General features: G+C 41.5%; 1 long non-coding RNA gene and 3 pseudogenes across 4 annotated transcripts; 3 read left to right on the forward strand and 1 right to left on the reverse strand.

Moving 5' to 3' along the window:
- Positions 1–247: 247 nt before the first annotated feature.
- On the reverse strand, positions 248–2219 carry LOC141585014 (Krueppel-like factor 4 pseudogene; annotated as a pseudogene).
- A 1717-nt stretch (positions 2220–3936) lies between these two features.
- On the forward strand, positions 3937–39218 carry LOC141585177 (uncharacterized). 4 transcript variants are annotated; one of them, XR_012518563.1, is made up of 10 exons: positions 3937–4098; positions 8452–8722; positions 11813–11926; positions 16637–16747; positions 21695–21729; positions 22770–22857; positions 25389–25496; positions 25990–29901; positions 35163–35372; positions 36658–39216. It is a non-coding gene; the product is annotated as an uncharacterized LOC141585177 (long non-coding RNA). The 4 variants fall into 4 exon arrangements; XR_012518561.1 differs by having other exon boundaries at positions 35163–39218; XR_012518562.1 differs by having other exon boundaries at positions 35173–39218.
- Positions 39219–46659: 7441 nt separating this feature from the next.
- LOC141585223 (E3 ubiquitin-protein ligase RNF126-like) lies at positions 46660–48191 on the forward strand (annotated as a pseudogene).
- Positions 48192–48524: 333 nt separating this feature from the next.
- On the forward strand, positions 48525–58579 carry LOC141585224 (tripartite motif-containing protein 64C-like; annotated as a pseudogene).
- The last annotated feature ends 13510 nt before the right edge of the window (positions 58580–72089 follow it).

A 72089-nucleotide genomic window follows, 5' to 3' on the forward strand; every position in this document is an offset into this window, starting at 1 on the left:
AGTTCTTTGTTGGAATTTTCTATAGTTTTTAAATTTATTGCTAAAGTTTTAACATATCTAATCATGCTCATAGAATTCTCCATTTCTCTCTGTAATTTTATCCATTTTTTTTTGTGAACTCTGAAGTTAAGCTATTGGGCGAATTTCTGATTGCATGTCTTTTTGTTGGATTGATGCTTTTGTTATTGTGAAATGTCTCTCTCTCTCTCTTTTTAATCTCTGGTAATACATTTCATTTGAAAATCTCTTCTTTACTGGTAGTAATATAACCGGTAGCAATATAATGCTTTCAACCCCCTTAGGCTTACTGTTCACGTGACATTGCTTCTTCCGTCAATTTTCATTTAACTTAGACCTACGTGTGCAGGCGTTAGTCTGTTTTCACACTGCTAATGTTGTAACCAAGAGAGTTGTAAAGAAAGTGCCACACTCTGAGATAGAATCAGGAGTTCTTTGTTGCCAGTGACCAAGAGACAGCTAACGCTCAAAATTCTCTTGGCCCGGAAGAAGGGGCTTGATTCCTTTTTACACTTTGCTTAGAGAAAGGGGGTAATCACCCCCTTGCATTTTGTAAGTCCAGGAATATTCAAGTTGGATTTAGAATTGGAATGATAGAAGATCCAGTCACAGACGCCATCGATTCTTTGATTTTTGTCTTTTGGATTCCTCGTTTTTCCTCATTATCCACTCACAAGTTGACTCAGCTGGGAACCTGACCATGAATGTAGTGCTTTCTGGCTGGGCTCCGCCCCTCATCAGGAAGACCAGGTGAAAAGGTAAAGAAACAAACAAAAACCTGAATTCTCCCTTGGCAGTGTGGGTCATATCCACTGTCTGGGATTTAAAATGCCTCTTCATGTGCAAGGCGAGGTGGTCTGACCTGGAAAATGCTCGGTGGCATTTCTGGCACCGGAACGGGCGTTGCCCAGTGTGTTTACCGTAGTGCCTGGTCAGTTCATCTGAGCAGACGAATTTCCATCCACAGCCATGGCAGTCACCGTGGTAAGGTTTCTCACCTGTGTGGGTTCGCAGGTGTGCCTTGGGATGGGAACTCTTTGTGTGGGTGGCCGTCCTTTTCTGGGACACGATCGTCTTCCCCTGTTTGGCCTGGGCTCCTCGGCAGGCAGGAACCCGGCGGCTTGAGCTCTTGGTCATGGAGCGGCGGACTTGCGGCTGAGTCTGGTCAGGCAGGAAGGATGGGTAATCGGGCCCTGGGTGGGGATGGAAGCCGGGGAAGTGGCAGGGCAGGGTGACAGTCCCTGCTGCTCAGCAGTTCCTCAGGTCCCAGGGGTCGGGGGCTGCCGCCCCAGGGGGACGTCGTGTGCAGCCCGCCGTGGCCATGGCTGGGAGGGGTCCAGCGCCTGAGTGGGTGCACGAGGAGACTCCTCCTGCTTGATCTTGGGGTACGGGCGCTGCAGGCCGCCGCTGTGGGGGCCGCCACCACCACCACCAGGTGGCTGCTGTCAGGGCCGTCTTCGCTGCCGCTGATGACAACTGGCTGTGTACTCGCTGCCCGGGGGCGCTCAGTGACGCCTTCAGCACGAACTTGCCAGTCACCCCAACAGCTGGCAGCTGCAGCTGCAGCGGTGGAGTGGACACCGGCTCCAACTGCGGCTGCAGCAGGTCCGCAGCAGAGCCGCCAGAGGGGCTCATGTTGTGGATGTCCTCCAGGTTGAAGGAAGCCGTCGGAGGGGGAGCGGACTTTCTGCCATAGAGGAGGCCTCCGCCCGTGGGGTCCCCACGCCTGGGTCGCCCCGCCGGCATCGGCCAGCTGAAGCTGCAGGTGGAGGGTGCGCTGGCAGGGCCGCTGCTCGACGGGAACGATGAGGAAGACGCGGATGCTGACAAGGGTACAGTGGCGGCCACCGACTGCTGATGGACAGCGAATTGGAGAGGATAAGGTCCAGGTCCAGGAGATCGTTGAACTCCTCGGTCTCTCTCCGGGGCAGGGGGGCCAGGTTGCTACCGCCGCAAGCTGCAGGGGCTCCGGCAGGTCTGTGGCCACGGTCACCACCACTAGGTCCTGGCGTGGCCAGGAAGCATTGGGGGAAGTCCTTCATGTGGGAGAGCTCCTCCTGCCAGCGGCTAATCGGGTTATTTGGAGCACCTGCTTAACACAGTGTCCTCTCCCTTCCCGCCCGGCCAGACGCCAACGTGGAGAAAGGTGGGAGCAGCGCCTTGCTGACAGCCCTGTCAGACTCGCCAGGTGGCTGCCTCATGAATGTGAGGGCCCAGAAGGTCCTCAGGAGGCCGAAGCATCTGGGGCACCTGAGCCCCAAAGTCAACGAAGAGAAGACTTAGAAACGAAGCCAAAACCCAAACCCCCAAGTTGCCTGACGTCCTTCTTCTTTAGATTAAATATAAATTAGAGTCATCCTTTTTAAAAAGTTTCTTTGTTTACAAAGCTCTTAGAAAAGTAGACAATCTTATAAAAATAGACAATCGGCAAGGCAAGAAAGTAGGCCCGGTGGCCGGGCTGCCCTCTCTTCCACTCACCAGCGTCCTCCACCACTATCATGGTCACCTGGGTTGCTGCCGTGGGCGCAGGGGCTGTGGCCAGGGCAGTGGGCAGGAGGTGCCACTCGGTGAGACTGCCACGGAGGAGAACTGGTGGGTGCTGCAGGGCACGGAGTCTGGGGAGCTGGAGTCTGGATGCACGGAGTCTGGGTGCGCAGAGGCCACAGGCGCGGGTCATGGGCCTGTGGGTGGGGAGGGGACCGGAGGGGCGGCGAGGTCACTCGGCGGCTCCTGGTGCCTCTGCTGCCTGTCACGGCCTCTGCTCCCCACGCGCCCGCTCCTTCTCTCTGGGAAACTTGGAAAAACTCTTAATATGTGCAGATTCCTTAGGCTTTCTTGATTCTTTCCGGGCCTTAACGTAGATTTAGAGAATTATAAATTCTTGCAACAGAAAATCTGCATTAAAAAAGTCTTCCCCGGTGATCTTTAGGCAGGTCATCTACAGACAGGTTCTTAGACACTCTGGCAAGTTTCAATGTTGAAAATTGTTTCCTCTTCCCTCAAAGCAATGACAGGGCAAGTGGCCAATGGACGGGGACCGGAAACCGAGGCTGCCCCCGAGGGCGCGTCTAATGCAGAAGACAAGGACCGCATCCGAAAGCACGTCCCGTCCCGTGGAGCTGCAGCATTTCAGATCAATACTGCAAATACCCCCGAACTGCCAAGGAACACGGCTCAGGCACCCTCTGAGGAGGGATTCTCACTTTTAATTCCTCTGTTCTTCATATTCTGCTCTATTGGAACCCAAAACCTTCGAGTGGATCTCTCCCGTTCTGGGAGCGCAGCTGTTCCTGGGACTCGGCTCCAGCTGTTGCCCACTCTGGCCTAACCCGGCTGTGCCGTGGAGGTGGCCGGCCCCTTTAAGGCCCCGCTGCGCCTGCGCCTGGGGCTCTCGGAGGCGGGGCCGGAGCGGAGGACCAAGCGGCCGCAGGGGGGCGGTGGGCGGTGGCTGAGACAGCGGCGGCGCCGGAGGGGAGGGGAGGGGAAGGGCGTGGCGTGGCGTGGCGGGGCGGGGTGGAGTGGGGGCGGGGGAGGGGTGGAGTGGGGGCGGGGGAGGGGCGGGGAGGGGCGGGGTGGGGGCCGTGGCGGGGGAGGGGCTGGGGAGGGGAGGGGAAGGGCAGGGGAGGGGAGGGCTCGGGAGGGCTGGGGCGGGCTGGGGAGGGGAGGGGCGGGCTGGGGAGGGGAGGGGAGGGCTGGGGAGGGGAGGGGAGGGGTGGGGAGGGGAGGGGTGGGGAAGGGAGGGCAGGGGAGGGCAGGGGAGGGGCTGGGGCGGGGAGGGGAGGAGCGCGGTGGGGGCGGTGGCGGGGGAGGGGCTGGGGCGGGGAAGGGCAGGGGAGAGGAGGGCTCGGGAGGGCTGGGGCGGGCTGGGGAGGGCTGGGGAGGGGAGGGGAGGGCTGGGGAGGGGAGGGGAGGGCTGGGGAGGGGAGGGTGGCGCCGCCGCTGGGAGCCGCTCAGTGAGTGCAGCGCTTCTGGAAACGCAGGACAGGCAGGCGGGCTGCGGAGGGCGGAGGCGCGGGGCGTGGCGGCCGCCATGCCTGTGGGAAGTGAAGGTTTGCCGGGAAGTCCACCAGCGTTTGTGAGGTGAGGGCGCCGCGCCAGGCCGCGGGCGGGGAGTTCGGGACCCCGGCGCGCAGCTGGGTTGACGCGCGCGGGGGCCTCTGCAGCGTTTGCTGGGCGAGCCGGCCGGGGCGGCCGCCGGGCTGGAGTCCCTGCGCCGGGTTCCTCTCCCCGCGGTCGCCGCAGCCCTCCTCTCGGGGCGCCGGGAAGAATCCCGCTGGCGGGAGCGGGTCTTTGGGGCTTCTCAGATGATCTCACCTGGCGTCCTTTCACCGAAGCTCAGCAAGACTTTTGGAGTGGTGTCCTCGCTTTCCTTTTTTTTTTTTTTTTTTTTTTGCTGGTAAAGCTGCTTTCCACAGGAAGTCTTTTCTTGAAGTGCTGTCATTTCTTTGGGGTACAGTGTTGTTCACCCGAAGGAATGACTCCCAGTGCTCGAGGATGTTAAAGTGATCTGCTGGTCGTTTTAAAGCTTTGTTCTGAGCTGATATGCGTTAGTAGCTTTCTTTTGTTGTTAAATTTTATTGGTAAAATTTCACCTGTGAACCAGCAGCTCGGTTTTCTATTCTAAAATGCTAGCTTTAAGATTTCTGAGAACTTTGTGTCAAAGAAATCTTTGAAAAGTTACAGAAGTCTGTGGAAGAAGTTGACAATTTGAAATGTGCAGGTGGTCGGGGGGCAGTGGATCACACGTGTAATCCCAGCGCTTTGAAAGGCCAAGGTGGGCAGACCACTGGAGCCCAGGAGTTCCAGACCAGCCTGGGCAACATGGCAAAACCCCATCTCTACTGAAAATACAAAAATTAGCTGTCTGTGGTGGTGTGTCCCTAGCTACCTGGGAGGCTGAGATGGGAGGATCTATCAGAGCTTGGGAGGCTGAGATTACAGTGAGCAGTGATCTTGCCAGTGCACGCAGGCCTGGATGGCAGAGGGAGAACCTAAAAAAAAAAAAAAGTACAGGTAATAAATTTATACTAAGTAAAATTCACCACAGATGAAGAAATAGAACATTGCTAGATTGGGGTATATATGTAAGAGTCACATTGTTGGTTTTAGAGGTATCAGATATTGTTGAACATTTTCCCAAAGTGGTTGTAAAACTTATCAGGGAATATTCTGCTTATCCCACATCCTTGCTGATGCTTGTCAGTTGAAAGTTATTTTGCCACTGGAGTAGAGGTGCAGTAATGTATCAGTGTGGTTTCATTTTGCCTTTTCCTGGTATTGAGGTTGAGTATTTTTTACTGTCATTTATATGTCCTCTTTTGTGAAGTGCCTGTTAAATCTCTGTATCCTGTTTTCAGGATATGCTTGTTTTTCTGTTGATTTGTAACACTTTATTCTGGTTATGTGTCTTTTCTAGGATATATACGTATTGCATTTCTCTTTTTTCAAACTGTAGCTTGCCTTTTCACTCTTTTAATGGTGTTTTTAAATGAATGGAGATTCTCTATTTTTTTTTTTTCTTTTTTAGACAGGATCTCACTCTGTTGTCCAGGCTGGAGTGCAATGGCACAATTACAGCTCATTGCAATCTCGACCTCCCAAGGCTCTGGTGATCCTCCTGCCTGAGCCCCCAAGTAGCTGGGATCTTCAGGGGAGCACCATTATGCTCAGCTCTTTTTGTATTTTTAGTAGAGATTGGGGTTTTAACATGTTACATAGGCTGGTCTGGAATTCCTGGGATCAAGTGATACACCTGCCTTGGCCTCCCAAAGTGTAGGGATTACAGGCATGAGCCAGTGTACCCAGCCTGAGTTTCTTAATTTTAATGAAATTATACTTGATCAATCTTTTCCTTTATGGTGACTGCTTTTTGTGTCCTGTTAATCAATGCCTAACCTAAGAATATGAACACATTTTTTTCTGTGTTAACCTCATAGCAATTTTATTTTAGTTTATGCTTTTTTTTTTTTTTTCAGACAGACTTTCACTCTATTTCCCAGGCTAGAGTGTGGTGGCATAATCTCAGCTCACTGCAACTTTCACCTCCTGTATCAAGCGATCCTCCCACCTTAGCCTCTTGAGTACCTGAGACCATAGGCATGTGCTACCATGCCTGGCTAATTTTTTTTTTTTTTTTTTTTTTTTTTTTTTTTGTAGAGATGGGCATTGAACATTTTCCCAGGTTAGTCTCAAACTCTTGGGCTCAAGTAGTCTGCCCACTTCAGCCTCCCACAGTGCTGGGATTACAGGTGTGAGCCACCCCACCCAGCCATGATTCACTTTTTACTCTACTAAAAAATAGCCATCTCTACTAAAAATACATGGATGTGACTGTTTAATGTAGCACCATATATTGACTGGGACATCCTTGTCCTTCTGGACTGTGTGGCACTTTTTTTCATAAATCAGATGGCTGTATGATCATCTGATTTATGAAATCAGTGTGGGTCTGTTTCTGGACCAACCTGAGCAACATAGTGAGATCCCATCTCTACAAAAAAATCATAAATAAAGATGTAAAATGTTTTTAAGTGGGTAGAGAAGATGGAGTCATAGGTGATAATTTATAAATGATTGTCAGTTTTTGGCTACATACAGGTGTTGGTAAGTCAGATCTGTTGGGAGTTTAGGCAACATGTATTAAGAGAATTATGTGTTCAGAATGATTGCTGGATGTTCACTGACTTCAATTAGATGTTATTTGAGACTCACAGAGCTACAGGTTTTATTATTTTATTTATGTATTTGTCTTTTACAAAATTTTACCATCTTCCTGTCAAGGCAGTAACTCTATACTTAATTGTTCTTAAGTATACCTAATTACCAGGAAAATTTTATGGATCATATCTAATTGTTAAGCCATTAAAGGACTGACGTGATGTAATGTAGACAATAGTATTCTACATAATAGTTTCAGGACTACATCAATGAAATTGTTTCTTTTTCTTCTTCTTCTTCTTCTTCTTTCTCCCCTCTTTCTTCTTCTTCTTCTTCTTCTTCTTCTTCTTCTTCTTCTTCTTCTTCTTCTTCTTCTTCTTCTTCTTCTTCTTCTTCTTCTTCTTCTTTTCTTCTTCTTTTCTTCTTCTCCTCCTTCTCCTCCTTCTCTTCCTTCTCCTCCTTCTTCTTCTTTCTTCCTCCTCCTCCTCCTCCTTCTTCTTCTTCTTCTTCTTCTTCTTCTTCTTCTTCTTCTTCTTCTTCCTTCCTTCCTTCCTTCCTTCCTTCCTTCCTTCCTTCCTTCCTTCCTTCCTTCCTTCCTTCCTTCTTTTTTCTCCTGCATATAGTTTGAACATATCTTCTTCTCTTTGCTTTCTTGAGACAAGGTTTCAGTGGTATGATCATGGCTCATTGCCGTTTTGACCTCTCAGGCTCTAGCAGTCCTCCTACCTCAGCCTTCTAAGTAGCTGCAGGCATGCACCACCATGCCAGGCTCAGTTTTTATTTTTTGTATACAGGGTCTTCCTATGGTGCCCAGACTGTTTTCAAACTCCTGGGCTCAAATGATCCTCCCACCTTGGCATCCCAAAGTGTTGGTATTACAGGTGTGAGCCATCACTCCTGGCTATTTTAGTTTTAATAATTTTATATTTTTCTAATTTAAAATATTTATTATTTATGAATGTAATATTGTTATGATTATTTTGTGTTTAATCTCATTTTCAAAATAAGCTTGTGGAAATTAGAGATATTGTTTCTTATTTACTACTGTATTCTCAGTGCCTGACCTTGCCTGGTATGAAACAGATATTCAATAAATAGTTGTTAAATGAATGAATGAACCACATTCAACAATTCTCTAAGTATCACAGCTTTCACTGTCTAACAAATAAAATAGCTTGTATAGAATAGAGTCACAGTTAACCTGCCATAAAAGGAAATGTCAATGAAAATAGACCTTTGTATGTGTAGCTGCTAAGATTTTGGGGCTTTTGTTACTGCAACATAAATTAGCAAAGCTCAGTGAGACTGCAGATAGAATATACATATATAAATAGACCAGATAGACCAGTGGATGAGATTCCAAAGATAGTTCAATCATCATTAACTAACCACACCCACACTCTCTTAATTTCCTAACAGAAAGAATGGAATTCCTGTTCACTAAGATCTGCTCCAAATATTACTTATTTTGTGAAAACTTCTCTGGCTACTCAGGAATCTCCCTACTTCAGCCTCCCGAGTAGCTGAGATTGCACGTGTGCACCACCATGCTTGGCTAACTTTTTATTTTCAGAGACAGGGTCTTACTATGTTGCCCAGGCTGGTCAGGACTGTTGATTGCATATGACAGAAACCCAGCCAATTCTAGTTCCTCACCGCCTTTCAATCTGCTCCTTTCTCAGTCTTCCCAGTCTCAACAAATGGCAGTTCCATCCTTCAAGTTCCCCAAGCCCCAAATCTTAATGTTAACCTTGCTTTCTCTCTTTTATGTCATAGCTCGTATGAAGGCCAATCATGTTCAGACCCAGGCGGAGGTTCCTGCTGACCCAGGCTCTCACCAGCACATTGTCCTTTACTGTCCTCCTGAGGGTGTCTGGAGCTTCAGTGCTGTGTGCTCTCGGCCTCCATGCTGGGGCACCACTGACTCCTGCTGTCCAGGGCTTCCAGTGGACTCTCCGAGGCACTGATGTAGAATCTTCCCCATTCGGTTCACCAAGAGCAGCCTCATGCAGTGTGGGCTGACATGAAGAGCTGCCAGATCTAACAGGTAAAAATCACGAGGCACTGCCAGCTGGATGGGGTCAGAGAGTCCTCTCTCCATTAAGATTCAGATGAGAAGGGAAGATTCCATAGGCCCTAAACATTGCAGCATGACCCACATGTGCCACCCACGAGCTGCAGTGCGTGGTCAGGTGGAAGTTATTTGACTTCAGGAGAGGACAGTGTTCTCTTCAGGCCTTTTCCTCAGTGGCTGGATCTGCGTCCCTCTCCTCTCTCTTCCCCTCTCATCCCCCAGTCTCCATCCCCATCTCTCTCTCTGTTTCCACCTTGCTGTTCCCTTTCACCTGCTTTTACCTCTTCAACTTTCATGATTCCCCTCTCCCTGTCCACCACATTTCCCAGGCTAAGGCTCCTGAACTGTCCTGTGTGGGGAGATGTGTCTGGATTTAGGCGGTGCCCTCTAGATGTTTCCAGGATGGGGAAACATGGCTCAGCTGCCAGTATAATGGTTTCAGAGAGTGGCCACTTTTGAAGGCCTTTCACATTTCCCATTCTAGAATTGTGTAGGACTTAAAATTGATGGGCCACAGTAGAATTCTTGGTTCCTCATGACCTTGTGGTGGTCACCTTCTTTCACTGAGCATTCACATGGTGGCTATTAGGTGCCAGGCCCTGCTCTGGGCTAGGGGCACCATAATGAGTAAATGTCAGATCACTACCCCATGGAACCCACCACTGCAGGCATAGAGAGGAGAAAGAAAGGGGCGTGGCCTGTTTGTGTTCTTTTCACGTGGTCACCTGCCAGTTCCTGTGGGAGTGGGAGCCAGTGCAAGGAGAGAAGCCCAGTGAGAAAGGCAAAGGGATGATGTCAGACCCAGGAGCTGAGGCTCACATTCCCCTGCAGCTGGGCAGCTTCTGGAGTGGACAAGGAGCAGCAGGGAACATTGTGGCCTGGTGTTCTGGGGTTCACTGTCTCATCTCATTCCTGTGGGTGCCAGAACTTGTCCAAAGGGAAGACTCAGTGTCTCTAAAAACAGCAAGGCGGAGACAGAAAGTGTTTCAGAGAAGCAGGAATGATTGTCTGCCATGGAAACAGTATATGGATTTATAGTAGTGTGTCTCTCTAATAACTAATTAGCGTGTTCCTGTTAATTGAAAATATCGGTGGTGTAAGTTTCCTTGGATCTTCTCATCTTCATGTAAGTTTATCTGTTCCCCTATCCCTCCCTTCTTTCCTTCTTTTCCTTCCTTCCTGGATTTTCTGATCAGGGTCATGTGAGGCTAAAATCCAGAAATGGGCTAGCTATGCTTTTTCTCTAGAGCTCAAGCTTTTATTCCAAGTTCACTGCAGATATTGGAAAATGTTTCTATTCTTGTTTGTGGGGGACTGAGGGCCCTTTTTCTGTGCTGGCTGTCAGCCAGGAGATACTCTGACTTCAGATGCCACCTGCTTTCCTCTTTACCTGTCTTTTCTATCTTTCAACCAATCACAACTCATGGAGTCCTTCTCAAGCTCCTTCCTTCTCTGACTTCATCTTCTCCAACCAGCCACAGAAAGCTCTGTCATGTATGGAGTGATGTGATTCAATCCACTTCATGCAGGTAACCTCATCATCTTCAGGTCATGTAACTGTCACATAAAAACATAATCACAGGAGTGGTGTCTCATCACCTTAACAGGCTTCAGAGACAAGGGTATGGCATGTTTGGGGACCATTTCAGAAATTCCATCTACCACAGTTGGACACTCACATTCCCCCATCTGCAAAATACATTCACCCTCTCCTCTAAAGTTTCCAAATTTCATGTCATTAAAGCATTAGTTCAACATGAAAAATGTCACATAAGCCACATCAGATCCAAAGTTTAAAATCTTATCTAAAACATCCACACCAGGTGTCAATGAGGCTTCTGAGGGTGTCCATTAAGTACAGATTATTGACATAATTGCCTTACCTCTGTCTACCTGTGAAACTGAACAAACTGCTTATCTGCTCCTAATGTGGAATGGCGGGACAGGCACAGAATAACAATTACAGTGATTCTAGTTCAAAAAGAAGGAACATGGAAGGGAGAAAAAAGTCACCAATCCAAAATAGTTTGGAAATGGAGCTGGGCAAAATCCAGCAGGAGGTACTTAAGTAGGATCCACAGCCTGAGACTGACCCTCCATCCTGTGGGACTTTGCTTCTGGGATCTTTGCTCTGCATTTCTTGAAACCATTATTGTCTATCTTATTTTCCCCTACTCCTTTGGTTCTTCCCCTTTCTCCTCATGGCAGCATCCTCTGCTTAATCCTTGGTCCATCGCCCCCAGCAGAATTGGTCAGATAGTGCCCGTGTCACGGTCCTGACTGTCTCCACGAGGGGCTGTCCTTGTGAGCCCGTGCTCCTCTGAGATCATCTTCACTGTCCTAACCTCTCTCAGTCATGATTGCTTTCAGCTGCCCTGGCTGGCTTAGGAGAAAACCTAAGACTATGGAGACCCAGAGCCATTCTCTGCCCTCTCTATCTCCAGAAGAGGAAGAAAATAACAGGGATCTTCATGGAGAAATGACCCACATGAGGGCCTGGACTCTCCAGCAGTTACAGCAGAGGAAACTCCCTGAGGAAGCATGGAGTAGCTGAACGCCCAGACTGGGAAGGCAGGGTTGTGTTAACCACTGTTTAATCCTCACATGCTCCCTGCCCCAAACTGCTAGCCAGTGAATGACAACGGACTGGGAGTAAGTAATAGGCCTATAGAACCATGATAAAGAATTGTCCAAGGAAAGACCCTTTTACTCTGTTTGCAAGGTGAAATTGCTGTATTTGATCTAAAGTTTTCTGAAAGGCAGCAGCAAGTTTCTGGAGGATGAGTTACCTGCTTTGCACAGGGAGGGTGAGGCCAAGGCTTTCGTGGTATATCTGCTGCCACTGGGTGATGAGGGAACCTGGGAGAGTCTTAGTCTTTCTGGACTTGAGTTTTCTCATCAGTAAAGTAGGTGCTAATTGTACCTCTCTGAGGTCCCTTCCTGCTTAGTTTTCTCTGAGTCCTTGAGGGACTGAGATGGTCTTTAACACTGCCTGGACCTCTAACCTGCCTCTGACCTCTCTGGGTCTGACTCCTGACTCTGGCCCCTGTGTTTCTCCTTCAGAGCCTGAGCTGAGTTCACACCTGGGAAGCTGAGAACTGAGGGAACAGATGGAAGAAAGTCAGCAGGTTTTGGTAAAGAGAAGAACCTGTAAAGGACAAGTCAGCGCTAGAACAGGTGAGAAACAAAGCAGGGGAGAATAAGGACAAACTGGGCCAGAAGCCTCAGGGGAATGGGCAATGGGCCTGTGATCATTCAACCAGTCGAGGGGCAGCGCAAGCTGAGCAGCGGGAACTGGGCAAGACACTTAATCCACAGGACACTTAATGACCCTGGTAAGGAAGAGCCAAAGGGGGGATCAGAGCTGGTTTATAGTGAGAGGCAGCACCAACTCCAAGAGGGGGAGGATTTGACCCTGAGCCCCACCCCAGACCTAGGAGCCTCGACCTCGGGGCTGCCATAGCAGTGGATGCTGTTCAGGTCAGTGTAGGTTAGAGAAGAACCATGCTTGGAGAAGGGTTGGAGATGTCTATTCTTACATTAAACAGCTCTGCCCTAGGTCAGGTGCCAGAGTAAGTATTTCTTGCCAGTATATGAAGCAGTGATACTTACACTATTCCTCTGCACTTTCAGTTGAGGAAGGTCTCTATATGATATGAGTATTTACTGGGTGTACTTGGGGTTCAAATAGTAGTGTTTCCCCAAGCAACTCAAGCTCATGAGAGAAAGAACACAATGACATGATTTCAAGAAAATATAGTAGTTCTCTGAAAGTGGTGTGTCATGGCAGCCCAGAGGATGGGAGTGTAGGTGAAGACATTGCTCCTAATGACAAGGGGAACCATAAGAGGAATTCTTCAGAGTAGTCCCGTTTTTCCTCCAGTGTCCCGCAGAAGATCCTGGGATGTGACTGGTGTAGAGCAGGGGTCTACAGGTGTAGGAAGGGGGCTTGCTGCATCTTGGGAGAAATTATAGCATCCCTGGTAGGACATTTTGGAGAGGATTGTTGGTGATTGGATTGGATATCTATAGTCAGTTTTATCCTATCTTCAGTGAACACTGCTGAGACCTTCCTTAGTGCCAGACCCTAAGCTGGGAATCATGAACACAGAGATGAGTAGATATGATCTCAGCTTTCACAGAACTCTCAGTCTAGTGAATAGCAAGTTATAAGAAATGTAGTGATGGTGGCTTCATTAGAGCAAGTGGCTCATGCTGCATGGAGATGACCTCAGTGGATGACCGGGTCCGCCTTCTGGTTGTTAATCAACAGCTGGCTGGCTTGCTCTGGGACAGTGACCCTGGATTTCTGCCAGGTGTCAGCATCTTAGGTACAAGCAACACCTCAGTTTTCTGTTGGGTCAAAACAGTTATCACTGCCAAGGTGATCAGAGGACACTAGTGACATCAGTAGCTACTGATGAGGTCCTGGCCAGCTAGGGAAATAAAGATGTAAGTTTAACAACAATTCTAAATTTGTTCTTAACATCATGAACAGAGAGTATCTGTCTTCTAAGTTAAATACTTTTTAGACTTCAAGATTCACCCACGTCCAAAATAAAATCTATATCAGCCATATTACTGCCCTGAGATGATTTTTCCCTGTCCTTACCAGAAGCCTGCACTATCTGGAGCACTGAGGCTGTCTCAAGCCAACTGATCTGCTCTCTGGATTCCAGGGACACCCACAGAGCCAGAGGTTGAAGGCACAGGCATTGCTATCTCTGACCGTTCTGACTCCAGGTTGATCCACCCCAATGCCCATTATTAACCACACAGTAACAGGATGCCACCAACATTTTGATTTGAGGCTGTCATGTCAGAATTTTAATAAAATTTAATAGATATTATTTTTTAGAGTACTTTTAGTTTTACAGATAAATTGAGCTGATAGCACAGGGAATTCCCCTATTCTCTCTTGTCCTCTAGAACACAATTTCCTCTATCATTAGTATCTTGCATTAGTGTGATAGATGTTTACAATTGATCAACCAATATTGGTATGTTATTATTAACTAAACTCCATAGTTTACGTTAGGGTTCATTCTTTGTGTTTTATAGTTCTGTGGGTTTTCACAATTACCTAGTGTCATGAATCCTCAGTACAGTATCACACAGAAGAGTTTCACTACTGAAAACCTCCTTGTGTTCAACCAATTCATCCCTCCTCCACGTTTGGCAATCACTGATCATTTCACTATCTCTACCATTTTGACTCTCCTGGAATGTCCTAGTGTTGGAATCATACAGTGTGTAGAGTTTTTATACTAGTTTCTTCCTAGCATTATGTATTTAAAGTTCCTCCATGTCTTTTCATGGCCTGATAGCTCATTTTTTTTTATAACGGAATCATATTCTGTTGCACAGATATACCACAGTTTGTTTAGCCATTAACTTAGTAAAGGACATTTTGGTTATTTCCAGTTTTTGACAAGTATGAGAAAACTGTTGTAAATACCTGGATGCAAGTTTTTGAGTGAACATGTTTTCACATTACTGTGGTAAATACCTAAAACTGCTATTTGCAGGATTATGTGGCAAGGCTATTTTTAGCTTTGCAAAAAACAAAAACAAAAACAAAACAAAACAAAACAAAAACACCTGCCAAACTGTTTTCCAAAGTGACTAGCATTTTGCATTTCCACTAGCAGTGAATGAGAGTTCCCGCTGCTCTGCAACTTTGGCAGCCTTTGGTATTGTCACTTGTTTGGATTTGAGCCATTCTATTAGGTATATATTATAGTGTAGTGGCATCTCTTTGGTTTAATATGCAATTTCCTAGTGACACATGATTTTGAGCATCTTTTTCATATGCCATCCATATGTCTTTTCTGGTGGAGTATCCAGATCTTCTGCCCATTTTTAAATTGGGTTGTTTGCTTTATTATTATTGAGTTTTAAGAGTCCTTTATGTATTTTGGACACCAGTCTTTCATCAGAGCTGTATTTTGCCAATATTTTTTTCCCAGTTTATCACTTGTTTATTCATTTTCTTAACAATGCCTTTCCCAGAGCAGAAGTTTTTAATTTTAATGAAGTCCAACTGATCAATTTTTTTCCTGGGTTGTGCTTTTGACATTGTATCTGAGAAGTCATCACTATGCCCAAGGTCACCTAGATGTTCCCCTATGTTATCCTCTAGGAGTCTTACAGTTTTGTACCTTGCATTGAAGTGTAAGATCCATTTTGTGAAAGGTGTAAAATCTGTGTCTAGATTTATTTATTTTTTACATGTGGATATCTAGTCATTCTAGCACCATTTGTTGAAAAGACTATCCTTTGCCTGTTAAATTGCCTTTGTGCCTTTCTCAAAGGTTGGTCTATTTCTGAGCTCTGTATTCTTTTCTAGTGACCTATTTGTCTGCTTTTTTTCTTTCTTCACCAATTTCCACACTGTTTGGTTACTGTAGCTTTATAATTAGTGCTGAAGTCGGCAGTGTCAGTTCTGTGGGCATTTTTCTTCTGATCTTTACTATGAGAACCTGGTTGGGCTCCAGGTGATAAAACTTAGAAAAATGTGAGATCCCCACTAAATCTGGGCCCCAAGGAGTTTTGAATACTCAAGGCAGGCCACCCTCAGCTTCTAGTAATCTGTCAGTACCATTTAAGTGCTGGCTTCAGCAACTTCTGTTCCCTGTATTTGCCTGTCTGTCTTGTTTTCAGCATGGCAATTTGCCCTGAGACCTCTCTTCTAGGCCCGCTAATAAGATTTGATAATTTTCAGTTTGTTCAGCTTTTTTCTTGTTGTAAGGACAAGTGGTGACCTCCTGGCTCCTTGCAGGTTGGAGTAGAAACCAGAAATTTTATTGAACAAGTTACTTGTAATGAAAGTCAGTAATCACAAATGTAGAATTGAATAATTTCCGTAGATATGTAGAATTTTGTAGCCATCGCCTCAGTCCCCTCTTAGAATACAGACTACCTTTCTTCCCTCCCCAGATTCCCCAGAGGCTCTTTGCAGTCATTTTCCAATCCCTGGTCACCATGACAGAGCCTGAACAAAATTAAAATTTGGGAAACAGACAACATTACATTTCAGCTTTTATTAGATTGGGATCTTATGTAATGGACCATTGTCTTAATCTTGTGTCAACTAGAGGAAATATTTTATTCTTAAGGACTTTCTTTATGGGAACTTAGTAGTTAGTCCCATTTATTGCTCTCCTTGAATTGGTTCGTCTATGCTGGTAGCAGATAGTTGCAATCAAACCTTGTCCAGTGGGCACAAGTGAAAGCGCTAAAAAAAAAAAAAAATCCTTCTATTAGAAATGTAGATGATGAATTTGCAGATAATGTTATGCAGAGTTACGTTTGTTTGTTTTTGAGCCGGAGTTTCACTCTTGTTGTGCTGGCTGGAGTGCAATGGCATGATCTCAGCTCACTGCAACCTCTGCCTCCTGGGTTCAAGCAATGCTCCTGCCTCAGCCTCCTGAGTACCTGGGATTACAGGCATGCAGCACCATGCCAAGCTAATTTTCTATTTTTAGTGGAGACAGGGTTTCTCCATGTCGGTAAGGCTGGTCTTGAACTCCCAACCTCAGGTGATCTGCCCTCCTCAGCCTCCCAAAGTGTTGGGATTAGAGGCATGAGCCTTCATGCTGGAGTGCTATGTGCAATCTCAGCTAACTGCAACTTCTACCTCTAGGGTGCAAGTGATTCTTGTGCCTCAGCCTTTCGAGTTGGCTGGGATTATAGGCATGCAGCACCACGCCCAGCTAATTTTGTATTTTTAGTAGACAAAGAGTTTCTCCATGTTGGTCAGGCTGCTCTCCAACTACAAACCTCAGGTGATCCACGCACCTTAGCCTCCCAAAATACTGGAATTACATGCATGAGCCACCACACCTGGCTGGGAGTTAAATATTTTACCATCTTTTTTTCTTTCAGAATTTGGATTGGTAACATGGAAAAGACACTTCTCACCTGCCTGAAATGCCCTTCATTATCTTCTTCTAGTTGCACGGGCTCTGGAACAGCCCTTACAGTGCTCCCACAAAGGTAAGTATAACATTTTAATGTAGTCCCTTGCTTTTTTTTTTTCTTTTTTGTGCCTATAGGGATTAGCATACATGTATGTGAAAATATAAAAAGAGTACAGATAGGCACCTGTAACTAGTTTTCTGTTGCTACCTATTAACGCATTATAACAAGTTAGTGGTTTGAAACCACAGAAATCAGGAAAGATTGGGTTCTCTGATCAGGGTCTTAGGAGGCTGAAATCCAGTTATGGGCTGCCTTGTGTTTTTCATCCAGAGATCAGGCTACTCTTCCAAGTTTACTACAGATGTATCGGCAGAATTCCTCTTCTTGTGGGTGGAGGACTGAGATCCCTTTTTCAGTGCTCCTGGCTCTCAGCCAGGAGACACCCTGACTCCAGAGGCCACCTGCATTCTTTCTCACTTTTCCCATCTTCCAACCAACAACAGCCCATGGAATTCTTCTGCAGCTCCTATCCTCTCTCTGACTTTTTCTTTTCCTACCCACTAGAGAAATCTCTGACACTGAGGGAGTGATGTGATTAGATCTGGTGCACTCAGGAAAGCACAGCCTTTGTATTAGTCTGTTCTTGCAGTGTATAATTAATGACCTGGGTGATTTATAAAGAAAGAAGTTTAATCAGATCATGGTTCTGTGGGCTGTGCAGGCTTCTGCTTCTGGGGAGGCCTCAGGAAACTTACAATCATAGTGGAAGTGGAAGCAGGCACGATCTTCACATGGCCAATGGGAGAGAGAGAGAGAGGAGCGGGGGGAAGTGCTACATACTTTTAAGCAACTAGATCTCATGGAAACTCTCATGCAATGGCACTTGGGGGATGGTGCTGAGCCATTAGAAACCTTCCCCATGATCCAATAACCTCCTGCCAGGTCCCACCTCTAACACTCAGGATTACAATTCAACATGAGATTTCGGTGGGGACACAGAGCCAAACCATATCACTCCTTAAAGTCATATGACTGCCATGTAACAATGTAATCACAGGAATGTCTTATCAGTTTAACAGGTTCCAGAGATAAGGGTACAGCATGTTTGGAGACCATTTTAGAAATTCTACCTATCACAGTTTAACTTCTATTCCCCAGACATTCACATCCCTCACAGATGCAAAATACATTCACCCTTTCACCTAAGGTTTCCAAGTTTCGTGTTATGAATGCATTAGTTCAAAGTGAAAAATGTCATGTAGCTCTAATCTGATCAAAAGTTTAAAATCTCATTTAAATCATCTACACCAAGTGTGAATGAGGCTTCTGAGGGTGTCCATTAAGTACGGATTCTTTTTTGTTTTTTTTTTTTTGAAAGTGAGTCTTGGTCTGTGACCCATGCTGGAGTGCAGGGGTGTGATCTTGGCTTACTGCAAGTTCTGCCTCCTGGGTTCAAGCGATTCTCCTGCCTCAGCCTCTTGAGTAGCTGAGATTACAGGCATGCACCACTGGATTCAGCTAATTGTTTTGTATTTTTAGTAGAGAAGGGGTTTTGCCCTGTTAACCAGGCTAGTCTGAAACTCCTGACCTCAGGGGATCCATCCCCCTAGGCCTCTCAAAGTGCTAGGATTACAGGCATGAACCACCGTGCCTGGCCCAAATACAGATCCTTGATATAATTCCCTTACCTCTGTTGACCTGTGAAACTGAACAAACAGCTTATCTGTCCTCAATGTGCACTGGTGGGACAGTCACAGAGTAACGACGCTAGTGATTCTTGTTCAAAAAAGAGGGAAAGTGGAGGGAACAAAGTCACTGATCCAAAACCATTTTGAAATGGGGCTGAGCAAAGTCCAGCAGGAATTTCTTGATTGGGCTCCTCAGCCTGGAAATAACCCTCTGTGACAGGGGGCTTTGTCTCTGGGCTCTGCATATTTTTCTATCATTATTGAAAACATTTTATTTTTCTTCTTCCCCCACTCTTTTGGTTCTTCCCCTTTCTCCTCATGGCGGCATCCTCCACTTAATCCTTGTTGCATCATCCCAGCAGAATTGGTCAGATATTGCTGGTGTCGTGGTCCTGACCATCTCCACGAGGGGCTGTCCTTGTGAGCCCGTGCTCCTCTTCACTGTCCTGACCTCTCGCAGTCATGATTCCTTTCAGCTACCCTGGCTGGCTTAGGAGAAAACCTAAGACTATGGAGTCCCAGAACAAATCTCTGCCCTCTCTATCTCCAGGAGAGGAAGAAAATAACAGGGATCTTCATGGAGAAATGACTCACATGAGGACCTGGACTCTCCAGCAGTTAGAGCAGAAGAAAGTTTTTGAAGAAGAATGGAGGAGCTGAGAGCCCAGGCCGGGAAAGCAGGGTTGTGTGAAACGCTATTTAATCCTACGTGCTCCCTGCCCCAATCTAGCAGCTAGTGAATGACAGCTGAGTATAAACACCAGGACTATAGAACTGTGATAAAGAGTTTGTCCAAAGAAAGGGGCTTTTACTCTTTTTGTTATCACAGTGGACATTGCTGTTTTTCATCTAAAGTTTCTGAAAGGCAGCAGTGAGCTTCTGGAGGGTGAGTTACCTGCTCTGCACAGGGAGGCTGAGGCCAAGGCTTGTGTGGGATCTGCTGCCACCAAGTGGTGAAGGAGGGAGCCTGGGAGAGTCTCAGTCTTTCTGGGCTTCAGGTTCCTCATCGGCAAGGTAGGGGCGTTTTGTACCTCTCCGAGGTCACTTCCTGCTCTGTTTTCTCTGCATCTCTGAGGAATTGAGATGGTTTTCAATACTGCCTGGGACCTTCAGCTGAGACCTGACTCTGTGTGTCTCCTGCAGAAGGCTGAGCTGAGTCTACACACTGGAATCCCAGAGATCAGGGAACAGGTGGAATAAAGAAACTCAGCAGGTTTAGGGGATGAGAATAATCCCCAAAGGACAAGCCATTGGTAGATGAAAACCAAAGAATGGGAGAATAAGGGAAAACTGGGACAGAAGCCTGAAGGGAAATGGGCATTGCCTGTGATCATTTAAATTCTCAAGGAGCAGCATGAGCTGAGCAGTGGGGACTGGGAAACTTACTCCACGGGAATCTCCTGCCTCTGGCCAGAGAGGCATAGGGTAGATCAGAGCTGGTTTATAGTGAGGGGCAGCTTCAACTCCAGGAGCGGGAGGATGTGACCGTGAGCCCCCACCCCAGACCCAGGAGCCTCGACCTCGGGGCTGCCGTAGCAGTGGATGCTCTTCAGGTCAGTGTGGGTTAGAGGGAATAACCGTGCTTGGAGAAAGGTTGGAGATGTTCATTCTTAATCAAACAGCTCTGTCCTAGGTCAGGTGCCAGAGTAAGTGTCCCTTGCTTGTATATGAAACAGTGATACTTATACTATTCTTCTGCATCTTCAGTTGAGGGAAGTTTCCCATAAATATTTATTATTTACTTTTCTTTATATTGGCTAAGCACTTGTGATTCAGGTATTTAATGTCTCTAAAAAAACACAAGCCAGTGAGTGGAAGAACACACACAGATCATTTCAACAAGATACGGTAGTTCTACCCAACTGAGGTGTTGTGGCAGCCTGGAAGATGGGAGGGTATGTCAGAGGACATTGCTCCTAATGACAGGGGGAGGTGTAAGAGAACATTTTCAGATTGGCTGGGTGCAGTGGCTCACGCCTATAATCTGAGCACTTTGTGAGGCCGAGGTGGGTGGATCACAAGATCAAGAGATTGAGACTATCCTGGTCAACATGAAATGGTAGACCATTTCTACTGAAAATACAAAAAAATTAGCTGGGTATTGTGGTGTGTGCCTGTAATCCCAGCTACTCAGGAGGCTGAGGCAGGAGAATTGCTTGAACCCAGGAGGCAGAGGTTGCAGTGAGCTGAGATCATGCCATTGCACTCCAGCCTGGGTAACTAGAGCGACACTCCACCTCCAAAAACAAAAAAAATTCAGAACTGTCTTGTCTTCCTTCAAGCTCCCACAGGAGAGGATCCTGGGGCTGCGATGGTGTAGGGCAGGCGCCTCTTTAGGGAAGGGGATTTGCAGCATTCTGAGAGAAAGAGCATCCTTACAAGACATAGGGGACAGAAATGTAGGTGAAAGAGTCGGAGGTTTCTAATCAATTTTATTCAGTCATGGATGAACACTGCTGAGAGGCCTCTCTGTGCTGGGCCCTTAGCTAAGAACCATGATCACAGAGGTGAGTAAAATAGGATCCCAGCTTTCACACAATTCTCAGTCTAGTGACTGGTGATTGATGAGAAGTGTAGTGATGGTGGGTTCATCGGAACCAGTGGCTGATGCCGCATGGGATGACCTCAGTGGATGGCCTGGGCCAGTGACCCTGGACTTCAGCCATATTTCAGCATCTCGAGGTGCGGTACACTAATACCTCTGCTGCATGTTGAGTCAAAGCAGTTAACACAGCCAAGGTATTCAGCCAAGGTATCACACTGGTGATATCAGTAGCTATTGACTGTTTCCAGCTGGGGAAACAAAGAAGTAAATTTAGTAAGTCTTCTAAATTTGTCCTTGCCATAATGATAAATAACTTTATCTTGATAATGAATTATATACTGGCAAATTAATTATAATTTGCCATAATGAGAAATAACTTTATGCTGAGTACTGCCGACACACAAGCCCTTGAGGACACATGCCTGAGGATTCTGATGAAGATAATGATGTCCAAATATGTACACATTTGGACCTACAGTTCAGCTTTGAAACAGTGGAAGACCCAGTTTCAAATTCAAGGTTGCTTTGAGTAGAATCTCACTTTACCTCTCTTTGCATGGCAATGGGGCCAATCTTCCCTAAGCTGTACCTTACAAGAAAAGTAATATTGGTAAGATTTCAGAGTTCAGCAGACAGAGGTAAGTATTTTAGTGCCAATGATTGAGATCTACTCTAACAGTGTCCAATATTATTAAATTCTTATCTTCAGATAATTTAAAATAAAATATTTAGCACTAAACTTTAGCCTTGATGACAAAATAATTTAATCAAATTTTTATTGTTCCACAGCATCCTGTACATATCCCATATTTATTTAAAACTCTGTAAGTATGCCACTGGTCAGAAAAATGTTTTTTCACATATGTATTTATATTATTGAATACTATTTTGTAGTTCATGAGAGGTATTTAGGGAATAATAAAGAGCCACACACTGTTAATCTACTTAGCTCAATTAAATACATTGCTCCACAGAGGAACATATGTCTAAATCAATCACATTCATAGTCAAACCATTTTATATATTTGTTACCTACTATTTTAAGTAGTATTAAAAGTGTCACTAACTAGATATATCTTATGGCTTTTGTAATTATGAGCTGCTTAAGAACATGAACACATATTTACTTATTTGCACATTTTATATTGCCTCTCACACTGCTTGTTGTTTATAAAAAATCTGCTGCAATTAAAAAGTTAATAAAAACAATAAAATAAAAATGGTTTAAATTCAAAAGACAATCATAAGTTCTATCTGACATAATAAAAAGGAGGCCAGGTGCAGTGGCTCATGCCTATAATCCCAGCACTTTGGGAGGCTGAGGCGGGTGGATCACGAGGTCAAGAGATCAAGATCATCCTGGTCAACATGGTAAAAACCCATCTCTACTAAAAATACAAAAATTAGGTGGGCATGGTGGCACAGCCTGTAGTCCCAGCTACTCGGGAGGCTGAGTCAGGAGAATTACTTAAACCCAGGAGGCAGAGGTTTCAGTGAGCCGAGATCATGCCATTGCACTCCAGCCTGGGTAACAAGAGTGAAACTCTGTCTCAAAAAAACAAAATAATAATAATAATAATAATAATAACAATAATAATAATGAGAAGTTATCTAAACAGTATATGTAACAAAAGCATTTTTGTTGTTGTTGTTGTTGTTGTTGTTGTTGTTGTTTTGCTACATAAGTAAGAAAACTTCCCAAGACACACAAAGTGGATTTGAACAAATTGAAAATAAATGCTATGCCCTTGGATAGGAAGACTCCAAAAAATAACGTTACTCTTGTTCAAGTCAACTGACAAATTTATAATTTATTCACTATGCTCCCTGGAAAATAATTAATAAATCCCAACCATTGCCACAGGACTTGCAGTGCTTCACTGAGGGAGAAGACTTCCACGCCTACTGAGCTGAACCTGGCCACCTTTGGCAACCGGCTTTGGCCAAAAAAAGTAAGAAAAATTGATTTGTACCATTTTGCAGAGAAACTTGAAGAGCTTCATTGTGGTTTGGCCATGCTTTTCTCCAACATCTGCTTCAAAACTGAGATGGAAACTTTATCCCACATTGTGGTTTCAGAATGAATGTCAAAGCTAATATAGATGTTAAGATGAGATTAGTAGATCATCTGTTACTACAGAAGAAAGCACTGATAGTTGGGAAATTGTTGCATGGAGGTTCATTGTAATCTCTACTTCATATGTGCATTTGGAAAATTCTAAAAGAACATGTTTGCAAAATGCTGAAAATGAACCAGTATGACATGTTGTCATTAGAAAGATACCAATGATTTAATCTAAAATATTATTCTAGCCCTAAAAAGTCCTTCATTTAAATTGAGAAAAACATTTGATTATCAAATCAAACTTGAACCTATTTTTGTATAATGTATATGTCTATGTGCAAATTAATAATTTAAGAGAAAATATTACATATGCATATTTTAAACACTAAATATAGCTCAGGCCACGCAAAGAGAATGTCTCATTTATTCTTTAAAATTCTGTCTGTTATATATGGTTTTCTCTAGTCTCTAAAACCTCAGATTTCTATATAGAGTAGGGTTTGATTTAAAAAAAAGTTATGTCCATCAATTTTTATTTGGCTACAAAAGCTTACTATATTTAGGAACAATCCAGAATTGCAAGTTGGTTTATTGAATATATTTTTCACTTTCTTCCCTCTACTTTTAATGTGGTGCATTATCCTGTAAATTACATTCAGATTATCATCTCCTTAAGTTTATAAAATGCTTTTCAAAATAAAAGTAAAAAAAATAACAATTGTAAAGTTTCTTTTTAAGATACAAACTTCATGAAACATGTTTTTTGATAAGCATGATATCAGCAACATTTTTGGTTGAGAATGAAAGGCAAACTTTACAGAAACAGGAATATCTGAGTCAAAATTTTCCATAATTTGTTTTTATGTATTATATTTCACAAAATGCATGTAACTGGATTAGTTCTGCAATAGATTAAATTTGTTTTCTCACAAAATAGAACTTAAACAAAAGCAGGTGCTGTTTTCTGATGGAACACTATGAACCTATTTCCATAATGAGTTTTACAGACACATAAATCTTCAATTCACATTCTGCATTTTATAAAAGTTGCCTGCTACTAAAACCTTCAAGAAAACTACAAATTTTAAATTGATTGTTAATTTGAGGGTCTTTGAACATTTAGACATAAAAAGATAACTTTAAATTCCATAGCATTTACAGACAAGAAGAGCATGCTATTTTAAAAAATTATTTAAACACTTTTCAAAGAAAATTGTTTAATATTTTAATATTTAAATATTTATCATCAGATAATACCTCAACACCTTACCATGAAATTTAATTATATGAGTTAAATAAAATACAATTTGACATTTAATGCTCACATTGAACTTATATCTGTTCACATAGAGAACTATACAACTTATGTATTATATTGCAAAAACATTAACAATGGAAACATATTCATGTTGCTTAAAATAGTCATGTATACACGAACCTGAATTTTTATTAATACATCAAATGAAATAAAATAGTCTCAAGTACAATTTAATATATATCTTTAGTTTTACATTTTATGTATCACAGAATGGTGCAGTAAAATATGAAAAATATATTGAGCTGCTATCTAGGAGACTATAATAATTAAATAGTCCTGTGTCCTAAATAATCAAACTACTCTGAAAGCATATTTGTTTTTTATTAGTGTCACATTTCTGTGTAATATTTAAATTTCCTTGAAAGCCAAAGTAAATAATTTAAAGCATATCCTAATTATAAACATAAAATTGAACAATGTCAAGGTATAATTTAAAAATTTAGAACAGATTTTAAATAACAGTTGTAGATATTAACAGAAATATGGAATCAGTTACCTTTAATACTGGACTTTTAATTTTACATATTTTTTCTCGAGTTCAAAGTAGAAAATATGATGGAAGGGTCACAGGATCCTTAGGGTGTCACTTTTCCAGCTCAGAACCAGCCACCTTTCCATCTGTGGCTGGTAGCATCTTTGCTTGAGCTCTTTTCAGGTCATGGGGCTGGTTCCATCCACTAGGCCCAGCAGGCTGTGCTTGGCTCATGCTAGCAGCTCAGATTCTGTGCCTGCCAAGAGTGAGCAAGGCATAGGGCAGTGAAGTGTGTGTAAGCCAGTGTGGGTTCTGGCCACTGCTCACAGCCAGGTGTGCCAGCTGTGGCAGAGTGGGCAGCTCTAGGCCCTGGCACAGGTGCTGGCACCCAGTGAGGCTGTGGCTGGACCAGGTGTATTAAAATTATCTTCCACTGTGGGTGCCAGGCAGCTTGGAGACACCAGAAACTGCAGAGCCTCAAAGAGTGTCAGCCCTGGCTTGGGGAGCACCTAGATCTAGGCTTCCAAAAGGGCCACTGCTCTTCTCTCTTCTCTCCTTTTAGTGATGAGTAGGGGGCATGTTTCATCCCTGTTTGTGTTATAGCTCTTTCAGTCCCATCATTTGGCAGGTCCTGAGTTTTTGTTCAACGTCCAAGTAGAATGAGTGGAAAACTGGAAGGTGAGCATGACAGAGAGAAGCTTCACTGAGCAACAAAACAGCTCACCAGAGATCCAAAGTGAGTAACTCTTTCTTGCAGCTGGTAGTACCGACGTCTGTGTGAGTCTGGCTGAGTCTGGGGTTTTTATATGCTCAGAAGGGAGGAATTGAGTGCTGATTGATCAATAGGTGGCCGTGGATGAGCCTAAAAAAGCACCATAAGTTCTCACTCCAAGCCACAGACTCCACCTGGAACTGGTAACCCATCCCTGGCTTGAAGTTTGAGTTTCAACAGGGACCCACCCTTTGTGCCCAAGAACCTGTCTGCCTGCCACCATCTGCATTCAGTACAACCCAACCACTCTGTTTTCACAGAGGAGAACTTGCAACCCTGTGCCAAGCTGCCATTAGCCCCTTCCAGTCTCCCTCCTGTGCTCCTTGGCACCCAAAATCTGGAAGACACCAAGGCAGTGGTGGGGGATATTGTCAGTGCTGTCTTTAGTATGTGCACAACTGGCTGGGTTGCAACAGCACTCGGGCTTGACCACAGCTTTCCTCCAAAATTATTGCAGGTGCCAAGGGAAAGGCAGAGTCCAGGGAGTAAGAACAGAGACATCTGAGCCACTTGGGGGAGAGGCGCTTCCTGGTCCCCAAGAGTGCAGGGATCCTGAGTCTGGAGCTGCATCCAGCTGCAGCTGTGTCCCTGAGCCTAGCTCTTCTGCCTCACCAACTCAGCAGGGGGCAGGCTTCCCACTTGTTCCTGGCTCCCGCTGGCTCCATGGAGTGTGCATCCCTGGCTGTGCCTCCCCCACTGCAGCTGGCACCCCCACAGAGGCTGCTCCAGATAGGCCACCACTGCCATCAGAGGCAATTCTTTTAAAAACTACATTTTATTTAATGAATGATATTAAACACAAATAGCTAATTTTAGAAATATTGTGTTTTCCATGTTATAGTTACCCAGTGACTATGGAAATTAAATATGTATTACAAACTGAAAGTGAGAAAATCAAGACATAAAATTTTGTTTGTTTAGCCCATTGAAAATAAAAGTCAGAATATGCTTCAGTAAGGCTACCTGTGAATTAAAAAAACATAATTATTACAACAATCTATTATGGTTATTCCTTAAGTGATTCCTAGAAGTGACAATAATTCATGCTCTTAAGCTAATGATTTCATTTTTTTCTCACAGATTAAATATAAGCATATATATTTATAGCCAATTTAAAATATTTTTGACATGTGAAGTAGAGCATGGCATCAATGATGATACCAATAAGAAATTAAAATATAGCATATTATATTAAAAGTTGCTGTTTATAAACATGTTGTATTATTGGTATGTCATTTGCACACTTTTTCTCAACAAGTCTTGCTATGACCATGAAGACAGAAAGCACTGTAGCTATAGCAAACAGAAAGATATTTAATAAAGGAATTTAGAAACAGCTCTTATAAAATAGCTGTTTTATAGAAAATCTGAGGAAGAAAAAGCCAAGGAAATCTGCCAGTGACTTCTAGAAGATCAAAATTTTTTAGTTAACATGGGAAGTAGTCATTGATTTTCTCAGACTTCTGCAGCACTAGTGGGAGTATTTTGATAGACAATGTCCACAGTCACTAGCAAAACCTTATGTCTGTCATATGCATGTCCTGTCCCATGTGATTCTTTGCTGCACTCACGTGAACAGGAGTGATACTTGCTTCTGTTATCCCCTCCAATGCTTTTGTTAATGCCTTGTATTTGTGGAATACAATCTAAAATTCTGCTGGCAGGAATTATGAAGAAATAGATGTTCTGGGCTTCTAGTCTCTACGACACTGGGAAAAGAATACACAGAAAATTTATTATTGAGTGGCTAAAAGACAAAATGAAACAAACTCAAAATAGTTTTTAAGGTTTATACCTTTTAAAACAATTACATGGGACCTTAAAGATACTCTACCTAAGCAATACAATCTCCATTGCAGGGTATTAATCAACACACTTAACTATGTAGTCTCTTCAAGGAAGCTCAACCATATCTGAAAAAGAAAGAATTGCAGTCCATATATATAATTATTAGAGAACCTTTGTTTTTGTTCTTGAGAAAAATCTGAGAATTCTCTCTTCTGTGTTATTCTTGTCTCTTGTTTATAATTGTCTCTATTTTTATATGAATAGTGAGAGTTAGAGCTACAAATAAGTATATATACCTAAGATCTTTATGGATTTGTGCATTGTAGACATTTTGTGCAAATCAAATGATACAATATGTGGTTCTTTGTGTCTTGTTTCTGGCATTTCACATAATTTATCCAAGGCATTCATATTGTAAACAATGTGTTTTACTCACCTATTTAAACTAAGTTGGGGTAGAAGAATAAAGTGCTGAATATCTCAGTTACTGAACTCATTAGAGCTCTTAGTTTTCTCTTGAAGTCTGATCTAGATGGGTAGATCCAAGTATCTGGCTGATTATGTCTCTAAATCCTAATCATTTATTACTTTTCAGAAAACCTCAAACAAAAGCATTTTAGGAAATTCCTCCCACCATCTGTAGACCAGACAGTTATTATTACACACTCCAAGAATATTATGCTAGCTCCTCATAATATCCAACAAATTCTTATTCAATTTGTAGATATTACTATGAAACTGTACATTCTAAAATGGTAAGGCCAGAATTGGTCTTATTTGCCACTATATTCTCACTTTCTAATGCAATTCTTAGAACATAATACACATTACATGTGCAGCTAACAAATATATGAACAAATAAAAGACCTAATATAAAGAAATATTGCATTGAAGTTTCCAAGAACATAATGAATGAAAATTCTAAGTGACGAATGCCAACAAAATCAAGAAATAGATTGAATGCCAGATTCACAGTCTAAGAAAATATCATTATGTTTAGGTTTTAAATAATTACAACAAAATTTTATTTCATAGTGCTGATTTTGAAACTTTTCCTGGATCTTCAATTTATTAAAAAAAGATAAAGTGATAGGGAAGGAGAAAATAAAACTTAAAATGAGGAGGCTACCATCACTTAAACTATCATATGTTCGATGGTTTGGCTCCTTTCTGTGAAATCCCATGTTGAAACTGATCTCCAGTTTATCAGTGTTGAGAGGTAGAGCCTACTCCGAGGTGTTTGGGTCATGGGAATGCGTTCATGTTTTTGGGGTGAGATGGGGTTGTGAAGTTTAGCTTCAGCAGGAATGATTATGTTTCTGAGAGAGCAAGTTGTTTAAAAAAAAAATCTGTCTTCCTGGTTTCTCTCTCTTGCTTTCTCTCTCACCACGTAATGTCTTTGAACCTGCCTGCTTCTTCTCCACTTCCTGGAATAAATGAACTCTACCAGAGTCCCTCGCCAGGTCCATCTGCCCAATCTTAGACTTTCAGTAGCCAGGATTGTGGGCATTGACTTCTTTCTATTACAAAATACCTAACCTCAGGAATTCTGTTATAGAAACACAAAGTGTAATAAACCAATGTATATGGTAAATTACAAAGTAAAAGGCAGTATAAATTACTTATGGAATGGATAGTACAAAATCTATTTACATTTGAAAGAATAATCTAGTAGATAGAGAATGCAGATTTTTATAGTAAAATGAGATACCCATGTCTCAGAAAGAGAAGAGAGAGAGAGAGAGAGAGTTAGAAAGTAGTAAAATAATTTTCAGCATAGTTTGCAGAATAAAGGTGGACTGAAATATGAACACGTCTTCAAAAAAAAAAGAAGGCGAATAAAATTTTGGAGCATATTCATAAAATAAATGTGGACTGAAATGTGAAGACATTATAAAATCTATAATATTCTCAACTCCAGGAAATCAGGGTTCATTTCTCACAGATAATCAGTCATGTGAAGTCTTTCATTGAACCTGTTAAGCTAAGAGCCAGATCTCCCTAATCTATGGAAGCTTATTTAAAGCTTATTTGACAGGCATCACTGAACAAAAGGAAAGTTGAGTCCTGAGTGGGTGCACACCTGGGTGATTGGGAAAAATGTTGAAGCCAGAACATATGGGTTCAGTCCTTTATACTTCATATTCCCAGTGTCCTCACACAGCCTCATTAAGTCTCCCATTTTTCTGTGACTCCACTATAAACTGGCTGGGGTGTCTGCCTCACATACTCTGAGGTTGACTGAGAACCACCATGGCTCTCCAAACTAAGACTAGGAGACACAGCAAGGCTTAGGAGCCTAGGGGAGCAGCCTGTGGTGTCATTTGAGATGTTCTGGGAGCTGAAAAGTAGCATTGTGTCACAACTCTACAAATTGAGGACAACATACAGGAAGGTGATTCACAGGCTAAAGCCCAAGTCCTAGATTGTGAATCCCTTAGCCGAGACCTTCAGCATTTTCTGCTTTCTTTTGAGGCAGGTTGGAGAGCTCCAGTGATCCTTGAGATCTGTGACTGCTGCATGTCACGATCATGGCATCTTAGAACCCTGAGTGTGAGAACCAATGAAACCTCCGTCCCAGGTGATATGCAAATGTGTCCTTTCTCTAATCAATCTTCTAATGCAAATGTTAGAAGTTTTAAAGAACTTTGTTAAATTTTTTAATTTTTTTAATTTTTACTTTAAGTTCTAGGGTACATGTGCAGATCATGCAGGGTTGTTGCATAGGTGCATACTATATGTGGCATTTCTCCCCATGTTATCCCTCCCCACACTCCCTACCCCCTGCTGTCCCTCCCCTAGCCTCCCCCAACTGCCCCCAGTGTGTGATGCTCCTCTCCCTGAGTTACATGTTTGCATTGTTCAACACCCGCCTGTGAGTGAGAACATGTGGTGTTTCGTTTTCTGTTCTTGTGTCAATTTGCTAAGAATGATGGTTTCTAGATTCATCCAAGTCCCTACAAAGGACATGAACTCATTGTTTTTCATGGCAGTGTGGTATTCCATGGTGCATATGTGCCACATTTTCTTTGTCCAGTCTATCATTGATGAGCATTTGGGTTGGTTCCAGGTCTTTGCTATTGTACACAGGGCAGCAATGAATACACATGTGCATGTGTCTTTATAGTAGAACGATTTATAGTTCTTTGGGTTTTAAAATGCTTTTTCTGGCACTTTCACTTACTGCTATCTTAAATTTGGGTTCTCTCTCAATGATTTGCTCTTTTTTTCCTTGCCTCCTCATAAGTTTCTGTTATTTCTCTTATTCCCATTTATTTGCTTTTTTTTTGGCTGAACTACCTTTACAGTTTCTCTGTCTTATAGCTGTTTGTTTAAGTAAATTTTAACCATTTTGGAAGGTACTGATCCAATTATTTTATATAGGTACAGGATATGTGTGTGTGTGTGTGTGTGTGTGTGTGTGTGTGTGTGTATACACACAATTACTGTGTATATATCAACACTATATTATGTAAATATATGCATAACACACCCATGGAGTCCACATCCACACACATTGCTTTGAGAAAGGCACTTTGTTCTGGGAATGAGGCTTATAAGCAGTGGGTGTGGGAATCAAAGTGAGGCAGTTTAACTTCAAGACATTGCTCTAAACCATGACACCATATTACTCTCAGCTGTCTTTTTCACTTTGGATACTGATATACAACAGACACTTCATGCTAATTCCGGGAAATGATCATTTTGAAATGTGCAGGAAATGTTGCCTGTTCCCTTCTTTATCTGGATCCCTTCTTCACTATGACTTTGCTTTTTCTCACCTAGGATTACTTTTCTGACACATGCATGGGTACATCCCATTAAAGTAAGAGAGTTTTACTTTGTGTAAGGCACTGACAGAATCTCTTTCTCCATATACACCTGAATGTGACTGTCCTCTTTCTCCGTTCCAATTGTTTAACCCCAAATACCTTTTACCTTTTCAGATGTCACAAGGATGTGACTGAGTAGTTTCAAGGGCATCCACTTTTGCTTCCTCCTCCTACCTTTGAATCCTGCATCTGCATTGCTGGGTCTCAGGCCAAAGAGGAAACCCTTGTTTCCCATTCCAGGATATTTTGATGACCAACTTTTCTTATGTTGTGAATTTGAAGGACAAGGGCAGATAATGAGAAATGGATAGACAGGGACCTGTGTTCTGAGACCTGGGCCAGAGGACTGATGGAGGTGGAGAAGAATCTCAGTGATTCTGGCAGGTATCATGGATCACTAAGGGCCAGAGGAGTGGAACATATGGGCACAGGGTGAGAGGCCTGTGACAGGACACAGCCTATCTCCTTCACAGCAGAATGTTAATAGGCATTAGATTTTAATAAACAGAGAACATATCTCTGAGTCAGCATCAAAAATTTCTACAGTCCAGAAGAAGGAATAGCCACAGCACCTAACCTCACCTTCCCTTGTGAGTATGGGAGTCACAGGGCAGTGAGAATGGAACAGCGTTTATCTGAGGTTAAAGCCAATGCTTCTCTCTCTTTAGTCCACACTTACAGTAAGGTCCATTGGATGCCGTGGCTACAAGTTTCTGAACTTCTGGCTTTTGAAGGAAAGACTTTCTCACCCTCTGTGCTGAAGGTATTCTATGTATTATGAAATCTGGTTAGTGGCTCTTATCATCAAGAAATCTTGAAAAGTACAAGGCACTCAGAAGGCCTACATTAATAGTTTCCAGCCACTTAGAGACATCAGAGGGGTTCCTGCCAAGGGTGCACTGACCTTTTTCATCTCACTGTCCTAGAGTTAGTGGGTCTGTCTCTGGTCATCTTGAAGGAGATGGATCATCCTTCACTCCCTCTACTTCAGTATCTTGTGCATCTTCCTCAATGGTTTTGCCATGTTGTTTTCATAATGATTGTCCAGTTGATACTAAATCTTGAAAAAAAATTCCAAAAGAATATTTAATTCTTTTTTGGTCTCAATTGTCAATTGCCCTTTTACACGAATATGGGGCAGATCTAAAGGGCTTCTTAGAGCTCATGTTTTATAGGACCACAGTCTCTGGATGTAGATCCTCAATGTCTACTTCTTAAAGATACATTCCATCCCACATTCTCTTCCTATGATGTAACTTCAAGACTGCTACTGTTGAATGTTCTAGTCCCTTTACTTTGTGTAGTGTTGTGACTATAGCTGATGTTTTACTCTAGCATAATAACACTTCTCCTGACTCTGTGGGAATCTTCACTGTGGAAAGGTAACTACCATGCTGTGAGCAAGCCCAAGTGGCTACGTGAAGAGGCCCTTTGAATATATTCGAGGTAACAGCCCCAACTGAGGAACCCCAGACATCAGTCAGGATCATCTGCTAGACTGGGAGTGGAACATCTGTTGCCATTATTTAATTGGTGATCATGAAAATGACCATGTGGTAGGTAGACAGACTCAGTTGACTCACTAGAATCTGGGTTTTTATCAGAACTGGGTTTTGCTTGTTTTGTCTTGTTTTCTTTTTTCCTGACACTAATGTGTTCCCACTGTAACATGAGGTGATGATGATGTCTCAGGTCTAGGTTATCAGTGAGAATTCACAATCTGTGTGAATTTTAAGTATAAACACATTTTAAAGCAGACAGTCTGCTCCTCTGTCTATTTTCCCCTGGGTGATGCTGTTTGCTTTTTTAAACAGCTACAGAAGTCAATGTGGGTTAAACCTTTTGGGTTCTAGCTCAGGCATTGCTGGCAAGTTCTCAGAGAAGCAAGGCTCCTCAGGCTGCACCATTTGGCCCATGTCTGCAGATGGCTGTTCTATCTAGGTTTTTGTAAGTTCACTCTGATGTTCATACAGTGATAAAAATCACTTAATAATGCATTTCTCAGAATGTGTTTTTGTCACCATAGGACACATGCCTGTTAAATCCTCATTTTTGCCCAAAGATTCAGTGACAATTTAGGTGTAAAATAAATGTTCCCCCTAAAGTGATGAGGTGCAGACTTTATTGTATCAATAGGAGGGAGCTCCCACACTTGCAAATGCATTGTACAAAATCCTGTCTGTCCATGATGTGCAAATTATGTTCCTGCCTGAGATCATTCAGCTGGAATCACACACCCACATATTTCCAGAATTCCATCCAATAAATTCACAAAGCAGTTGAAAATCACAATATACACTTTAGGTAATGGGCCATTAGAGATTATTTTAATTGTAGAAAAGCATACAAAAATATTTTGCATTTTACATATTTTTTATTTAACTGTAATAAAGTGACACTAAAACAGAAAAAAAGCCTGAACAGTATGATTCCTTTGCTTGAACAGTGAAGGACTCCCTTGTACATGCAGTTCCCAAACAGTCAGCTTTCTTTATCTTAATCATCTGTGGCCAGTGTAAAAGAAAGGCCTGACAGGGAAATTTAAGGAGCCATCCGGGTAACGCCATATGAGGGAATTCTTGGCTACATTCAAAAAACTCAGACTTCCACTTTCAAAATCCAGAAACACACCAACCCGGCCCAGAGGTTTCTCTACATAGTGAGCAAGCATTGGAAAGCTGGTCAAGAGACGGAAATGATGATTCACCTTCACACATAAAAGAAGAAATATGTCCACAGATGTAATCATGGTGCCATTATTCCTTATCTGGGAGTCCTTACAGACACCCAGAGCCCAGTCCCAAGAGTCGTCCACATCCAGCTCCCAATAGTGTTTCCCAGAGGAGAAGCCCTGGGCTCCCCATGCAGCAAAATAGTCAGGTCTGTTAGAATTCACAGATCCACCTTCCCGTTCAGGTCTAAACATCCAACTTCTCACATCCTCAAACAGGCTGATAATGTGATTGCTTACTTCATAATTGAAGGAAATTTCCACTGTAGAAAAAAGAGAATGTTCCAGCGAAAAGCAGCTTCTACATTCTTAGGTTCAGATAAGAAAGAGACTCTCACTAGAAACCACAGGTCAAGATTAAAAGGCAACTTTTGTCTGGAAAAATGTTGGAATCAGAGGGTGTTAGGATATCTGCATAAGTACATGGCTAAACTACAAGGACCACAATTTCTATAAACTCAAAAATATAAGGGGAGGATTGTCATGCCTAAGTCTAGTCAGCTACTTCTTATAACAACTGAAAAACTGGAAGCTCTTGCACTGCATCCAAGTCCATGGCAATAAAATATATGTGCATTTCCTCTTCCCTGTCAGGGAAGAGCAGGAGGCTGGGGACAGGAGATGAGGTGGGGAGCCATTCTTATACCTAAATAAATTATCACTTTGCCAGAAATATGATCTGCCACTTAAGTAAGCAAATTCATACTTAAAGAGAAAATCTGAATCCATCTTCTGGAAAGTGCAGATTCCTTGCAGGAATTATCTGACTTTCATGCTGGATTTCAGCACAGACTTCTTTTATCTGCCTCATTGATCATGATCTGTCCTGGAGTTCTATCTAAGGGCTCATCAACCACCAAATCACTTTCCTATTGTTTGCAGATTCTCAGATTTGCATTGTTATTTAAGTTACTCATAGGGGGTGTTTTGGTTGATTAAAATGCACATGATTAAAATTACAAATGCTATGAAACTTACAAATACACCTGAAATTTACTTAAAAAAAAAAAAAACTGTCACCAAATCACAATCATTAACAGCACTTAATTTGAAGTTGAAATGTCCTGAATTAACTCAGTTCTGTATACCTCATGTAATACTTGTATACATGAAATTTTGTCAGAGAATGTTTCTAAGTCCTAAGGAGCCATTCTGCATGTTTTATGTTTTTCTAAGTAATATGTTATATGGCTGATTCTTATTACATTTTACCAGCTTTTAGTTTAGTCTGTTTGATGATAGTGAAACTATAAATATAAAGACTTATTCACAAACTAGTTTCTTCCAGATGAAATATCATTACACTAGGAAAACTGCCCATAGAAACCATACTTGAAGACATTACATATTGATCCCAGCAAGACGGCGACACTCACCTCGGAAGTGGTTGAGCCTGTGCACCAGTCCAGTGATGGGCCCTGCAGTAAACTCTGGATTCACAGGCTGGGGCATGTGCAGCAGCACGGACTCGCTCCTGCAAGGAAGCAGGTGCAGTTGGTTAACCTTTCTGGTGTCTGTGTTTAAGAAATAGATTCCAACAGGAAATCCTTCATTCAAACCCACTTCTGATATTGTCATGTAACTCCACAATCCTAGGATGGGTTTATGGCTCTCTTAGGGAATCTTTCTAAGGATTCACTCCATTTCTAACCTACTACCACTGAAAGATAATTGCCTCTCTCTCTATCTGCCACCAAATAGTTTGTTTCTAATTATGATTCTGAATCTTAAAATTAGGCAACTATATCCTAGTAACTTCTGCATTGAACTCTTCAAAACATTACCCCCTGAGTCACTTGGGAAAGTAAGAAAAGATTAAAATCTGATACAGGGCATAAGAAAACATATTCAACATAACACACGAACACCTGAGTACACACACATACACACACAATCACACTGACACATTATGTTAACAAATTATGTTTTCACTTTGTTGAAAACAGCTTGATGTTTTTCATAGCACACCTTGTGCTTCGGCCTGCAATGATGACCAAAAACATACCTTGCCATGATGTCTCCCAAATCCTGTAAAGAGAGAGAGAAAAAAGATACTTCTTTAGAAAGTTGTTATTCTGGCTGGGTGTAGTGGCTCATATCTGTATTTCCAACGCTTTGGGAGGCCAAGGTGAATGGATCACCTGAGGACAGGAGATCCTGACTAGCCTGGCCAACATGGCAAAACCTCATCTCTGATAAAAATACAAAAAAAGTAACTGGGTGTCATGGTGCATGCCTGTAGTCCCAGCTACTGGGGAGGGTGTGGCAGGAGAATTGCTTGAACACAGGAGGTAGAGGTTGCAGTGAGTTGAGATTAGGCCACTGCACTCAGACTGGGTGACAGAACAACACTCTGTCTCAAAAGAAGGAAGCAAATGAACACACAAGTTGTTAGATTCTACCTGTCTAGTCTTTAGGTTTTGAAAACTTTCGAAGTACTACGTACTATCACTGCAGGTCTTTTAAAATGTATTCTCATTTCTCACATTAATACCAGTAAGACCAATTGACAGAATCTGTTTCTGATAAATTCAGGACCCTGGATCTGAGTGAGAGAGAAAGGTTGCGTAGTGACTGTGCATTGCTGCAGCTGTCTACAATGTGGTCTTTTTCAGGGCTAGTTCCTGAGGGGTAATGTGGCTCAAGTCAAGGGCATTTCAAACCTAGGACTGCCCCAAAAAAGGAAGAAGGAAATGTTAGTTTCTTCATAATTTCTATGTATCATCCAACATAGACAAAAATATTATTTTCACATGAATGTTTTCTCTTCCAGAGTTTTAATGAAATGAACTGGAGAAGAAAGCTTGAGGTGGAAAATGTTCTGTGGAAATCTATCTGCACAGCTCCATAAAGCTTTGTTTCTATGATTAGGTTAGGAGTTGTAGTTTATCTCTATAACTAGGTGGGAATGTCTATCACCATCAATGCAGGAGATGAAGTATGTCTTTGGTACCCAATGAAAAGCAAAGATGTAAATGTCAGCTAATACAAAGTGTCTCAAGGGACATCCTCAGTTCTTACCTGGAGCAGCTCCACATCTGGTTTATGACACATTTCCATTAGTTCCCGATACATTTCTTTCAAGTGCTTCTTCTTTTGATGCATGTTGATGCAACTTCTCTGGAGTTGTGGAAATATCTCTTCGTGTTCCTTGCGCAGTCTCTCTAAATGTTGTTTTTCTTCCTTATGGAGAACTGGATGCAGCTTCATATACTCAACCCTGATCATCTGTGCACGAAGAAGTGCATAGGCCTGGAGAGACATGGATTTTGTAGGTTACATACCCAGGTCGACTTCCACCTCACAGAACCCACTAATTCATCCTGACCTTTCCTTCGTTCAATTTTCATTCTTTGCAAACACTAGGATAAGTTAAAAAGATCTTCCTTAGGGGAGACCAGGATGGTTGAAAGGAAGCTTCTCTGGAGTGCAGCTCCCACTGAGTGAGACACAGAACCAGAGCGATATCCACAGTCTACCCATCTGACAAAGGGCTAATACCCAGAATCTACAAAGAACTAAAACAGATTTACAGGAAAAAAACCAACAAACCCATCCAACAGTGGGCAAAGGATATGAACAGATACATTTCAAAAGAAGATATATGTGAGGCCAAGAAACATGAAAAATGCTCATCATCACTGGGCATTAGAGAAATGCAAACCAAAACCACATTGAGATACCACCTCACATCAGTTAGAATGGCGATCATTAAAAAATCAGGAGACAACAGATGCTGGAGAGGATGTGGAGAAATAGGAATGCTTTTACACTGTTGATGGGAGTGTAAATTAGTTCAACCATTGTGGAAGACAGTGTGGCAATTCCTCAAGGATCTAGAAATAGAAATTCCACTTGACCCAGCAATCTCATTACTCGGTGTATACCTAAAGGACTAGAAATCATTCTATTATAAAGACACATGCACACATGTGTTCATTGCAGCCCTGTGTACAATAGCAAAGACCTGGAACCAACCCAAATGCCCATTGATGATAGACTGGACAAAGAAAATGTAGCACATATACACCATGGAATACTATGCAGCTATAAGAAATGATGAGTTTGTGTCCTTTGTTGGGACATGGATGAACCTGGAAACCATCATTTTCAAAAAACTGACACAAGAACAGAAAATCAAACACCACATGTTCTCACTCATAGGTGGATGTTGAACAATGAGAACATGTGGACACAGAGATGGGAGCCTCACACACTGAGGTCCATTGTGGGTGCTGGGGGGAATAGTGGGAGGGAAGGTAGGAGGGATAACATGGGGAGAAATGTCAGTTATAGCTGATGGGGGGATGGGGGCAACAAACCACCTTGCCATGAATGTACCTATGCAACAATCTTCCATGACCTGCACATGTACCCCAGAACCTAAAAAAAGACCTTCCTTCAAAATGTTTATAATTCATCAATTCTTGAACACCTGCATAAAAGCCCTTTAGATTTAAATGTTTAAATATATGTCCTCTCAAATCTGAAATACCACTAGAAAACAAGTAAAATTTATCATTGATTGTTAAATCATCATCAACAATATATATATTTGTTACTCAATTAGTCTGTAGTCTCAAATCTTTGTACTTCACAGCCTAAACAGTCATTCTTAGTAAATGTTGTCAGTATATTCTAATCAGGGTCAGAAGCCATCACACAAAAAAGATCTCAATAAACATTGTAGCCCCCATCTCTGAAACTGACTACCTCTGCTCTGTCTCCTCCCTTCTTCTGTCTAAAGCTACAGTCTTACCTCACCATTCTAAGAACATGAATCTCCATTCCATTGTGTTTCTCCTCCCAATATTGACAAACTATTCTCTCACTCCCCTAGTCATTTTCGTTTCTTCTCCTCAGCTTTTCATCATGTTACATTTTCTCCTACTCAAACAGGCATCATGGTCTGGGTCCTTTGCTATCAGATTTCACTAACACAGGCATAGTTCTTAAATTACTGTGTCCACCCACTTTTTTCCCTAGGAGCAACATCATATTTACTGCTAAATGCCTTTATTTCTCATTTACATATTATTTAATCAGTATTACATAATTCATCTCATACAGAAACCTCTACCTGAAATACTGATTAATTTTAAGCACACACTGGCCTCTCAGAATTTACATATATATATATTTATATATGTAAATATACATATATATATTTACTTATCTGAAAAACATTTCCAGAACACCTGAACAATTGTTATGTTGAACAGTCAGGTTGTTTTCCAGGCTATAAATAAACATATGACAAAATCTGGCATATGAGAATTTCAACTCAAGTTGCTAATATAAATGTTCTCGGCATGCCTGTCTCAAACGTGTCCTGGAGACACATGATCTCATACTTACACTCCAGAGGATGCTTGTTTTTACCTCCTCACTTAGATTTCTCTGATTTTCTTGAATTTTTTCCCATAAAATCCTCATTTGCTTTAAGAGCTTCTCCTGCAAAAGAATTATGAGGGTGAGCAACAGAAAATCAAATACCATAGATTCCATACTCTGAGTGAGATACGCACGCAAGGGTTAAAATGTATGAACAGACTAGAGAGAGGAAAATAAACCAAGTTTTTTCACTGCTCATCCTCGGTATTTTCAAATCTGAGGTTTCAGATGTATAACAGTTTAGGGAACTGGTGAGTGAAGATTTCTTGTAACCTAGGTAATGATCAGTGAAACACCCTTCCACTATGCTGGCCGCCTGCTTTTGTCATTTGTCCAGTAAGATTAAATACATTTCCAAAATGTATTTTCTTTGTTCTTGTAGTTTTGGTAGCTTTTCGATGCCTTTAGTGTTATACTGTAGAGTCAAAGTAATAGTGACATTCACTTAATCACCCTCTTTTTGGATGCAGGCTTTGTGAAGGCAGGTATAGTTGCATATTGAATTCAAAATTTCATCATTGGTACCTCCAAAAGCACCTGGCACTCAGTAAAGGATGGATTGATCACCACAATGGTTCTCATCTCCCTTCTCATCTCTTTAACTCCTCCACCCTCCAGCCTGCAGGTGATCCCAGCACTGTGTCTTACCCGGTGTTCTTCAGCTGCCCCTTCAATGGGACAGTGTTTGTGAGCCCCGTGCTCCTGAGTGTTAGAGCACAGCGAGCAGAGCAGACTCTTGTCCGTGGCACAGAACATCTTCTTTGTTTCCCTATGGGTCCCACATACTTGCGTCTCAGAGCTCAGGAATTGCCAGACACTGGCTTTCCTGGCAATCGTCACTAAATTCTTCAGAAAAATGTTAGTTTTGAAATCCTTTTGATGTGATGGCTCCCTGCACGCAGGGCAGTTGGCAGGACTTTGGGCTTCTTCCCAGGAAAGGCAGAGGCAGGGTCTACAGAAGCTGTGCACACAGCCTATGGTGACAGGGTCTACCAGGTAGTTCAGGCAGATGACACAGGTGAGTTCCTTCTGGAAGGCCTGTGGGAAGTCTGAGTCCATTTTCCTGGGGGAAGAAAACCACAAGAATTTTATCTTCTGCCCTGGAGAGACAAAGATCCAAGCAAAGTCTCAATCAGGTTGTGATCAAATAACATCTTTTTTTTTTTTCTAGAGAATTGGCTTTCATTTGCAATGACCGAGATCGGACAAATAGAAAACTGAGGCACTAAGAGCCATCAACCTCTGTAGAAAAATGTGATTGTTCTCCAATCAACGCACAAACAGCTTTCCAAACCCAACTCTTTTGCACAGAAGAATGTCAGTTTTTTGAGGTGTTAGTGTCCACCAAGTTGCTTGGGCTTCTAGGATTTAATCAAGCTATCAACTCATGGGGTAGTTACACTCTAAATTGCCAGGGACTGGTTTGGAGAAGGGATGCTAACTAAGCTCTTCTACTCTCATTGTTTGATTTAACTGTAACAAGGATCCCTCAGAGTTGTCCAGAGGGCCTCTGCTTCAAAATAAAGCAGAGGTCATTCTTTGTCCAAAATCAGGCAAAGCTAGCCTTTACACTCCAAGGCAAAACAAACCAAGGTAAAGGTACTTCTCCAAGATAGAACAATCATTTTTTAGGCTGCTGTGTTCATTCAATCAACAAAAACTTTGTGGCATGTTTACTATTCCTGGACTGTCTGTTAGTTTGGGGATATATTGATAAAATATAGAAGGGTATACAGAGGATAGAAATGTTTTCTAAGCCCTTTGGAAGCATTGTCATTACTCTTTCACACAGTCAGAAAAATACTCAGTATCATGCAATAATAAAAGGCACTAGACAGTAAGGTGGTGTTTTAAATGGAAGGGTGGGGGGAAGAAAACGTAGGCCAGACAAGGTAGCTCAAACTTGTAATCCTAGCATTTTGGGAGACCAAGTCAGGCAGATTTTTTGAGCTCAGGAGTTCTAGACTGGGCGACATGATGGCAAAGTGTCTAGATCAGCCTGTCTCTAAAAACACAAACACACAGCCGGGCCTGGTGGTTTATGCCTGTAATCCAAGCACTTTGGAGGCCAAGGCAGGTGGATCACTTGAGGTCGGGAGTTCAAGACCAGCCTGACCAACATGGTGAAGCCCCATCTTTAAAAAAATACACACACACACACACACACACACACACACACACACACACACACTATATAGATTATATATGTAAAGCCCAACATGGTGGTCCATGCCTGTAGTCCCATCTACTTTGGGGGATGAGGCTGAAGAATTGCTTGAGGTATTAAGTAGAGCCAGTAGTGAGGATTATTTCCACCACTGCACTCTAGGCTGTGTGTCCCTGTCTAAAACAAACAAAGAGACAAAGAAAGGAAAAATCTAAAATTCTGGTTTCTACACAGTATAAATACAGAAACCCTCTATTTCTGATATTTCTGCATAGCTGCCAGTGAGACTTTCCTGCATGGATAGCTATTTCTGGCTTTCTTCCACAGAGGAACTGAGGTTTCTGAAGAGACTTTTACCGTGTTTTAGAAAAAAATGTTTGCCCAAATCATTCAAAGCACTCTACCTATGTACAGGCATACATTGCAACATAGGCACATTTTCCCTAGTAAAGTAGAATATAACACATTTTTACACACAGATTACAACACTCCTAACTCATTTACAGAGTCTCCAGAGATTAAAGAATTACTAGATATTTGGAAACTACTGCAAAATGATTATAATCTATAAAACAACTAAAAAATATGTTAAGTAAAAAATTAATCATAACATTAATTTGAGGATCATGCAGCAAGACAGATGACAAAAATGTTTAATTTGTAAATAGATTAAATGGAGCTTGTAAACCTATGGGTTATGTTTAAAATAATTTAAAAAAAAAGAAATGGAGCTGTTTTTAAAACTCAGAAAATGACATCATTTCATCTAAAAAAAAAAATCTAAGTTTGCAGATAAAGTCCCCAAATTTTGTTTGTTTTGGTTTGTAACCTAATAGCAGCTCCTACTCTGGAAAGTGTACACTTACCTCAGAAATAGATCTACGTTCTCACCAAAGCTTGCTGTCCAAAAAGATGAAGTCAGCTCAGGGATCAGGGTCTCACGGCGCAGTGGCGGTAGCTTTTGGAAGTCTCCAAGGCCAGTTACAAAGCCACTCTGTGGGTGCTGGAGAAGAATGAGCTTGGCTCCTGCGGTGTCCTTTTATACGTCTCTGAAGACCACACCCCTTTCCTCTAATTGGATTTCAGAGGGCGTAGGTGGGTGTTAACACAGTTGATTAAGTTTCTTCAAAACAAAAGGTTTTTTTGTTTGTTTGTTTTTGTTTTTTTTTTTGTTTTTTTTTTTTTTTTCTTAATGACGTTTCGCTGTGTCGCCCAGGCTGGAGTGCCGCGAAGCTATCGCAGTTCACTGAAACCTCCGCCTCTGAAGTTCAAGCAATTCTCCTGCCTCAGCCTCCCAAGTAGCTGGGATTACAGGTGCCCGCTGCCAGGCCTGGCTAACTTTTTTTTTTTGCATTTTTAGTAGGAGGGGGTTTCACTATGTTGGCTAGATTTATCTGGAATTCCTGACCTCAAGTGATCTGCCTGCCTTGGACTACAAAAGTGCTGGAATTGCAGCCTGAGCCACAGCCCCCAGCAATTCACTTTTATGGTAATGTAAGAATTTAATCTAAGGATACTCCTGGCCTCCCCACTCCAGAAGGAATATTTCTCCTTCTCCTTGTGCTACAGATGAAGCCTTCCAAGGGCCTCTCAGCAGCCGTGGGACATATGATTCCCTCCTATATTACCTGGCTCTGCTCAACCCAGCTCAAGGGGTATAGGGAGAAAGTCTAGAAAGCTCTAGCCAGGTGCAGTGGCAGGCACCTGTAGTCCCAGCTACTATGGAGGCTGAGGCGAAAGAATCGCTTGTGCCTGGGAGGTGGAGGTCGCAGGGAGCCGAGATCATGCCACTGCAATGATATAGTGAGATTCTGTCTCCAAAACACATAAATCAATAAATAAATATAAAAAAATTGATGATTACGAATACAATATACCAAGATATTTATGACAAAATATAAAGTAAGCAGAAATCATATAAAATTGTAAATAGAATTTGGTTACTTTAACAAATATAGAAAAAATTAAAGGGATTTAATCAATTAGTATAATAAGTGTGTTATCTTTAGGGAAATATTGGGAGAATTGTTTCCTTATTGTTTATAATTCTTTCCAATTTTTTTTGTGGGTAAGAAGTCAATAATGAGAATAACACTTTCAGTAGATTTCAAACACGGTGTATTCCATGAAGCTGATTTTCTAACTTGAAAAGAAAAATGATGATGTCCCTCCTTGACAAAATGCCTCATCATTAGAAACATGGTTTGTTTAGGACACATAGCTTTTTCTTCCTTATTTCTATATTTGTTTCATTTTCTCCAAATAATAGTAAAGATCTAGTTTGTGTCTCTATTTGATGTTTACAATTCCTGAAACAACTGAGCAGTGCATTGCACATAATAATTTCTCACTAAGTAAATTAAGCTGAATGTTGAATTTCCATCCAAACCTTTGAAACCAAAGGAAGAACTGTGTCTTCATCCTTCTTTTCTTGTATCATTTCTTTCCCCTGTAACAAAGGATACAGCGTGTTAACACAAGATACAGAGAAAGAGAATGTGTGTGTGTGTGCGTGTGTGTGTTTATATGTGTACATGCTTTACATATGGTAACCACATCAATTTTTGTATTTGTAGCAATGCCTTGTAATTTTGATTCAGAAGCCCATAGCATTTTATTAAAATTATGTTTCATTTGATTATCTCATCTGTTTATGGGAGCTGCTAACAGGGATTCTGTGTTTCATTTACCATATACTATTACAAAATGTGAGTTTTGTGCTCAATCAATCTTCCTACCTCAGGCTCCAAAATCACTAGGACTAGTCACGTGCCACAATGCTCAGCTAATATTTGTACTTTTATTTGTCGAGATAGGGTGTCCCTATGTTGCCCAGGATTGTCTCCAACTCCTGACCTCAAGCAGTCCTCCCACCTCAGCCTCCCAAATTTATGAGATTAAAAGCATGAGCCACTGCTCTGGAGCTTATTTATTTACGTCAGAGTTTGTTCTTCTCTTCCTGGTCTATTGCATGAACTATCTTAGCTCCTACTGTAAAATATTCTTCTGCCGTGGTCATGTGAAACATTACAAAATTGTTTCTGATGATTCTTCATGTTTTATGTCACATATTCTAACATGATAGTGTGACTTTTTAAAAAAGAACAAAAAAATAAAATTTTGGCTAATCACAAACAAGACTTTAATGATCACTGTTGTGCTATAACTTATTATAATGCATTAAAAAATCAGGACTTATTTATAATGTGCCTTGAGACAGATACTTCAGTCACTTGATTTCTCAGGCCTCAATTTTCTTCTCTGTGAAATACTAATACAAACTGTGTGTAATTTATTTTGAAGAATTTGGAAAATTGTAACTAAATACTCTTATCAAGAATGATTGCTGTGTTTTCTATATTGTTGTTACTGTTGTAGCACTGAACCACTTACCACTTTTAAGTTTTTGCTCAAAGTGAAAATATAATTAATTAATATGTATTTCATAGCCTATCATTTTTTTTTTTTTTTGAGACAGTCTCTCTCTATAGGTCAGGCTGGAGTTCCGTGGCATAATCAGCTCACTGCAACCTCTGCCTGCCAGGTTCAAGCAATTCTCCCTCCTCCTGAGTAGCTGGGTCTACAGGCATGCGCCACCATGCCTGGCTAACTTTTTGTATTTTCAGTAGTCGGGGTTTCATCTTGCTTTCCAGGCTAGTCTCGCACCCCTGACCTTGTGATCAGCCCACCTCTGGCTCCCAAGCGGCTGGGATTACAGGCTTGTGCTACCTTCCCTGGCCAGACTAGTCTTTAGAGATGATTGAATGTGGAAGTTCAGTTGAGAAGTGACTTGTTCAAATTGTTAAATTAGAAATATTCAATGTTAAAATGGTAGCATGCTCTTGTGTTTCTCTTCTGTAACATTTAGGCAACTAATAAAGACCATACTGTTTTATCAACAGGCATGTCATCCATGCTCCAAGCAGCCACAGCAAGTATTCAAGGGAGTCATTTTCAGGAATTTCTGATGCTCTGTTTGATATTGAAACCAAAGTGGATCTTTGCAAAACTAAGGGAGAAGTGAAGAGAAAGACTGCTGTTGCAGCCTTCACAGTGCAGGCAGCTGCAGAGGCTTTGAAAGAAGCAGCCTGAGAGGGTTCTTTAGAGAATCCATAGAGATTTTTGTGGTATATCATTCAGAAAGGCTTATGATGGGTATATTGGTGAAGTTTAAAGGAGTATATTAGAAATAAAGCTAGACATTATATACAGTCATGTGAGTGTTCATATATTTATCTGTGTATATATTTTTCTTTTATTTCCTTGTTATGGACTAAAAATAAAAAAATAATAATTAGGCAAAAAAATAATAATTATTCTGAAATGGAAGAATCAAACTCAGTAAAACATCCAAGGGGAATGGGTAAATATGGTAAAACTCTCATCTGGCATTATCAGGGAATCAAGTCTAATCTGTTCATGTCACTTCACACATAGGAAAGCATCAGTGTGTCCTAGAGCGCACTGGGGAACATGCACAACTGCTCCAAGGCGGAGGCCTCACGCCCTGCCTGGCCCCCCAGGGCTCAGAGGATCACTAGCTCAGCACATGTTTGAGAAACTAATTAAATTACACTTTTAGTAAATGTAATCACTCTATAGCATAAGAAATAATTTTTTATTAAAAGTATTTTATATAAAACACTATCATATAACACACAAGGTAGAGAAAAATAGTAATGAAGTGAACATTTGTGAACCTACTAGCTATATTAAGAAAATAATATTTTCAATATCTTTGGGTCCCCTATGTATTCACGACAGTTGTGCTTTTTCACTTTCTTGAATTGTTATGTTTATTTCCTGTTATTCTTTATGATTTTATCATACATGGCTATATTATTTACATATTTTATGTTTGTGTTTTATGTAGTTTACTATTTTTTATAAATGCAATCATGCCATGTATATTTTTATGGTACTTGATTTTTTCCCACAGGTCTTTAAGTGTTCAGATAGATAGATAGCATTTATTCAAATGAAAATAAGATTCATGGACCATCAAGACAAAGAAAATACATAATAATGTGAATAAGGAAAGTTAATATAAAGAATGATTAATTATAATAGAATTTGAGCAATGAAATATTGTCTAGTAAAGTGTAAGGAGAAGTCTAAATCATATGTGATGAGCACATATAAGGAATTGCCATTGTTTCCAGGGTGAAGTTTGAGAAGCCGATGAAGAGTCCCCTCACATCTTGCCCTCACTGAATGTTGAAAGTTGCTGTGGTGTTGCACATGAAAAACTTTTGGTCAGTCCAAAAAGTATCACTTGCTCAGTGGGAAGAACCTGGTACCTGGTACCCAGAAGTGCCCGGATGTGGCTGGGCGGTGTCCGAAGGCTGCGAGCAGGTGCTCACAGGCAGAAAGCTCATGCAGCGCCTGCCAAGCCCAGATGATGTGGAAATGGCCCTGGAGATGTATAAGCTGTCTCTGGAGACTGAACGACTTGAGAAAGAGAGAGACAAATCGGTGAACACTCATCAGAAATTTTCTGAAAAAGAGGAAGCAAAGGACTTATTTTTTCCTTTAAATCAATACACAGAATCTTCATTCATCAACTCTACTCTTCGTTAAGCACAATCACTCTAAAAAGTGTCTGGGCTAGAACTTTATTACTGCGAGAGAAAATGTGTAGTTATTGGTAATCTAGCCTTTTGTGGCTCATATGTCTACTTTCCTGGACTTGAAGTACTGGGGGTGGGTGGCACAGAGTAGGCCGAGGCGTCGCCACAGCCCGGACGGTGCTTCTGCCACTGCTGCTCCGTGGAGATCGTCCCACGCCTGCCGGATTATATCTGCCCAAGACGCGAGTCTGGTTTCATCGAGGAGCTTCCAGGAGAGACCAGGAGCACAGAAGATGGTTCTGCCCCCTCCGCAGCCCTCACGGACTGGAACCGCTGGAACCGGCTGCCTTTGGAGAACTTGGACCAGGACCTCAGGACCTCAGGGCCACAGACAGTTTGCTCTCGGCATCGTTGAGACAGCGTCGAGATCCCCACGCTCCCTCCGGGGGCGCAGGCTGACGACGGCAGGGACCCCGAGAGCCGGGGGGAGCGAGAGCCCGAGTCCCGGCACCCGCCCCTGGGGCCCCGGGCCGCCTCCCCCCGCGGTGGGCCACCGGCCGACACGAAGGCGCCCCCACGCTGGAGGGGGTCGCCCGGCGCTGACGGACATCGCGCCCGCCGCCATCCCCAGCCTGGGTCCTTGGGGAGCTCCGCCCTCCGACCCTGCGGACCGCGGCCTGGACGCCATCCTCACGCGGCCGCTCAATCCGTCTGAGAACGCGGGCCCCCCACCGGCAGACAGAGAAGACCCAGGCCCTGCCCGCCGCCCCGGCCCCGAGGGGCACCGGGCTCCGGGCGGGAGCGCCCGTGTGCGAGGACGACCGTGCGCCGGGCCGGCGCGGGCGGCGGCTGCCCTGCACCCCCAGGTCCGCGGCGGCCGCGTGGTGCCCTGGCGGGAGCAGGGGGTGCCCGCTCGCCCGCCCGCCCCAACCTGCCCCTTCTCCCGCCCTCGCCGCTGTCCCCGCCAAGCACGACGGCTGCCCCGGCTGCCGGAAAAGCCTCACGGGACAGAACTCGGCCACGAACGCCCTGGGCCTGGCGGGGGTGAGCGTCTCCTCGTCCTCCTCCGCCTCCAGCTCGCCCGGCAACGAGAACGCCGCAAGGAGCTCCTGAGCCCGCGTCTGCCGGCACCCACCCCGGTCCGCACCCACTCCTGCCCGGGGGACCCGAGGCTCCGGGGAAAGTGCGGGGCCTCTGCCCCCCACCCTCGGCCGGCGCCACGTGGCCGTCGCAGACCGTGTGCCCCGGCGGCGCCGCTCCTGGCTGGTCGGCACCGCAGGCCCGGCCTGTACCAGGGCAAGACCCGAGCCCGGCCCACGGGCCCCCTGGCTTGGGAAGGCAGGCGCCATACGGCCCCTGCTGGGGCACCCCGGCCTTCCTGGCCTCGCTGTCTGACCGCACCTTCTAAACGTTCAGTGGCGGAAAGGTTTTTATAATTTTAAATTATTACTGCTTTGAAATAAATGGACGTTTTCGCTCACATGCTGGCCATGCGTGAGCTGTGGCAAGATGGGGCCCAGCTGCTCCGCCAGTGCTGCGAGCACCGCCAGGACAGGCCGTGTGGGCCCCCCAGCCTCCGCCTCGGCTGCCTCCACAACCCAGAGTTTGGGGGCTCGGGACCATGAGGATGACCAGCAAAATTCAAGAACAAAACTACTACAGCAGACTTTTTTAAAGGAAAAAAATATGTGTATCTTGAAAGTTATTTAAAATACACCGCTTACAAAGAAAAAAAAAAAAAAAAAAAAAAAAACTTGGTTTCAATCCACACTTCAGGACTCCCTGGAAACTTGCCTTCTGGGCCACTTGTAAAGCTGTTTAGGTAGAAATGTCATCTCTGAGGTGCTCCACTGCAAATTTGAAAAAAGGCCAGTATCAGAAGAAGCTCTTGGCTGCTGAGGTCTCCTGGTCACCATGAACTTGAAGAAGTGAGTGCTATAGCAGCAGCCTTAACTACAGAATCTGGGAACTGGTGTACCCCTGCATACCATCTGGGCCAGATACCGGAGATGTCATTTCCAAAGCAGATTGGAAGCACGTTTTTGGAATTCTCTCCAATGTCTTCTACTCAAAAAGACTGACATCTTAACACTTGACTATATATATATATTTTTAAAAAAGGTCTAGATCTATTTATGTAAAAAATCAAGAGCGAGTGGATAACCCAAGTTTGGATAAATGGTGCATAATAAATTTATTCATTTTTTGCTGTTGTACATTGGATTTATTTTTGTATTTTGGTTTTGTGAGCATGTCTGCTCATGCAAATAATCAAGAGATTCTCTTTCCTGACAGCATCTTCCGATAGGTGGAATATCTGGGTTATAAAATTTGTGGATTGTCAATTCTACTGAGCAATGCCACTTACTGTTTTAAAGTGATTTCATTTATATTTCTACTAACAGGGTAATCATATTACATAAAAATAATAGAAGTATGGTTGATTGTGGCAGGTTAAAGAAATATAAATAACTCACTCTTATTAAAATCCAAGGGGCACAGTGGCTCACGCCTGTAATCCCAGCACTTTGGGAGGCCGAGGTCGGTAGATCATGAGGTCAAGAGATTGAGACCATCGTGGTCAACATGATGAAACCCCGTCTCTACTAAAAATACAAAAAATTAGCTGGGCATGGTGGCGCGTGCCTGTAATCCCAGCTACTCAGGAGGCTGAGGCAGGAGAATTGCCTGAACCCAGGAAGTGGAGGTTGCGGTGAGCCAAGATCACGCCATTGCACTCCAGCCTGGGTAAGGAGCGAAACTCTGCCTCAAAAAATAAATAAATAAAATAAAATCCAAGGGATTTGAGGGAAGAACAATTTATACATTGAGCATCAAATACTTCAAATAAGTTTTGGAAGACATCCAGAGGAGTGTAACTACTTTCTTGTAGTTTATCAAAATCCCGTAATAAGGTTAAGCAGGTAGGAATATAGGCACATTTGTATTTCAGAAAGCATTCTGGCCTAGATGAAATAGAAGGGCTTCAACCCAGCAAGAGAACAGAACAAGTGTGTGTGTGTGTGTGTGTGTGTGTGTGTGTGTGAAAAACAGTCCGACTCTGTCGCCCAGACTAGAGTCAGTGGCACAACCCCAGCTCAGTGCAACCTCTGTCATCTGGGCTCAGGCAATCATCCAATTTAAGACTCCCAAGTAGGTGAGATTACAGGCGTGCACCATCATGCCTGTCTAATTTGTGTGTGTGTGTGTGTGTGTGTTTTGTGGAGATGGAGTTTCACCAGGTTGCCCAGGCTGGTCTTGAACTTCTCAGCTTGACTAGTCTATCTATCCAGGCCTCCCAAAGTGCTGGAATTATAGGCATGAGCCACTATTCCAGGTCCTAAAATCTTTTCTCATGGCAACTGCTGTCATGTAAACTTTACCCTCAGAAAAGATAAGACTACCCTCATCTGTTGGATTTCAGTTTAGGTGTTACTTCTCTTAGGAAGACTTTCAGGATGACTGTCCCTTCCTTTGTATCACCTACTAGACCATGAGCTCCTTAAGGATTGAGTTTTCATTTTTTAAATTTTTTAAAAAATTTAATTTTCGGGACTCATGTGCAGAACATGTAGGTTTGTTACTATTTTGGCTCCAATCCCTACCAATATGGAGAGTCCATAGTAGACACTCATTTTGTGAGTAACCAGAGAAGTGCACACACGAGATCCTCTGAGACATTCTGGGCTTTGAACAGACGAGCTACACTGCATTGTAGGAATTGCACAATGCCTTTGTTATGGGGTTTGGCTGAGCATGCCAACAGACTTTTTGTGATGTCATTGATAGAGAGTTGGACAGTGTTATAGATGTGGGACAAGGTGAATATTATTATTCTATAAAATGCACCAAAACCTGCACAATACTTGAAAGCTGTGTAAACTTCCAATCAATTCTGCCAGCATGCAAGAAGCATTTCCCGCAAAATATTGTATGCAGTTCTGTGGCTTAGGAACATACTTTGGCAACATATTTAATATCACTGAGAGAAAAACAGTTTTCAGAGACAGATTGCCTGTGTTCAAACCCTACTTAATTTGAATATAACTATTCAAATTATTAAAGTTTCCTGTTCTTACATTTATTAATCTTTAAATGAGTATGAAATATTATTTATCTCATGGGGTTGCTGTAAGAATTAAGTAAGCTAGTACTTAGAACAGCTTGTAGCATATAATTTGTAATTAATAAATGTCTGATATTTTCATTTGAATGACAGTATATTTTAGTTAGGTAATGAAATACTGCTTTTTCTCTCTTACCTATTCTGCGTGATGACACAGTTGTAGTATAATAGATGGTAACTTTTTCAGCCTCTAGCACTAAAGTTTGCAATTATTGCTCATTCTTTTTTATGCATCTCATAAGTGCTCATTGTTTATTTCTGTCTAATTCAGGGCATTCTACACAACACAGCATTGAATTTTTCCTGAAAAGTGAGAGTAGTAGAAAGCCTTTCTTCTCTACACTTAGGTAGATAATATACAACATTTTAAGAAGTGTTTGAAGCAGTTTTCAAAAAACAACATTTATGGAAGACTCTGCATATATGTATCTATGATTACCTTTTCTAACTTTTTTGGATCTATCTTTTGAAGCATAATGCTGATCAAATGACACCTCAGAAAACATACTAATTTGCAATGTCATGGATTGATTAAAAAGACAGCCACTGCATCTTTTACTAGGACATGCTTTTATAAGGTTTATAATTGTTTTAATGTCTGTTAATATGTAAATGGTGACTTTTATTTAGATTTTTACTTTTTCAGTTTCTAGCAAGGTTTGTTAATTTTTAGTTTATAGAAATGACCGAAATCCGCAAACTTTAGATAATCTGTTAATACAAGTATGTGTAAACATTGGTGATTTATTAAATCATGGTAAACAACAACAAAATCTGCTAGTATGGCGACTGTGTTAAAAATATCTTTTATACACTATTAAAGATAATTATGCATATAATTATTCTGTAAATAGCAGCTGGGTGCCTTGGCTAAGGCCTGAAATTCCAGCACTTTGGGAGTTGGAGGCAGATAGATCACCTGAGGTCAGCAGTTTGAGACCAGCTTGGCCAACATGGTGAAACCCCCATCTCTACTAAAATTACAAAACTTAGCCAGGAATGGTGGCAGACACCTGTAACCCCAGCCGCTTGGGAGGCTGAGGCAGGAGAATTGCTTGAATCTGGGAGGCAGAAGTTACAGTGAGCTGAGATCATGCCATTGCACTCCAGCCTGGGTGACAGAGGGAGACTCCGTCTCAAAAAAAGGTAATAATAATGATTATTATTCTGTAAATAACTATTATATAATTTTAAAAATATGAATACGTACATTGCTTTAGATATTTGTGTACATATATGTAAAGTATCTGTAGTGAAATTATTCAAAAAGGTGTATGAATTGAAAAAAGATTTTATTTTTATATAAAACAATCATTATGAAATGGTCATAAAATAGTAAAAATAAGAAAAAAAGCTTAATACAACTAATTTCACTAAGCATTATATATACAATTATATGAAACACAATTGAGTTCCTCCAACACTTTTTTAAACAAGGGAGTTACACATTACAGATGTGTTGTAATCCCAGTTAATGTTTTATCTTTGGACATATTCTGTTAAATAATGGCTAGGCACTTAAGCAATTATAATTTTAAAACTCACAGTAAGAAATAAAATTTTAAAAGTTAGCATGTGGCTGGGCACGGTGGCTCATGCCTGTAATCCCAGCACTTTGGGAGGCTGAGGTGGGAGGATCAACTGAGGTCAAGAGTTCCAGACCAACCTGACCAACATGGTTAAATCCTTTCTCTCCTAAAAATACATGAATTAGCTGGGTGTAATGATGGGCACCTGTAATCTCAGCTACTTGGTAGGCTGAGGCAGCAGAAGAATTACTTGAACCAGGTAGGGGGAGGTTGCAGTGAGCCAAGATTCAGCCATTGCACTCCAACCAGAGCAACAGAATGAGACACTGTCTCAAAAATAAATAAATAAAAGTTAGCATGTGCAAAATAAAAATATATTTAATGAAATAATTGTTTTACATAAAATATTTCTTTGAACAAGTTGTGTAAAGTCAACTTTCTTGCATCCCAAACTTGTCTGTTGAGCTTTGAGCCCCCAAGTGTGGTTTTCTGTACTATATAAATCTAATCAGCCAATTTACCCCTTCCTGTGCAATCTAATCAGTTTCAGGAAGTGGGTGTGGTCTTGTGTGGGCCCTTACACACTAAAAGGATGCCCATCCACAGACCTCTCCTTCAGTGAGGACCCACTGGATTTCTGGCTTTTGGGCTTTGGAGCACTAGGAGTTACTTCTAATCTGGTTATCGACAGAGCTTCTAGAAAGAGACCATTCATAGTAGTCTTGTGAGTATCAAATTTACAGTAAACCCATCATGCTTACTTTTTCTCTTAAAAATACTTTAAATTTACCTGACAGCATGCTTGGGTCTTTTCTAAGCAAACAAGTAGCTGTCCTAGTGATTTTACATCGAATCAAGATAAAGTATCTTTTATTTGTAACAGCATTTTTGTACCCTTGCTATTTGATTTTTTTTATGTGACTATTTTCTGTATTGTTGGATGTTTTAGGTATGAAAAGATCTCTTTCCAGGGTTTCATGCAGTGATAGAACCCATCAAATACCTAAAATGTTCACTGAAATGTGGGAATGTAGTAATGGTTATTATGTTCACCACAGTAAAATGTAAAAATGTTGAATTGCTTTGAAAATTCTTGTTGGAAAAGTCCTATTTGCTGTCTCTTCACAATTTTCAGTTTGCAGACTACACTTGAAAGCTGTTAAAAATAGATCTAACTGGCCTAGTGTGCTGGCCCATGCTTGTAGTCCTAGCACTTTGGGAGGCCGAGGCTGGGAGATCTCTTGAGGTCAGGAGTTAGAAACTAGCCTGACCAAAATGGTGGAAAACCGTCTCTGCTGAAAACATGAAAAAATTATCCTGGCATGGTGGTGGGTGCCTGTAATACCAGCTAATTGGGAGGCTTAGGCAGGAGAATTGCTTAAATCTGAAAGCTGGAGGTTGCAGTAAGGTTGCAACAAAAAAGGAGGGAAGGAAGGAAGGAAGAAGAATTGGGGGCTACACTTCCATTAACTGCATTTCAGAATTTTCTAGTTGAGCACAGAAAACCTAAAGCATGTCTTCACTTTTTTGTTATTTTAGAAGATAATTTATTAGTTCTTTATGAATTCTTGCTATTATAGTTTAAATACTATTTCAGAATGTGAAAGTGTTCTCTCTGATCATCTGAATTGACTATGGAAAAGTTTCTAAATTAAGACATTATTTACATTTAATTTATTGAAAGGAAGAGTTTTGATGTTAAAGCTAAAAGGACTAATTCAATGAATGATAATTTTGGGAGTTGACAGTTGAAGTCCACTTTGATTGATTAATCAATCTTAGATAAAACCTATTCATAGTTGTCTAAGAAAACTTCACAGGTGAGTTTGGAGGCAGGGAGTATAGAATAATAGCATAGATACTAAGTGTCTTTTGTATATTATCATCATGGAATCATTGAGAGAGATAGAATGACAGAGACAGGAAGAGATTCAGAATGTACTTCTTCATTAATCAGCTTATATAAGTGACTCAGAACACATCCCCACATTGACTCTCTTCCCAGGATTTAAGCTTGTCTAAGTAATTGGGAATGATTGAGAGCACTGCTTGTTTAACAATAATACCATGAGGACTCTCGTCTCATTTTCCCATTTGAATCACAATTGAATCTTCATATCCATGGGTTTCATACCCATGGATTCAACTAATCTCAGATAAAAAATATTTGCAGGAAGAAAAAGCAGCTGTACATGCATTTTTTTGAGACAGTCTTGCTCTGTCACCCATGCTGGAGTGCGGTGGCCAGATCTTGGCTCACTGCAACCTCTGCCTCCTGGGTTCAAGCGATTCTCCTGCCTCCGCCTCCAGAGTAGCTGGGACTACAGACATGTGTCAACATGCCCAGTTAATTTTGTTGTATTTTTAGTGGAGACTAGGTTTCACCGTGTTAGCTAGGATGGTCTCAGTCTACTGACCTCATGGTCTGCCAACCTCAGCCTCCCAAAGTTCTGGGATTAGAAGCTTGAGCAACTGCACCCAGCCAAACATGTACATATTTTTAACAATCTTCTTGCTGTTCCTAAACAATCTTCTCACTGTTCCTAAACTGTATGGCATTACAAGTATTTATACAGCATTTACATTATATTAGGTATTCAAAGTCATCTAAAGATAAAGTATTCAGGAGGGTAGACTTAGGTTACATGCAAATCCTACACCATTTTCTAAAAAGAGACTTGAACATCTTAGGATTGTGGTATCTCAGGGAGCCCTGGACCCAATCTCTAATGGCTACTGAGGAAAAACTTCATAAATTCAGCATGTTTGCTAATTTACTATGTCTCAGTTTGTACTGGAGCTAAGTTATTGAATAGATTGGACAGAAGTCAAGTAAATAAGGAAAATTGTCTACCAGCCTTTTTTCCCCCTATTATAGGGGAAAATACAAATAAAATAAGAGAGAGAAATTCTCAGAATTTTTTTTAATTTTCAGAAACCTGGATTCAGCAGCCTGCAGGCCTTCCAGAATGAGGTCACCTGCACCATATGCATGACCTGCTTCATAGACCGGGTCACCATTGCCTGTGGGCACAACTTTTGCAGGCCCTGCCTCTGCCTCCGCTGGGAAGAAGGCAGAGCACCAATGCACTGCCCTGTGTGCAGAAAAATCTGAGAAGTCCAAATTCAAAACCAGTGTGGCCCTCAAAAAGCTGGCTTTCCTTGCCAGACAGAGCAGACCTCAGAGAAACATCAACAGCTCAGCCAAGATCTGTGTGTGACATGAGGAGACTAAGGAGCTCTTTGGCGAGGCTGACAGGAGATTGCTCTGTGCACTCAGCTCTGAGTCACCAGAGCTCACGGCTCACAGCCACAGCCCAATAGGATGGGCTGCTGAGGATTGCAGGGTACATGATGCCTCTAAGGCAGTTTGAAATCTACAGAATCTTAAATCACAAAGATGAGGGCCTATGCTAATGACGGTGATGGGAATGCAGATGGTGGCGGTGGTGATTATTCCATGGCAATCATAAAGCAGAAATGTGTCCTTATGCAGCCATAAAAAACGATGAGTTCGTGTCCTTTGTAGGGACATGGATGAACCTGGAAACCATCATTCTCAGCAAACTGACACAAGAACAGAAAATCAAACACCGCATGTTCTCACGCATAGGTCGGTGTTGAACAATGAGAACACATGGACACAGGGAGGGTAGCACTGCACACTGGGGTCTGTTGGGGGGAAATAAGGGAGGGACAGTGGGGGGTGGGAAGTTGGGGAGAGATAGCATGGGGAGAAATGCCAGATATAGGTGAAGGGGAGGAAGGCAGCAAATCACACTGCCATGTGTGTACCTGTGCAACAGTCTTGCATGTTCTTCGCATGTACCCCAAAACCTAAAATGCAATAAAAAAAGACAGAAATGTGTCATTTCAATGTTGCTGACTAATTTGACACTCTAATCAAAGCTGTGTTGAGCCTTCACTAAAGCAGATTTCCTTAGAAACATTGTTGAAATATGTGGTATGGAGCTGTGAAGCAGGCGGCCAGCAGCAAAACACTTCAAAGTCAGATTATATAAAAGCTAGTTTCTCAGAAAATTGATGCTATTATCTGAAGGGTCCCTTAAAACACTCTATTATGCTTCTATTACTTTTCACTTCCAAATTATTGGAAACAAATTTGTTTAACATGGAAAAATCTGACCACTGCACTCTAACTTAAATTCATGATTCTTTCAAATACAGCCTTTTTAAAAAATCAGTAATGGGATGAAATCTACTATACTGTCCTCATTATTGTTAAGCTTCTTGTTTATGTTGCAGAAGAAACTCACAAAGGAAATGGACTATGGAAAATCATCAAGAAACAGAAAACAATCTAAATCAGGAAACTAGCAACACTCGTTTGATAGTGGTAAGAATGAAAATGTTTCCTTTTGTTTTTATGCAAATAAACACAATGTTGGCTTATAATTTTTAGCTAAATTCAAACTACCACTTAAAAGATAGTGGTTTCATCCCATAAAAAATATAATGATTTCAATTGATATAATAGGATTCACAAATAGAGAAGCCCACACAAGCTAGCCAAGTAATTTTAATGTATTAGATAAATGGCATATTATATCTCCTAGTTCAAATTCGAAGGTTGGTATAAACATTTTCAGACACTGGAAATGAGACAACATTTTACTAAGGTTGGGTGTGAGGAAGAGGAAATAAATAGAATAGTATGTAAAGGAAAAATACAGTTAAAAAACGCTATGCATAACATGGTGTATGGCTAAAATGTTTTTTAATATTTAAGTGAATCAGGCATGGAAAAAACCTAAAAGGCAGAAGATTAATAGGGAAAATAACTGACTTGGTAAGAGCTGTGAAGAAGCATCACAGGGAGAGAAATGAAGAGTCTTTATATAGGTTTCGATTTAAACAGGGAAAGAGAATAGGAACTTTTTTTTTTTAAATGATAGAAGAAATGGCAAATACTCAAGACTCTTTGCAAGAGTAGGCAGAAAATTTATCAAATTGCTTGATTACACCCAGAATATAATTATTTGCAGTTTTCTGTTGAGAGTTACAACATGTAATCATTTTAACCAAATGTCTCTGCAGGACTATGTGGATTTAAGGCAGGTGATAATCAATATTCAATATCAAAAGATGCATCCATTTCTTGAAGAGGAGGAGCAACTTCATCTACAGGCACTGGACAGAGAAGAGCTTTTCCAACCACTCCCAAACAGTCAAGTGAGAATGACCCAGCATTTAGAAAGGATGAAAGACATGTACAGAGAGCTGTGGGAGCTGAGCCACATGCCTGGCATGGAGCTGCTCCAGGTGAGGAGGGAGGGTCCATCCTCAGAGACAGGAAGCCTTTGCTGGCCAATGCTGCCAGGACATGGTATGTCACCTGCATAGGTCACTACTGTTTGCTAAGTAACAACTGCTGTCTGACACCCATCATTACATTTGTCCAGTCATTTATTACTGCATACTTTGGTAATCTTTGGGAAGTTTTTCCATTGTAGTACCTAACATAGGAAAACATTCTCTTCAATATAATTAGGAGTACTATCCACACAGAGAGGTTATCCAAGGTCAGCAGAACCCCAGGTGAGGGGAAGGTTACTAATACTCCATTTATGTGCCCTGGTTCCTCTCCACTCTCTGATGTCCCATACAACAGTGATTACTGAAGCTATTGAGGCTTTTCCCCTTGCCTGGGCAAGTTTGTAAAAGTTGTTCATCAGTGTCAGCATACTCTGTTTCTCATATAGTTCTCTGTTTTGTTTTAATAGCTGTCATATGCGGTCAGACCTTTCCATGGGAATAAGATTAGGAAACTAATGACCCTGGAAACCCAGGTATCCTTGATTTACTCCACAATCTCTTGCTGAGCTCCTTTGCTCTTAATGTCTGCCGATGAAGTGTTTCATGGTTTAGTTGAGGTTCTATTATTAACGTAACCTGGAATGATTCCTTAGAGGGGAATAAGAAAATATACATTATTAAAACACTGAACTAAAAAGAAACAAAAGTATGGGAAAATGTGCAGAAGCAAAATACTTTCACAATTAACATTATCTTTTATTTCTTTGCAGGATGTGGGAAATGAATTCAAAAGGTGAGTTTGCACTAAAATAATGTTATTTCTGAACAGGTCATTCTCTTGTTAATGAAGTGTATGTATACATTTTGAGCTACTAAAATCATCCTCAGTGGCTATGTTTTTTTTTTTTATTGCATTTTAGGTTTTGGGGTACATGTGAAGAACATGCAAGATTGTTGCATAGGTACACACATGGCAGTGTGCTTTGCTGCCTTCCGTCCCCTCACCTGTATCTGTCATTTCTCCCCATGCTATCTCTTCCCACCTCCCCACCCCCGCCCCTCCCCCATTTCCCCCCAACGGACCCCAGTGTGTAGTGCTCCCCTCCCTGTGTCCATGTGTTCTCATTGTTCAACACCCGCCTATGAGTGAGAATATACGGTGTTTGATTTTCTGCTCTTGTGTCAGTTTGCTGAGAATTATTGTTTCCAGGTTTATCCATGTCCCTACAAAGGACGTGAACTCATCGTTTTTGATGGCTGCATAATATTCCATGGTGTATATGTACCACATTTTCCCTATCCAGTCTATCATCGTTGGGCATTTGGGTTGGTTCCAGATCTTTGCTATTCTAAACAGTGCTGCAATGAACATTCGTGTGCACGTGTCCTTGTAGTAGAATGATTTATAATCCTTTGGATATATACCCAGTAATGGGATTGCTGGGTCAAATGGGATTTCTATGTTTAGGTCCTTGAGGAATCGCCACACTGTCTTCCACAATGGTTGAATTAATTTATATTCCCACCAACAGTGTAAAAGTGTTCCTATTTCTCCACATCCTCTCCAGCATCTGTTGTTTCCAGATTTTTTAATGATCGCCATTCTAACTGGTGTGAGATGGTATCTCAATGTGGTTTTGATTTGCATTTCTCTGATGATCAGTGATGATGAGCATTTTTTCATATGTTTGTTGGCCTCCTGTATGTCTTCTTTTGTAAAGTATCTGTTCATATCCTTCGCCCATTTTTGAATGGGCTTGTTTGTTTGTTTGTTTGTCTGTTTTGTAGATCTGCTTTAGTTCTTTGTAAATTCTGGATATCAGCTCCTTGTCAGATGGGTAGGCTGCAAAAATTTTTTCCCATTCTGTTGGTTGCCGATTCACTCTACTGACTGTTTCTTTTGCCATGCAGAAGCTGTGGAGTTTGATTAGGTCCCATTTGTCTATTTTGGCTTTTGTTGCCATTGCTTTTGGCGTTTTGGTCATGAAGTCCTTGCCTACACCTATGTCCTGAATGGTTTTGCCTAGATTTTCTTCTAGGGTTTTTATGGTGTTAGGTCTGATGTTTAAGTTTTTAATCCATCTGGAGTTAATTTTGGTGTAAGGTGTCAGGAAGGGGTCCTGTTTCTGCTTTCTGCACATGGCTAGCCAGTTTTCCCAACACCATTTATTAAACAGGGAGTCCTTTCCCCATTGCTTGTTTTTGTCAGGTTTGCCGAAGATCAGATGGTTGTGGGTATGCTGTATTTCCTCTGAGGCCTCTGTTCTGTTCCATTGGTCTATATCTCTGTTTTAGTACCAGTACCATGCTGTTTTGATTACTGTAGCCTTGTAGTATAGTTTGAAGTCCGGTAGTGTGATGCCTCCTGCTTTGTTCTTTTTGCTTAGAATTGACTTGGCTATGCGGGCTCTCTTTTGGTTCCATATGAAGTTTAAGGTGTTTTATTTCCAGTTCTGTGAAGAAGGTCATTTGTAGCTTGATGGGATTAGAGTTGAATCTGTAAATTACTTTGGGCAGTATGGCCATTTTCACGATGTTGATTCTTCCTAACCATGAACATGGAATGTTTCTCCATCTTCTTGTATCCTCTCTTATTTCTTTGAGCAATGGCTTGTAGTTCTCTTTGAAGAGGTCCTTTACGTTCCTTGTTAGTTGTATTCCTAGGTATTTTATTCTCTTTGTAGCAATTGTGAATGGCAGTTAGTTCTTGGTTTGACTCTCTTGAAGTCTATTAACTGGTGTATAGGAATGCTTGTGATTTTTGCAGGTTGATTTTGTATCCTGAGACTTTGCTGAAGTTGTTTGTAAGTTTCAGGAGATTTTGGGCTGAGATGATGGGGACTTCCAGATATACAATCATGTCATCTGCAAATAGAGACAATTTGATTTCTTCCTTTCCAATTTGGATACCCTTTATTTCTTTTTCTTGCCTGATTGCTCTGGCTAGAACTTCCAGTACTATATTGAATAGGAGTGATGAGAGAGGGCATCTTTGTCTAGTGCCAGATTTCAAAGGGAATGCTTCCAGTTTTTGCCCATTTAGTATGATATTGGCTCTTGGTTTGTCATAAATAGCTTTTATTGTTTTGAGATACGTTCCGTCAATACCTAGTTTATTGAGGGTTTTTAGCATAAAGCGTTGTTGAATATTGTCAAAAGCCTTCTCTACATCAATTGAGATAATCATGTGGTTTTTGTCTTTGGTTCTGTTTATGTGATGAATTACGTTTATGGACTTGCATATGTTGAACCAGCCTTGCATCCCCGGGATGAATCCTACTTGATCATGGTGGATGAGCTTTTTGATACGCTGTTGCAATTGGTTTGCCAGTATTTTATTGAAGATTTTTGAATCTATGTTCATCATGGATATTGGCCTGAAATTTTCTTTTCTTGTTGAGTCTCTGCTGGGTTTTGGTATCAGGATGATATTTGTCTCGTAAAATGATTTGGGAAGGATTTCCTCTTTTTGGATTGTCTGGAATAGTTTCAGAAGGAATGGTATCAGCTCCTCTTTGTATGTCTGGTAGAATTCAGCTGTGAACCCATCTGGACCTGGACTTTTTTTGGGTGGTAGACTCTTTATTGCTACCTCGACTTCAGACCCTGTTATTGGTCTATTCAGGGTTTCAGCTTCTTCCAGGTTTAGGCTTGGGAGGATGCAGGTGTCCAGGAATTTATCCATTTCTTCCAGGTTTACTAGTTTATGTGCATAGAGTTGATTGTAATAATCTCTGATGATGGTTTGGATTTCTGTGGGATCTGTGGCGATATCCCCTTTATCGTTTTTTATTGCATCAATTTTGTTATTCTCTCTTTTCTTTTTTATTAATCTGGCTAGTGGTCTGTCTATTTTGTTGATCTTTTCAAAAAACCAGCTCCTGGATTTATTGGTTTTTTTGAAGAGTTTTTTGTGTCTCTATATCCTTCAGTTCTGCTCTGATCTTAGTTATTTCCTGTGTTCTGCTAGGTTTTGAGGTTTTTTTGATCTTTCTCCTCTAGCTCTTTCAATTTTGATGATAGGGTGTCAATTTTAGACCTCTCCTTTCTTCTCATGTGGGCACTCATTGCTATATATTTTCCTCTAGAGACTGCTTTAAATGTGTCCCAGAGATTCTGGTATGTTGTGTTTTCCTTCTCATTGGTTTCGAAGAACATCTTTATTTCTGCCTTCATTTCCTTGTTTATCCAGTCAACATTCAAGAGCAAGTTGTTCAGTTTCCATGAAGCTGTGCGGTTCTGAGTTAGTTTCTGCATTCTGAGTTCTAACTCGATTGCACTGTGGTCTGAGAGACTGTTTGTTATGATTTCTGTTCTTTTGCATTTGCTGAGGAGTGATTTATTGCCAATTATGTGGTCAATTTTAGAGTAGGTGTGATGTGGTGCTGAGAAGAATGTATATTCTGTGGATTTGGGGTGGAGAGTTCTGTAAATGTCTATTAGGTTTGCTTGTTCCAGGTCTGAGTTCAGGTCCTGGATATCCTTGTTGATTTTCTGTCTGGTTGATCTGTCTAATATTGACAATGAGGTGTTAAAGTTTCCCACTATTATTGTGTGGGAGTCTAACTCTCTTTGTAAGTCATTAAGAACTTGCCTTATGTATCTGGGTGCTCCTGTATTGGGTGCGTATATATTTAGGATTGTTAGCTCTTCTTGTTGCAGTGATCCTTTTACCATTATGTAATGTCCTTCTTTGTCTCTTTTGATCTTTGTTGCTTTAAAGTCTATTTTATCAGAGATGAGAATTGCAACTCCTGCTTTTTTTTTCTCTTCATTTGCTTGGTAGATCTTCCTCCATCCCTTTATTTTGAGCCTTTGTGTATCCTCGCATGTAAGATGGGTTTCCTGGGTACAGCACACTGATGGGTTTTGGCTTTTTATCCAATTTGCCAGTCTGTGCCTTTTGATTGGGGCATTTAGTCCATTGACATTTAGGGATAGTATTGTTATGTGTGAAATTGATACTTTCATTTTGATGCTACCTGGCTGTTTTGTTGGTTAGTTGATGCAGCTTCTTGATTGTGTTGATGCTCTTTTACCATTTGGTGTGTTTTTGGAGTGGCTGGTACTGGTTGTTCCTTTATATGTGTAGAGCCTCTTTCAGGAGTTCTTGTAGAGCAGGTTTGGCGGTGATGAAATCTCTGATTGCTTGCTTGTTCACAAAGGATTTTATTTTTCCTTCACTTATGAAGCTTAGTTTGGCTGGATAGGAGATTCTGGTTTGAATGTTCTTTTGTTTAAGGATCTTGAATATTGGCCCCCAATCTCTTCTGGCTTGTAGGGTTTCTGCTGAGAGATCTGCTGTGAGTCTAATGGGCTTCCCTTTGTGGGTAACCCGACCTTTCTCTCTGGCTGCCCTTAGCATTTTCTCTTTCATTTCAACCCTGGTGAATCTGACGATTATGTGCCTTGGGGTTGCTCTTCTTGAGGAATATCTTTTTGTGGTGTTCTCTGTATTTCCTGGATTTGAATATTGGTCTGCCTTGCTAGGTTGGGGAAGTTTTCCTGGATAATATCCTAAAGAGTATTTTCAAGCTTGGATTCATTCTCTTCATCACATTCAGGTACCCCTATCAAACGTAGATTAGGTCTTTTCACATAGTCCCACATTTCTTGAAGATTTTGTTCATTTTTGTGCTTTTTTCTCTGTTCTTGCCTTCTCTTTTTATTTCATTGAGTTGATCTTCGACCTCTGATATCCTTTCTTCTGCTTGGTCAGTTTGGCTGTTGAAGCTTGTGCATGCTTCACGAAGTTCTCGTGTTTTTCAGCTCCATCAATTCATTTATATTCCTCTCTGTGCTGTCCATTCTCGTTAGCATTTCGTCCAATCTTTTTTCAAGGTTCCTAGTTTCTTTGCATTGGGTTAGAACATGTTCTTTTAGCTCACTGTAGTTTCTTACTACCCACCTTCTGAAGTCTGATTCTGTCATTTCATCACCCTCCTTCTCCATCCAGTCTGGTTCCCTTGCTGGTGAGGAGTTGTGATCCTTTTTAGGAGGAGAGGTGTTCTGGTTTTGGGAGTTTTCATCCTTTTTGCGCTGGTTTCTTCCCATTTTTGTGGGTTTATCCACCTGTTGTCTTTGTAGTTACTGTCTTTCAGATTGGGTGTCTGAGTGAGCTTCTAGTTCGTGGATGCTGAAGTTACTTTTTTTTTTTTTTTTTTTTTTTTTTTTTTTTAAGCTTTCCTTCTGACAGTCTGGCCCCTCAGCTGTAGGACTCCTGAGGTCCTCTCTGGGCCCTGCTTGCCTGGGGATCACCTGCAGCAGCTGCAGAACAGTAAGGGTTGCTGCCAGTTCCCTATTCTGCTATATTTGTCCCAGAAGGATGCTCGCCTACTGTCATTCCATTCTCTCCTTTATGAGGTGAGTCTTTGGATCTGTTGGGATCAGGGAGCTACTTTAGGAGACAGTCTATCTTTTATTGGGGCTTAAGTCCTGAGCTGTGAGCTCTGTTGTTCATTCAGAGCTGCTGGGCAGGTACGTTTAGGTCTGCTGAAGCTGAACTCATAAAGCACTTTTTGTTCCCAGGTGCTCTGTCCCGGGGAGTTGGGGCTTTATGAGTTTCCATTGTACTACTGCCTTTTTTGATTTTTCTTTCAGGTCTGACCCGCCCAGCTAGCAGCACGCCTAGCCACTGCCTGCCCGCAGGGGCTTTGCTGAGCTGCTGTGGGCTCTGCCCAGCTGCCCTGAGCTCTTCCCTGCAGTCCTGTTTATATGGGCGTACCTAGAACTGTCTCAGCAATGGTGGCCCCGTCTCTTTTATGGCGGACTCTCTCTGTTGTCGCAGGTTGCCTCAGCAATGGCGGGTTGCCTCGGCAACGGCAGCCTGCCTCAGTAGTGGTGGAGAGTCTCAGTAATGGCAGAAGCCCCTCCCCCACCAGGCCCAACCGTCCCGGTTCAGCTGTGCTTGGTTTGAAGGGCTCAACCCAGATGGTTTCCAATTACTGTTTTTGTTTTCGTTGTTGTTGGGGGTGGGGGGCTGGGACCAACGGAGCCTGATCACTTGGCTCCCTGACTCAGAATCTTTTCTTTTAAGTTGAAGGACCCCACGTTCCGGTCGCTTGTTGAAAAGACGCCGAGATCTCCCATGCTGCGACTCACGGAGTCGGCTCGAACTGCGACGCTGGCTCCTGGCGGATTTTTTGCCTAGGAATCTCCTGGCCTGACTCGCTATTTCAGATGAATGGGCAACTCTGCCATCTCAGGGCTCTGATCGCCAGCTAAGAGGGCTCCCAGACCAGTGGCTTTTGTAGGGAGAACCGCAGCAACAGGGCATGGTCACAGCAGCCGCGTGGGCAGAATCAGCCCCGTGGGGGCCAAAACAGCCGCACCGGCTGGGACTGCGATGCTGGCGACCCCTCTGCCTGGGTATCTCCTGGTCTGTGGGCAATAAGAGTTCGTCTGGAAATGCGGCGTCCACTCACTCTCTGCACTTTCACTGGGAGCTGAAGTCTTGAGCTGTTCTTAGGTGGCCATCTTCCCAGCATTCCTCAGTGGCTATTTTTGATTTTGTTTCAAAAGAGGCCCTGATGTCTGTTTCTCTTTGGTCTGGAAAGTTTTCATTTAAAATTTGTATGAATTCAAATATATTTAAAAACAATTTTCCATTCTGAAGTTTGTTCTTCCCAATTCATCCATCCTGCCCAGCTCTAACCCACAGATCTTTATAAAAAATTATTCTGAGGAATCATAGCGATGTCTTCTATTCTAGAGGGGTGGGAGGTAAAAAAGACAGAGGTAGGAGGGAGATTCCCTAAGGATGGGCTGAGGAAGGAGGTTTGTTCCCAAAAGCATCCCAGACCTGCTCCATCACAAGACATACAGTTGTAGGAAAGACCTCGGGAAGATGGTCACCCCAGGACCCTCAGCAGCAGGGCTTTCAGGCTGGAATTAGACCCCTTCGTTTTGCACAAAAGATTAAGTCCTTTGTCTCATGGAACATTCTCTGTTAGACACTGACTAGCATTAGTGACAACTGCAGACTGATGTCACAAATGTTTTGGTCTGAGTTTTCCGCTCTCTGTAATATTTCCAGGATTTCTGTATATTTCCAGGGGGTGTGATGGGCAGAGGGAGGCAATGCCTTTAGAAATTGTGTCATGTCTGAGAATAATATGTCTGGAGAAAGTGAGTTTTTGTGCAAGTAAAATTTAGAAAAAGTAACATTCTCATGTCCCCAAGAGAATGGAATAAAATGTAAATGCAGTTAACCAAAACTGGCAGAATTCTGAGGAAACATCTTGCATGAAAATATGGTATCTTTGTACAACCGTGTGATTAGCTCTGGGCCTGTAGTGAGACAGAGTTTCGCTCTTGTTACCCAGGCTGGAGTGCAATGGTGCGATCTCAGCTTGCCGCAACCTCCACCTCCTGGGTTCAAGCAATTCTCCTGCCTCAGCCTCCTGAGTAGCTGAGATTACAGGCACATGCCACCATGCCCAGCTAATTTTTTGTATTTTTGGTAGAGACGGGATTTCACCATGTTGACCAGGATGGTCTTGATCTCTTGACCTCATGATCCACCCTTCTCAGCCTCCCAAAGTGCTGGGATTACAGGCTTGAGCCACCACACCCAGCTTAAGTTTTATTATTTCTAACATGTAGGTAATACAGAGTTTACTAAAACATCTGCATCTTTCTTACCTGCATAGTAATATTACAATAATAAAAACTCAATTTCCTGACTTACAGTTTGAAGAAAATGTAAAATGCGATACATACTGTATCTGCAGAATAAGAGGACAAAGAATATTCAGCTTATACAGTTATGAAGACATTAGTTCTCATGATGGCATCAATATTTCATGTTTATTCATTATAATTCAATTTTGAAGCCTTAGATTTGGCACAATGGCTTTTAATTGGTTCCATTCTAAGTACATTTATATACATTCTACAAGCACTTTTATTATTTATAAAATCAGAAAGTTTTGATCAACATAGAAAATGACTAACATATCCATAATCAGGACAATTCTGATACCATCAGATACTTCTCATAATCACTGAAAGGTGAGGAATTGTGAATATGGCTTGACCATGTTAGGCCCATTCAAGAGAGCAGGTCTAGGCAGCAAAGGGCAGGAACCCAGAGTAGATTGAATCAGGGGCTAAACAGATAATATAAAGCCAGAATATTATTTTCAGAAACTTCTAAACTTTACATGTGTTAATTTCTACCAAATACTTGATAATTTTCATTCCAATAAATGCATCACAACAAAGTGATGTCTACCTATTGGTGATCTTAAAGACAAAACAAGAAGAATTTTCTACTAAAAAATTTTTTAGATATGTCCTGAAACAAACTATGTAGAGATACATATTAAATCATTACTCCACCCAGTGATACGGTCACATTTTTTTCTCTATAATTTACAGAATAATACATAATTGTATGTGCTGTAGAGCTGTAGTAACATTTCATCTTCATGGATGCATGGGGCTGAATTCTTTTGCCTTCTTTCATTCTGCAATTTTCTTAGAAGAGGATCAAATGAAGTGAATAAATGGGCCACAGAGCCCCTGCCCCTCATAGCACTCATTGAGTGCTTGGCAGTATTTTTTCTTTGGCAGTGAGTAATTCTCTGAGTACAGAAATGGTTCCTTGCTCTATAAGCCTTTCTGAGGACATGAGACAAGTGATATTTGGAGTTGACCATCGCAGTGAAGTCATGGATCCCCCAGGAGTGGAGAGATTTGCGCTGTGGGGAGCTCAAGTATTCTCCTGCAGGCATTACTGGGGAGTGGATGTGACCTACTCCCCAACTGCATTCTGGGAGTCTGCAAAGACTCCAGGACAGCAGTTACCAATATCATTATTGGTTCTGATGAAAGGTTTTTTTTTTTGTTTTTTTGTTTTTTGTTTTTTTTTTTTAATTTTCCCTAAAGAGTAGCAATCACTATAGTCTCTCCACCTATAATTCATTATGTGCAAAGGCCTTGGGATTGGGTCGGGGTGTTTCTGGATAATGAGAATGGAGCTGTGAGTTTCTTTGATGTTTATAAAGGTTCTCTTATCTTTGGTTTTCCTTCTTCTCTTCCCCTCTGAGGCCTTTCTTTTCTTTGGTTCCACATGAAAATTTGGTTTCATGATGATTTATTGTGACCTCCCCCCATAAATGAGGCAAATAGTGTTCTGAGACCTTATTCAAGGAAAGAGGCCTATGTGTGGGAGCCTGTGAGCTCATTGTAACTTCATGGAATGTAATTACTTTATGGTTATAAATGAAATAACCACCTTGATTGTATACCTTTGTTAATTAAGTTATTTTAATAAATTATTGTGTAATTTTTACTAGAACATCAATTATAGCTTTTTGTTTTTGGTAACAGGTTTATTGAGATCCATTCCCTTACCACGAAAGTCCTTTTCTAATGTATTTAATTCAGAGGTTGTTAGTATATCACACTTGTGCAGCCATCAGAACTACCTACTGCCTGGACATTTTTATCACTTCCAGAAGAATCCCAATAACCATTAACATTTATTCTCCATTCACCCTCCACCATTTCTTCATAACACTTAATCTGCTTTTCAATTTGTGCATTCAGGTAAAAAAAAAACATACTATCTGAGGGTTTTTAAAAATCTGATATTTTTTCAGAGTGTGTTTTCAAAATTTGTACACATTGTAAACCATTTGTCTTACTTGTGTATTTGAACCAGCCTGGGGTAAAAAAATGAAGTGCTGGATATCTTATCTTACAAATAATAAAGAAGAGGGCTTATTTTCTTTTTACATCTGACCAAATTAAGTTGATCTCACAGACTTTTTTACTTCTTATCATCCTAATTATTAATCACATTTCAGCTCATACAATAGTTTTTCAGTGCTGGGTGGCTGTGCTATTTCATCCTCTCTGAGTACATTATATCAGATTATAATATTCAGAAAACTCTTATTACTACCAGATTGGAAATTTCAAGGAGGCAAAAGCAGTATTTGCCTTCTTTGTTAACATATTATCAGTGCAATTTTTAGAATACACAATAAATAAGATGCGTAAATGGATAAGTAGGGGTGTTAATATGTACAAGTATTATTCTAACATTGGAAAACTTTTCCAAAATGTAAGTAACAAAATAGGATAGAACATGATGAATAGCTATCAAAAGACAACAGATCAATTTTTAGATTTATAGTCAAAGATAATACTATTATGTTAGAGTTTAAAATAATTACAGCATAATTTTTTTCTATAAAGTTGATTTCAATTGTCTAAGGCTTTTTAATATGAACTAGTGAAAGATAAAGTTTCCTATATAAAATGATGGGGAACAGGAACAGGACTTAGAATAATAGAGACTGTCATTATTTCAACTGTCATATACATTTAATTACTTACTAAGCATAAAGTGGTATGAACCTCTTTATGCAGTAGAAAGAACAAAATTAATTTACGTTTCAAATAAGAATCCAGATATAGAGTGGAACCTTGTATAATGGAATGTAATAGCTATGTCTCCTAGGGCACCAGCTTGTCTGCTCTAACAAAGACCTCAAATTTGAAATGATTGAGAGGGTGCATTTCTCTCACCTGTTTGGGCCAATGTAGGAGTTAGTCAAGAATAAGACTGACATCTTCAACAACTGAATTTTATCTCTGTGTGGAAGAAGCTGCCATTTATGCCATGCCCCATGCACAGAAAACCTGAAAGAAAAGCAGGAAGGACAAGAGTATTTGTCTTTAAGGAAATGATCTGGTGTTTTTCACAACACTTTTGTTCCCATCCTGTAGTTTCAAAATTAGACATGTGGCACACGAAGTTGTGAGGTATATCTGGGAATCCTGTCTCCACACAAAAGATACTTATATTTATCATTTGGTTGAGAAAAAAATTAAATGACTGGCACAACAGACAATAACCCAAGAGATTGGTTCAGTGAGACAAAGCAGGACCTCAACAAAACAGATAAGGTGTTGCTTAAGGTTAGCACCAGGTCTTAGTATTCAAGAGTGGGTTAACCTTGCTTTTTACAACTGTCAAGGTGTCCGTTGCTTTCCTGTCAGAGCCTGGTTAGCTGAGGGTTAGGTGGCAGGAAACATCTTACTTGTATTTTAGTCCCTTAAGTGGATGATTTAGATAGGAATAATTCTCCAAATGTTGAAAATACTTACCCGAAATGGTCTCCGATTCTTTCACTCCATACCATACAGATTCTATATTAACTGTCTCTCTTCTCCCTCCACATATTTCATGCAGCACATTAGGAGTTAGCAGAGAGAAAGCTGATCACTGGCTTCTTTTGGACTTGCTGATTTTTTTCCAAGTGATTGGGATGATGAAATTATTACCCTTAGAACTTCAACCCAGCACTCCTTTCTGATTTTCACCTGTGTTTCCTGAGCTTTTCTGTTGATGCTAAAACTCTCTATGAAACAGTCAATGCCTCCTAATTTAATTTTCTTATTTTTTCCTAGTTTTCAAGAAAAAATTTATTCCTGACATTCCTCTAACTTAGCCAAGATTTACTTTTACAGAAGTAGAGAATTAGTGACATTACAATCATTTAGTATTTGACTGATTTTGGAAGATAAAAAAGGTACTGTATCTATTTAGCATATTTTCTTAGCCACTTAGCCAAGAGAATTTTATTCTATTGATGCTCCTAGAGATACATAATTTATTTATTCTCTTCACCTTTCAGAATTTATGTTAGACTATCTCCAAGACTTACTTACAATTGAAATAAATCAAAGACACTGCTAAGAACGTTGTCAATCATTAATCTAGAAATCTTGAACTTCCTGTTTTATATCCCTAAAAGAAGTAATTTATCAATAGCCTGGTTACAGATTTTTTTAATTCAAGAATTTTGATTCTTTTCTAGTACAGAAAGAAAAAATTGATAAAGAGAATAACCTGGAAAAAATAATTTAACAAAACTGAGCACATTCTTGGCTAGCACTATGTTTCTGTACTAAATTTAGGAGATATGGAAATGGTAGTTTTCCTAAGTGAAATAAGATACAGGAAGAAAAATACTTTATGGTCTCACTCATATTTGAAATCTAGTTTTAAAAGTTGAATACATAAAACCAGAGAGTAGAAAAGTGACGTTAGTTAGAGCGGTTGGAAGAACATAGGTAGATGAAGGGCAGTCGTTGTAAAGGCACAGTCTTGTAGGATAAATGAGTCTGATGTGCAGCCTGTAGGTATTTTTCATAATATTGTACTGTGTTTGGAAAATATTCTGAAGGACTAGATTTTTGGTGCTCTTATCATTAAAAAAAAAAAAGCATGGCTAAGTGATATGAGGAATTCGTTAATCTGCCTGGGTTTAGTAATCGTTTCATTATGGATTTGTTTCTCAAACAACATATGCACCTAAAAATATAAAACAAAACATAATTTTAAAAATAAAGGTAATTTTATTCCTGTATGTAAGCTGAAATTAAGTGAAGATTGGGTCAAAAATAACATTGCGTTGCTGAATTAAGAGGATTCTAATAAAATATTTTTAGTTGGAAAGCTATGTGTATGAAAAAATGTGATCTAAGGCTGACTACGGTGGCCATACTTATAATTCCAGTGCTTTGGGAGGCCAAGGCAGAAAATCACTTGAGGCCAGGAGTTTGAGATCAGCATGGGCAACATACAAAGGCCTTATCTCTACCAAAAGGAAAAAGAAAATTAGTCTTGTGTGGTGGTGTGCACCTGTTGTCCCAGCTCTCAGGAGACTGAGTTGGGAGGATTGCTTGAGTCCAGGAGTTTGAGACTGCAGTGAGCTGTGATTGTGCCATTGCACTCCAGCCTGGTTGACAGAGTGAGAACTTGTCTCAAAAACAGCAACTCAATAATTTATGGAGCCATTTTACCTTAAAGGTATCATTCTACAATTAATAAATCTACGTATGCCTAGGTCAGTTACATCAGGCAGAGCTTGACCTCTAGTTCTTATAGCTACAGAAAAATCAGGCAGTTATAAGGAGGCTCTAAGAAAAACTTTTTTTTTTTTTCATTCTGGACCTTGGTATTATAATTTTTTAGACTGGTTGTCTGTCTCAATGGTGGATACCACCATAATCTGAGATTTTAAAAAACATAAAGTTCATAGAATCTATATATTCTGGAGCCTTAAACATCTCCAGGGACTCAAGGATACTATTATGTTGAATCTCGGGCCTTCTACTGCA

The sequence above is a fragment of the Saimiri boliviensis genome, chromosome 7 (assembly GCF_048565385.1).
Source record: "Saimiri boliviensis isolate mSaiBol1 chromosome 7, mSaiBol1.pri, whole genome shotgun sequence".
In the NCBI taxonomy this organism is placed as follows: domain Eukaryota; kingdom Metazoa; phylum Chordata; class Mammalia; order Primates; family Cebidae; genus Saimiri; species Saimiri boliviensis.